Source organism: Arvicola amphibius, chromosome 2, assembly GCF_903992535.2.
Source record: "Arvicola amphibius chromosome 2, mArvAmp1.2, whole genome shotgun sequence".
In the NCBI taxonomy this organism is placed as follows: Eukaryota; Metazoa; Chordata; class Mammalia; order Rodentia; family Cricetidae; genus Arvicola; species Arvicola amphibius.
This window is the reverse complement of record NC_052048.2, coordinates 134701540-134773628: the sequence shown is the minus strand read 5'-3', so window position 1 is coordinate 134773628 and position 72089 is coordinate 134701540. Positions and strand designations below refer to the sequence as shown.

At 37.5% G+C, this 72089-nt stretch overlaps 2 protein-coding genes and 1 pseudogene across 2 annotated transcripts; 2 read left to right on the top strand and 1 right to left on the bottom strand.

Moving 5' to 3' along the window:
* Positions 1–26943: 26943 nt before the first annotated feature.
* Positions 26944–27891, top strand: LOC119806967 (annotated as a pseudogene).
* Positions 27892–44958: 17067 nt separating this feature from the next.
* Positions 44959–45906, top strand: LOC119807017 (vomeronasal type-1 receptor 90-like). Its single transcript, XM_038319157.1, is given in 1 exon segment — positions 44959–45906. A coding segment is annotated over 1 exon segment (948 nt).
* A 13362-nt stretch (positions 45907–59268) lies between these two features.
* Positions 59269–60186, bottom strand: LOC119807032 (vomeronasal type-1 receptor 90-like). The gene has a single exon (XM_038319173.1). The coding sequence runs from the start codon at positions 60175–60177 to the stop codon at positions 59269–59271; it is 909 nt and encodes a 302-aa protein (XP_038175101.1). The 5' UTR covers positions 60178–60186.
* Between the last annotated feature and the right edge of the window lie 11903 nt (positions 60187–72089).

Here is a 72089-nt window from a genome sequence, read left to right as displayed (position 1 = left end):
ATTATGAATTTTTTCCGTAGTATGATTGATCTACCAGGGAATACACTCTTAATGAAAATTATTTGCCTCCCTTAGATAGAATCTGTTTAAAAGAGATTCCTTCCCATGCAGTGGAAATCAAGGGCCCCACTGTCATCATACATCACCAACACACAGACAGTTTTTATACTTTCAACAAACAGTCTTAGCTTTGGTGCTTTTGTTAGTTATTTAGCCTGGTTACCAGTATCATTTTATCAAATTCGTATAATTTGTTACTTTAAAATCAATTCTGTGATATAGAAATAGGAAACTATACCAACTAAGAATCTTGCAAGAAAAAGTGGCCAATTGTATTTTCAAGTTCACTTCTATATTCCATATATATAAGTGCATGCATGTATATATAGAAATATTTCAGAAGTCAGTAAATGAGACCTTTCTATAGCATGAATATGCCAAAATAAATAATACATTTCACACATATACATTATATTTGATCTTAAAAAGCTTTATCTAGTAAAGGAATAGAGTCAGTCTAATTGCCAGCGCCAAACATATGATTCTCCCACCAACATACAGTTACAGTAGCTGCACAGTGGTGTTCTGTTTTGTTTTTTTAAAGTTCTAGGACACAAGCTGGAAAGATGGCACAGTTGTTCAGAGCATGTTTTACTCTTGCAAATAACCTGGGCTACATTTCCAGCAATGATATGGTGGCTCATAGCCATCTGTAACTCTAGTTATAGGGAATCTATTGCCTTCTATGATATTGCAAGCAAGTGGTATAGAGATGTACATGCAGGTAAAACATGTATATATAAAAAATAAAATAAGTAAATATTAAAGGAAGGAAGAAAAAAGAAAGAAAGAAAGAGAGAAAGGAAGAAAGAAAGAAAATATAATATCTGATTTATTAAGGATAACAATTAATTCAATGCTTGGTCTCTAAACTTAAAGAACTGTTTCACATTTCAATTTTAAAATTGCAAATAGACAAAATCAATATGTATAATCAATAATTATATCAACAACACCTCTATAATTTATTAATAAGGCAATGTACTATAAATAAAATAAAAAGATTATAATAGAAGTTAACGATGGTAATCAAAAAATTTTCTTATCTCAAAGCTATGGACTTTAATGTCTCTACTTCACCCCCTTTGCCTAGTAAATATTTGTCACCTACAGAAAATGATGCTTCTTCTCATTCTTTATGTGGCATCTTTTTCTGGGGTGCACTGGATGGGAGACTGGATCAGAAAAACCACCGCTACCATGGCTATAAACTGAGTTGTCAACATATCTGTAAACTGAGAAAAGTCCTTTGTTTTATTTGAAAAAAAAATGCAGTGCTTGGATATTCACATTAGTCTAAGTTGTAGTACTTAGTTGTAAGGATTACACTCAAAATATATTCATAATAATTCATAATAGTAAGGATGCCGTCACTATCAATGGGATCCAGACCAAAATACTGGGCAGGCAGCACACAACTGTCTGAAGAAATGTGCAAAGAAAAAAAAAACAATTAGCTATTTCCTCATATCTCAACATTCTTTGGAGAAAAATCACTTTCCCCCTTTATTATCACAGTGCTTGATTTTAGAACAGTCATGTTTTATGAATTTATGATAGTCTTTGCATTCTTCTCTAAGGAAATAATAACATAATGAACATACAAACTATTAGATCAAAAGTATCATTTTCATTTTAAGTTTTACAATATTTAGTGAGTAATGACCTATTTGCAGTGTGACTGCTCAGAGAGAACATGGAGTGATTGTGTGACTTTCAGATGACAAGATACATGGTGTTGGTTGATGTACTGTCCACTGTCAGCAACATTAACAAGTCTTCGGGAATCTCAGGAAAATGAGGACCTTAGATGCTCAAATTAGGCCCATGAGCAGATTTTTATGAAATGATATGCCAGTAGGAATAAAGAGTGATTACAAATTTAAGATATTAATTTATAAAACTTGCCTCTACTCTTATAATTTTAAAGTATCGGTTACTCTTTAGAAATTGAATTTAGATCACCTGTCACTGGAAGCACACAGACGCTCACTAGAACTTTACAGTCTCACACTTTCGAGCCAGTTCCCCTGCGATGAAGCAGCAGGAGCAGTGTCACTGCAGAGCCTGTGGGGAAGCAGTCAGACCCAGAGCTCCATCACAGGTCACATGATGGAAGTGTGGGAAAGACGTGAAAATGTTAACTGGAAAATGTTCAATGAATTAGTGTGTGTGTGTGTGTGTGTGTGTGTGTGTGTGTGTGAAATGACTAGCTGAAATAAGAATAGATCAATAGCATACTGTGTGTCTGGACTGCTGTCATGAATAAATAAAACAGCATTGAGTTAAAACAGAATTATATCAAATATATTTCTAAAATAAAATCTTTATTTCATGGATGACTTAATCAAATCAACAAGGATCCTGCCTACTGCATCAGCATCAGTGTAGATTCTTAAAGTGAATTGGACAAAACAAACTGAAAATTTTTTACTGCTTGCAACCAAATTCATGCCTCCATCATTTGGTTTTCGTGGTGTGGATGCTCTGTATCTAGTGAGTAAATGAAATTTATTAGCATCCTTTTATTCCATTTTTAAAACAACGATTTTGCAATTCTACATTATATATTTACCACTATAGTTTTGCTGTATTGTGTGTGGGAGAAATGGAGATAGAGGAAGAAGCTCAGCCTTAGTTCAGACTGACTTCAATCAAACTCACGAAGCTCCTATCTTAGCCTTCAAAATGCTGGGTTCATAGGTGTGTGCTACCACACCTGACTTCACTTTCCATTTGAGTCTCTTGTATGTATTAAAATGATATCCCAGAAATATTAACATGGACTTATGACATTCATCAGCTAAACTTACATTTATTTGACACATTTTCTGTATGCATATTTTAATGAACAATTATATTTTACAACTATTAAAGAACTTTGGGTATTTTGACTTTAAATAATTTGATACTATTCAAGAACTGAAAATATTTCTCACTGCTAATGAAAAGCTTACTCGATAATATATAAATAGCAGTTTAACAATGTTCAACTTAAAAAACTTAAATATCAAAATTTAATTCATTAGAATTAAAACACTGAATATTCTACTGAAAATTACTCAGTTTAAATTTTTGTGAAGATAACTTTGAAATAATTTATATAGTTTGCTTTCTTTTGTAAAAAAATAAAGTACAATGAGAAAAAATAATTTAATGAATAAGTGAAGTAGGATTCTAGATACTTTTGAGATGACCAAAAAGATCTACTTCATTAGAAATTATTACAGTAGAATAAAAATATCTATGAAAAAATTTAATCTTATTAATACAATGTTAAGACTATCATACATTTTACTAAGTCATGAAGTGAAACTTGACTAAGAATTCCTAAGTATACACAAACCTAATAAAACAGAAAAATACTGATAAACACTAAATTAGTTAATATTTGTTGCATAGTCCTGAAGAAGTTTCATATAAATCAATGCATAGGCTTGAGAAAAGTATAAGAATGAGAAAATATAAAATATAATGTATATATATATATATATCTTAATATTATAAATGTACTCCTGCAAGCCAGTGAATGTGTGTTCTTTATGTCTCACCCTCTAAGCCATTTCAGGTATTTTGTGAGAGGGTTGGAAATTTAATGCAGCTATCTAGGAGGAGCCATGTTTATAGGATTATAAGAGTACACCCTCAGGAGAATCCATAGGCAGATATGCTCATTAAAATACTCCATTTGGGGTTACTTTTTACAGAGATATGAATGTACATTTACTGTAAAAAGAGATAGATATCATCATATTTTAATTCAATACATAATCTCCATTGATAACGTTCACCATATTACCCTTTCCTGTCTCTCTGTCCACACTTCTGCTAGGCCCTGTCCTCTTTCCAATAGGATCACCTTCTACTTCACATACGTTACAATCAGAAGTCATAGCAAGTGCCATCTATGTTCTTCTACAAATCATTAAAATGATATATTTTCTACAGGAATCTGTTGTGTTTGCTCTAGATACAATAAGGTTCAAAAATAAATTCTAAACACAGAATTCTCTAATCATTTTATTACAGAAAACTCTGCTTCTTTCTACCACTTACAACTCTCACTATTAATGAATAGAAAATGAAGCGCTCACCTGGAAGGACCTTTGATAAACAACCATTTGGAATGAGGCCTTAAGAAGTAGTTATAAGGAAGAAATGTCATCAGTGGATCTCTCTCTAGACCTATAATTATCATGTCACCTGGAAAGAGGAAAGTTCTGAGCTTGAGATTGTTAGGAAGTGGTACCATTAACTGGAAGAGTGAACTTCTCTAATTCCAGGACAACACTAGAGAAGGAGAGCTGAGCTCTGGTTTTCCCATGTGTGAACTCTTCTCCCCAGTCCCTATCTCTCTGTGTGGATTAGTAGATTCCTGTCCTTCTGGACAAAGATTAAAGTAAAAAGAACATCGCTTTATAAGAAGTAGAAAAACATTTAATTCCTCAAGGAATCCTTCATGCTTCCAAAATATTTTGTAATAGCCTCCACACTTACTTGACAGTGGCTTCATGACCTCACCAAGAAATTAAAATCACTTTTACTAAATTTAAGAAAATGTACATAAATACACTTGGGAAAAGTAATCTTTCTTGCAGGAGCTACAGACATGAGGTGATATAATCATCAGATAGTGAGCTATGGGCCTGGGGATGTAACTTAGTTGGTCAAGTGTATATATAGACACTGTTGTTAATGTGGGATACCATGGAGAAATCAAACCTTGAAATTCTATGCACAGGTGAGGGAGAAGAATCCCGAATCAATGGCGAACCCAGGACCTTCAAGGAGATCTTAGAAAAAAACTGTAGCATTCAAAGGTAAGACTCACTCACACATATAAAAGAAGCACACAGAACACATTAAAGACAAGACCTGAAAAGGATATCATATTTAAAACATCTCATATTTAAAACACTGAGGAGACAGAGCAATAAGGATGCATTGAAATTTGCAAGGAAAACAGTACAAATCATGAGTAAAGAACACTTTTCAAAGAACAACTGATTGCTCAAGGAAAGCTTTCAAAGCCATAAGATACTGGAATAATAACACCCAAGTTCTAAATGACAGCCAACTTAAAATAATATGGCCAGAAAAATTACTGCCATGATTGAAGGAAAAGGAAATTTTTACAAACATTTTTAGCCTAAAAATAATTTATATTCAAAAACCAAACCTAAGGTGATACAGGAAGCTTTATTTGGGGGTAAACACAGGGATGAGCAAAACATAGAGACTTTGGAAGGAACATGAGCCATAATTATTTAACCATAAAGACCAATCAGAATACAAAAACAAAAATCAACAATGTGATGACCAGAACTAGCACATGCATTTCTATAACAATTTAAGCATGAATGGCCTCAATTCTCCACTCAAAAGACAGAGAATGATTGAATGAATCAAGAAATAAATACTATCTGTTGCCTAAAAAAAACCAAATTTCAGTTATGAAGATAGGCACCACCTTAGAGTAAAAAGATAGACAGGAGTATTCTAACCAAATGGAATCACGCAGAAAGAAGGCATCACCATCCAATCATCTAAGATAATAGACTTGAAACAGAAACTGATCAACAGAAATAAAGGGGGAAATTGCATTCGGATGTAGGGAGCACTTAACCAAGAAGATATTACTGCCCTAAATATATGCTCACCAAAATGAGAGACACAGAATTTCAAAAAAATTCTATCTCTGTTTTAAAAGACAGAGATTAACACTAATCCATTAATAATAGGAGAATTCAATACTCAACTTTCTCCAATAGACAAGATATCTCACAAAAAATATACAGAGAAACAACAGAATTAATTGACCTCATATATCAAAGGGACTTAAAAATGCCTACAGAACAGTCCACCCACATACAAAAGAAAACATATTTTACTCTGCATTATAAAAAAAAACTTTTTGAAAATAGACCACATACTGTAATGCAAAACAAATCGTTTGCAAATGAAAAAGATTGAATAAATGTCCTTGTAGCATGATTGAACATCCTTTGGGTATATGCCCAAGAGTGGTATTGATGGATCCTGAGGAAAGTTGATCCCAAATTTTCTGAGAAACCACCATATTGATTTCCAGAGTTGTACGAGTTTGCATTGTGCCAGCAATGAATGAGTGTTCCACTTACTCCACTTATGTTTCAAGATAAGCTCTCATTGGTGTTTTTTATCTTAGCCATTCTGAGTGGTGAAAGATGGTATCTCAGAGACATTTTGATTTGCATTTCAATGTTGGCTAAAGATGTTGTCTATCTAAGTCTAGTTTCTTGAGTTCTTTATATATTTTGGAGATCAGACCTTTGTCTGTTGCGGGGTTGGTGAAGATCTTCTCCCAGTCAGAGCGTAGCCCTTTTGTCTTAATGACAGTGTCCTTTGCTTTACAGAAACTTCTCAGTTTCAGGAGGTCCCATTTATTCAATGTTGCCCTTAATGCCTGTGCTGCTGGGGTTATACATAGGAAGTGGTCTCCTGTGCCCATGTGTAGTAGATTACTTCCCATTTTCTCTTCTATCAGGTTCAGTGTGTTCAGATTGATATTGAGGTCTTTAATCCATTTGGATTTTCGGGGTGGGGATGGGGTGGCAGTAAGGGGGGATGCAGAGATGTGGAGAGAAAAGTGAGGAGGGGAGGATGGGGAGACCCTGGAGGAATGGGATGGTTGGGATAGAGGAAGGGTGGATAGGGGAGCAGGGAAGAAAATATCTTAATTAAGGGATCCATTTTAGGGTTAGCAAGAGACTTCAATCTAGAGGGGTTCCCAGGTATCCATGGAGCTGTCCCGAGCTAGTTTCTTGGGAAGCTAGGAGAGAAAGCCTGAAATGGCCCTTTCCTATAGCCATACTGATGAATATCTTGCATATCACCATAGATGGATCCGGCGATGGATGGAGATAGAGACAGAGACCCACATTGGAGCGCAGGACTGAGATCCCAAGGCCCAAATGAGGAGCTGAAGGAAGGAGAACATGAGTGAGAAAGTCAGGACCGTGAGAAGTGTGCCCACCCACTGAGACGGTGGGGCTTCTCTAATAGGAGCTCACCAAAGCCAGCTCGACTGGGACTGAAAAAGCATGGGATCAAACTGGATTCTCTGAACGTGGCAGACAATGAGGGCTTACTGAGAAGCCAAGGACAATGGCACTGAGTTTTGATCCTGGAACCCCTCTAGAGCCAAGTCTCTTGACAACCCTAAAATGGCTCTCTTAATTAAGGTATCTTCTTCCCTGCTCCCATATAACCCTTCCTGCATCTCAACCATCCCATTACCCCAAGCTCTCCCCAATCCTTCCCTTCTCCCTTCTCTTGCCCAATCTCCCCTTCCCCCCCACCCCCCCCCACCCCGTGCTCCCAACTTTTGCCCAACTATCTTGTCTACTTCCAATATCCACGAGGATAAATAAATGTTTTCTTTGGGTTCACCTTCCTATTTAGCTTCTCTAGGGTCCCGAATTATAGGCTCACTGTCCTTTATATATGGCTAGAATCCACGTATGAGTGAGTACATACAATATTCATCTTTTGGGGGTTGGGTTATTTCACTCAGGATAGTGTTTTCTATTTCCATCCATTTGCAAAATTCAACATATCATTGTTTTTTACCACTGAGTAGAACTCTAATGTCTATATGTGCGACACATTCTTTATCTGTTCTTCTATTGAGGGGCACCTAGTTTTTTTCCAGGTTTGGGCTATTACAAATAGTGCTGATATGAACATAGTTGAACAAATGCTTTTGTAGTATAATTGGTCATCTCTTGGGTATGTTACCAAGATTGGAATTGCTGGATCCTGAGGTAGGTTGACTCCCAGTTTTCTGAGAAACCACCACACTGATTTCCAAAGTGGTTGCACAAGTTTACATTCCCACCAGCAATGGATGGTTTTTCCCCTTACTCCACATCCTCTCCAGCATAGGCTATCATTGGTGTTTTTGATTAGAGCCATTCTGACAGGTATAAGATGGTATCTCAAAGTTGTTTTGATTTGCATTTACCTGATCGCTAAGGAGTTTGAGGAGGACCTTAAGTGTCTTTTGGCCATTTGAACTTCTGTTGAGAATTCTCTGTTTAGTTCAGTTCCTCATTTTTAATTGGGTTAATTATAGATTTAATGTCTAGTTTCTTAAGTTCCTTATATATTTTGGAGATCAGACTTTTGTCTGATGTGGAGTTGGTGAAGATCTTCTCTCATTTGGTAGGTTGCCTTTTTGTTTTAATGACAGTGTCTTTTGCTTTACAGAAGCTCCTCAGTTTCAGGAGGTCCCATTTATTCATTGTTGCTCTTATTGTCTGTGCACTGGGGTTATATGTAGGAAGTGGTCACCTGGTCCCATGTGTTGCAGACTACTTCCCACTTTCTCTTCTATCAGGTTCTGTGTGGTCAGATTTATATTGAGGTCTTTAATCCATTTGGACTTGAGTTTTGTGCATGGTGATAGATATGGATCTATTTTCATTCTTCTACAGGTTGACATCCAGTTATGCCAGTATCATTTGTTGAAGATGCTTTCTTTCTTCCATTGTATAATTTTAGCTCCTGTATCGAAAATCAGGTGTTCATAAGTTTGTGGATTAATATCCAGGTCTTCAATTTGATTCCAATGGTCAACATCGCTGTTTTTGTGCCAATATGAAGCTGTTTTCATTACTGTAGCTCTGTAATAGAGTTTGAAGTCAGGGATGGCAATGCCTCTGGAAGAACGTTTATGGTATTGGATGGTTTTGGCTATCCTGGGTTTTTTTGTTTTTCCAAATAAAGTTGATTATTGTTCTCTCAATGTCTGTGAAGAATTTTGTTGGGAGTTTGATGGGATTGCATTGAATCTATAGATTGCTTTTGGTAGCATTGCCATTTTTACTATGTTTATCTTCCCAATCCAAGAGCATGGGAGATTCTTCATTTTCTGGTATCCTCTTCAATTTCTTTCTTCAAAGACTTAAAGTTCTTGTCAAATAAATCTTTCACTTCCTTGGTTACTGTTATCCCAAGATATATTATGCTATTTGTGGCTATCATGAAAGGTGATACTTATCTGATTTCCCTCTCTGCTTCTTTGTTCTTTGTGTATAGGAGGGCAATTGATTTTTTTTGGAATTGATTTTGTATCCTACCACATTACTAAAGATGTTTATCAGCTATAGGAGTTCTTTGGTAGAGTTTTTGGGGTTGCTTATGTACACTATCATATCATCTGCAAATAACGAAAGTTTGACTTCTTCCTTTCCGATTCGAATCCCCCTGATATCCTTATGTTGTCTTATTGCTATTGGTAGAATTTCAAGCACTATATTGAAGAGTTATGGAGACTGTGCACAGCTTACTTGTTTCTGATTTTAGTGGAATGGCTTTGAGTTTCCTCTCCATTTAATTTGATGTCAGCTGTTGGCTTGCTGTATATTGCTTTTATTCTATTTAGGTATGAACCTTGTATCCCCAATCTCTCCAAGACCTTTATCATAAAGGGGTTTTAAATTTTGTCAAATGCTTTTTCGCATCTAATGAGATAATCATGTTTTTTTTTCTTTCAGTCTATTTATATGATGGATTACATTGATAGATTTGCATATGTTGAACCAGCCCTGCATCTATGGGATGAAGTCATAATGGATAATTTTTTGGATGTGTTCTTGATTTGGTTTGCAAGTATTTTATTGAGAATTTTTGCTTCGATGTTCATGAGTGAGATTGTTCTGTAATTTTCTTTCTTGTTTGGGTCTTTGTGTGGTTGTGCTATCAGGGTAATTGTAGCTTCATAAAAGGAGTTTGGCAATGACTCTTCTGATTTTATTTTGTGAAGCACATTAAGGAGTATAGGTATTAGCTCTTCTTGGAAGTTCTGGTAGAATTCTGCATTAAAACCATCTGGCCCTGAGCTTTTTTTTGTAGGGAGGTTTTTGATGACAGCTTCTAATTCCTTGTGACTTACAGGTCTATTTAAATTGTTTATCTCTTCTTGATTTAATTTTGGAACATGGTACTTAACTAAAAAATGTCCATTCCTTTTATATTTTCCTATTTTGTGGCATACAGGCTTTTGTAGTAAGATCTAATGGTTCTTTACATGTAATTTATTATTATCAATGTATACCTGCAAACAAATAAATCTGTGTTCTCTGATTTTCACCCTCTAAGTTATTTCAGGTGTTTTGTGACAAGAATGCAAAACTAAGACAGTGGGCATTACTAGCTGGAACCGTGTTCTCAGAATTATTAGAGAACATGCACGGAAATCCATAGTCAGATGTGATCACTAAAATATTCCACTTGGGGTCACTTTTTACATATGTACTAGTTTACATTCATTTTAAAACAAGGATTTTATGACATTTTCGTTCAATATATAACATACATTGATTGTCCTCATACCATTAGCCTTTCCTCTCTCCACACTTCTGTTAGGCCCTGTCCTCTCCAGTAGCCCCACCTTCTACTGTCACACATATTATAGTCAGAGGTCATAGTTAGTGCAATCTATGTTCTTTTAAAATCATTGCACTGATATGTTATGTCTACAAGCATCTGTTGTGTTTGTTTATGACACAGTGTGGCTCAAAATTAGAATTTTAAGCAGAGAATTCTCTAATCATTTCATTACATAAAATCCAGATTCACTCACTACCCACTTACAACTCTCACTATTAGTGAACAGAAACCAACAAACTCACCTGGCTAGTCCTTTGATAAACACCATGTAGAATGAGGCTCTAAAAAGCAGTTATAAGGAAGAAATGTCATCAGCTCATCTCAATCTATAAAAATAATTTTTGTGTCATCAGTAGAGAGCAGTTTTGACCTTGAAGTTGTTAGAAAGTGCAACCATCAAATGAGAAAGTGATCTTTCCTAATTCCAGGAAAACAGTGCAGTAGGAACAGCTGAGCTCTGGGTTTCCCTTGTGTGAACTATTCTCCCCAGGCCCTACATGTCTGTGTCCATTAGCTGATATCAGTCCTTGTGAACAAAACAAAAGTAAAATAAAAATATCTCATTGAAAAGAAATAGAAAAAAACACTTTTGCTTCCTGAAGCTATCCTCCGTGCTTCCAGAACATTCCTGGTAGCCTCCATGCTTACTTGACAGCAGCTTCGGTGTCTCATCTAGAAATTAACATAACTTTTGCTAAAATTAACAAAATGTTCAACCAGCCACATAACCTTTGATCTACAGCCTGTTCTGTCTTTCATATGTGCTTGGGAAAGGGTGAACAAGAGACTGGCCAATTACCAGTCTAGCCTAAAACCCATGGAGGAGAGTAAGTCCACCCCTGACACTGTCTGTAGTACCAGGACACAGAGATTGGATGGCGCAGGGACGTAGGATATAACCACACACAACAAAAGATAAAATTGTCAGTGTAATGATGCTTAACAATGTTCTGCTGTACACATAGAGTTTTGCCTGGCCCAATTGTCATCAGAGAGGCTTCATCCAGCAACAGATGCAGACTCATTGCCAAACACTAGACAAGAAAAAGAAGAGGAGGACATAGAAGAAGAAGAAACATCTATAGTTAAAATTGTGCTTTAAACTTATTCAAAGGGAAATACTCAACTTTTTTCTACCATATCTAAAATAAACCCTGAAACAGAGATTTGAAGGTTGCTACACAGAGACTAAGATATGAGACACACAACAGATGATCTATGTTGGACCACAGCTGGGATAGTTTAAATGAGATATCCCCTGAAGTCTTGGGAATTTAAACATTTAGTTCCTGGTTGATGTTGTTATGTTGGGAGATTTAAGACATGGGACCTTTAAGAAGGAGTTGGTCACTGGAAGCAGCCTTAGACTGCTTAAGGACTTATGCTATTTCCTATCATCTCTGCTTCAAGCTTGTGATTCCAGAGGTAAACTCTTAGCTTTCTGCTCCTGAACCATGCCTGACTCTTACTGGCATGCCTCCCTGTCATGATGAACTCTTAACCCGGTGAAATCATATGCCAAAATAAACCATTTTGGTGCGGGAGAATTGTCTGTATTCTGTCAATCATGTTTTAAATAAACGCTGATTGGCTATGCAGGAGGTAAAGGTGGGAAACCAGAAAGGAAGTAAAAATGATATAATAAGAACAAGAGAATTCTGGGAAGGAGGAAGTTGATTCCTCCCACTCCTGCCCAGATCACCAAAGCAGCAGGATGTGATCTGCCCCACTGAAAAAGGTATTGAGCCACATGGCTAACATAGATCAGAAAAAAATGGGTTAATTAAGATGTGAAAGTTTCCAGTGAGAGATTAGAGCTAATGGGCCAATCAGCTTTATAACTTAAAGAGATATCTTGCATGATTTTCTTTGGGGCTAAACAGTTGTGGGCTACTAGGCTGGACAGAAACCCGAACAAGCAGGCCTGGCCCTCTCATTGTTACACCCTTGCTTTGTCTAAAATAATTAGGAAGAAATAAAATAAAGAAAATGTTACCTCCTCTAAACTGAGTTTTATAAAGTATTCTTTTTTTTAACAGACTACATAAATGTGAGGTGGTGTAACTGTATTATAAGCAGATAGGCTTGGAGGTGACTGATAATACAGCTTGTAGCATGATTAATAAAATCTCAGACACATTATTGGTGTTCAACCTGAAGGACAGAAAAGCAAAACACCCAGCCACTGGTGTACCATGTAAAGAATTTCACCTATATTGGTTTAATAAAAACACTGATTGGCCAGTAGAGAGGCAGAAAGTATAGGTGGGATGACAAGAATAGGAGAATTCTGGGAAGAGGAAAAGTCAGTCTTCAGTTATCACCCAACACAGAGAAGGAAGATGAGAATGCCTTACTGGCAGAAGGTATCATGGCACATGTCTAACATAGACAACAATTATGGGTTATTGTAAGATGTATGAGTTAATAAGAAGCCTGAGCTAATAGGCCAAACAGTTTGTAATTAATGTAGGCATCTTAGTTTTTCTTTGGTAATGACCAACTATGGTACCAGGCGGGACAGAAACTTCTGTCAACACACTGGCTATTACCTCTATCTTAGTCTGAAATGATGATTCTTCCTCTAGGAATATCAGAAGAAGTCTGTATCTGAGAGATGTCTTCTCCCATTTTATATTCCTCTCTAGGGCTGGGTTTAAGGGTGTGTACCACTCCCACCTGGCTTCTATTGAAATCAGTTTGACTAGTGTGATTAAAGGTGAGTGTCACTGCTTCCTGCTCTGTAAGGCTGACTTGGGGGCTGTTTTACTTTCTGATCTTCAGGCAAGCCTTTTTTCTTAAAAGACCAATGAAATATCACTACATTTCACCTTTTTGTGTAAAATAAAAAATAAGGCTATAACTAATATAAGAAAACTATATACATTAATGACAATGACTATTTACAATATATACAGGCAATAAATAATACATCAACAATGCCTAGTCCATTTGCATTTGACAGATTCAGAGAATATACTCCATATTTGTTATTTCTTGGTAAATCCAACATTCTGTACCTAATTTACTATCTTTCATAACTTGATATCTGCCTCAGGTAAATAATGAAAATTATAACTAAAACTATCTAGTCTTCAACTCCTTTAGAGCCAAGAAGGAAATAATATTAACTGAGTGAAAGAAAGTGTGAGCAAGCAATGTACAAAAACTGTGAGAAATGACAGAAACATATGGCTGCCTAGACAGTCACCCAAAGTTCCTCTGCAATGTTGGGGTACCTTTCATCAACCTATAAGTTAACTATGTTGAGAGTTTCCTTAAAATGACTTACTACCATGAGAATAGCATATTATTTTGTCTTTTGAATGGAATTATAAGGGCTTTGTTCCACTTTATTTAAACGATTTAGACTAGTAAGCTGTCCTTTCTGATTTATTTGCATCAGCATAGATTGTAAGGACTCCAGTTATTGGTGTGTCCCATACAATGCAAGGAAGGATCCAATTGGTTCTCTATATAATTTAAATTCTCTCACTTTCAGGATAGTTTTTTAATCCCTCCTAAAAAATTACTACAATCTCTTTGCCAAGACTGGCTTTCTTCCCATAATTTGTTAATTTCAGCATTAGTGAATAGTACCACAATTTTTTCTATGTCTATTTTTGATAACTGACAAAGTCTCAATTTTCTTTTTGTAATTAGCTCAGACACCTTTTACACAAAAGTATTTAATTTTTTTCTTATTTCATGTGGTAAGAATATTTATTGTAAGATAACATCTTTGCTTAGCTTTACAATTCCTGTATGGGAATGTTTAGAGGATAATATGACAAAAAATACAGTTAAAATTTGGTCCACTGGATCCACAGGTGACTCCTGTAATTTCTCTCCAATCAAAATCAATTCCCTCTTAGTTTCAGTTAATAGTTCCCTGAGACTATTACAGCTCTTGTCACCATCTAAGGTTTGCTTAAATTAATCAGACCATCAGGTTCTATCTCAGTAGTGTAAGAGTGCACTCCTGGAAAGAGTTTTATATGTGGAATATTTGAAAATATAAAACTTTGAAATTATAGGCATAAGAGAGACAAGAACCCCAAGTCAATGGCAAAGATAAGACCTTCAATAGGGTCATTGAAGAAAACTGCTCCAGTAATGCACACCCACAGATAAACAGGATACATAGAACACATAAGATACAAGAATAGAAAAGAAAATTTCAGACAACAAGACCACACATAGGCACAGGGTCAAACATGCCCATATGAGAGTGAGGAGTGATCTTCAAAATATATAAAAAACACAAGAAATTAGACATTAAAATTCTAAATAACACAATTAAAATGTGTTACAGCTCTGATCCTGCACCAAAAGATCCATCAGAGGGGTGAGTGACTTCCTGACCCGTGGCAAAAGCCCGGGAGAGAGATCACAGACATTCATTCCTCAACCCCCTATACTTCCTGGTCATTCTGCAGGGGCTACTCTCTCTGGCTACTGCCTCTTTATTCCTATCCCATCCTAGCTTGCACCCAGGCTAACCCTAACTTTGTCCTCCCTTCTGCAGGCCCATAATATCCCCCAGCTCAGCCTGTTTGGGCTCTGGGATGGGGCGGTGAGCACAACTGGGTGGGAGTTCCTTTGTTTCAATAGCCTGCCTGCAGCAATGTAGGCCTTTTGTCTGTGAGGTCCCTGGGCAGCAAAGGGACCTGATCCTGTACTAGAAGATCCATTGGGGAACATTTGGAGGAAGAGATGGGCAGGCGCCAATGCAAGAATTTCTCCAACAATCTGAAAAACAGCATGAAAATATCAGAACCCAGCAAACTTACAACAGGAGGACTTGAACACCCTAAGCCAGAAGAAGTAGAAAAAAATTGACTTTATGAAAGTGATAGAGTTCTTTAAACAGGAGATGGAAAACTCCCTTAAAGAAATGAATGGGCCGGGCGGTGGTGGCGCACTCCTTTAATCCCAGCACTCGGGAGGCAGAGCCAGGCAGATCTCTGTGAGTTCAAGGCCAGCCTGGTCTACAAGAGCTAGTTCCAGGACAGGCTCCAAAGCTACAGAGAAACCTTGTCTCAAAAAACAAAACAAAAAAAATCAAAAAAGAAATGGATGAGAAGAATGACAAAAAGTATGAAGAAATGAGTAAACCCCTAAATGATACCCTAGGAATCCAAGAAAAAACAATCAAATATATAATGGAAACAGTTCAAGATTTGAAAACTGAAATGGAGGAAATGAAGAAAACACAAAACGGGGGCCGGCTGGATATGGAAAATCTATATAAATGAACAAAGACAACAGAAACAAGCATAAAAAACAGAATACAAGAGATAGATGAAAGAATCTCAGATTCTGAGGACACCATAGAGAAAATAAATGCTCTGATCAAAGAAAACAGCAAATCTAACAAATTCTCATCAGAAAACATTCAGGAAATCTGGGACGCAATAAAAAGACCAAACCTAAGAATAATAGGCATAGAAGAAGGAGAAGAAATACAGCTCAAAGACCCAGAAAACATATTCAGCAAAATTATAGAAGAAAACTTTCCCAAAGAAAGAAAGATATTCCTATGAAGGTTCAAGAATCATACAGAACACTGAATACATGGATCAAAAAAATCCCCTAGTCATATAATAATCAAAACACAAAACATACAAAAAAGAAAGAATATTAAGAGCTGCAAAGGAAAAAAGTCAATTAATTTATAAAGGTAAAACTATAAGAAAAAGAATTACACCTGACTTCTCTATGGAAACCATGAAAGCCAGAATGTCCTGGATAAAGGTACTGCAGAAACTAAGAGACCATAGATGCAAGCCCAGACTACTATACCCAGCCAAGCTTTCATTCACTATCAATGGAGAAAACAAATATTCCAGGATAAAAACAAATTTAACCAATACGTAGACACAAACCCAGCCTTACAGAAATTAATAGAAGGAAAATCAAAAACCAAGGAGTCCAACAATGCCCACAATAACTCAGACATCTAGTGACCCTTCACCAGCACAACTCAAAGAAGGGAAACACACAAACTCTAATACCAAAAAATAAATAAATAACGGGAGTTAACAACCACTGGTCATTAATATCACTTAATATCAATGGACTCAATCCACCTAAAAAAAGGCACAGGCTAAGAGATTGGATATGAAAACAGGATCCAACATTCTGCTGTTTACAAGAAACACACCTAAACCACAAAGACAGACATCTACTCAGAGAAAAGGGTTGGGAAAAGGTTTATCAAGCAAATGGTCCTAAGAAACAAGTGGGTGTGGCTATACTAATTTCTACAAAGTTGACTTCAAAATAAAATCAATCAGAAAAGACTGAGAGGGACATTTTATACTCATAACAGGAACAATTTATCAGGTTGAAGTCTCAATCCTAAATATCTATGCCCCAAATATAAAAGCACCCACTTATGTAAAAGAAACATTACTAGAACTCAAGGCAGCCATCAAACCACACACACTAATAGTAGGAGACTTCAACACTCCTCTCTCACCAGTGGACAGGTCAATCAGACAGAAACCTAACAGAGAAATAAGAGAATTAATGGAGGTAATGAATCAAATGGACTTAACAGACATCTATAGAACATTCCACCCAAATAAGAAAGAATATACCTTCTTCTCTGTAGCTCATGGAACCTTCTCGAAAATTGACCACATACTCGGTAACAAAGCAAACTTCCACGCATACACAAAAATATTAGTAAGCACTTATGTCTTATTGGATAACCAAGGAATAAAGTTAGAATTTAACATTAATTCAACCCCAGAAAGCCTACAAACTCTTGGAAATTGAACAGTCAACTACTGGACCACCCCTAGGTCAAGGAAGAAATAAAGAAATAAATTAAAATCTTCCTTGAATACAACGAAAATAAAAACACAACATACCCAAACCTATGGGACACTATCAGAGCAGTGCTAAAAGGAAGGTTCATAGCTCTAAGTGCCCACATTTAAATAAAATGGAGAAAGCTCACATTAGAAATTTAATAGCACAGCTGAAAGTTCTAGAAAAAAAAAGACTCACCCCGTAGGAGTAGAATATAGGAAATAATCAAACTGAGGTCTGAAATCAACAAAACAGGACCACAGAAAACAATCCAAAGAATCAATGAAACAAAGAGCTGGTTCTTTGAGAAAGCCAACAAGATTGACAAACCTTTATCCAAATTAATCAAAAGGCAGAGAGAGAACATGCAAATTATCAAGATCAAAAATGAAAAGGGGGACATGACAACAGACACTGAGGAAATTCGGAGAATCATTAGGTCTTACTACAAAAGCTTATATGCTACAAAGTTGGAAAATGTAAAAGAAATGGACTTGTTTTTAGATAAGTACCACTTACCAATTCAAATCAAGACCAGGTAAACAATTTAAACAGACCTATAAGTCATGAGGAAATAGAAGCTGTCATAAAAAAACCTCCCAACCAAAAAAAGCCAAGGACCTGATGGTTTTAATGCAGAATTTTATCCGAACTTCCAAGATGAGATGATACCTATACTCCTTAATGTGTTCCACATAATAGAAACAGAAGAGTCATTGCCAAACTCTTTGTACGAAGCTACAGTCACCCTGATTCAAAAACCACACAAAGACTCAACCAAGAAAGAAAATTACAGTCCAGTCTCACTCATGAACATCGATGCAAAACTTCTCAATAAAAGTTTGGCCAACAGAATCCAAGAATACATCCAAAAAAATTATTCATTACAATCAAGTAGGCTTCATCCCAGAGATGCAGGGCTGGTTCAACATATGCAAATCTATCAATGTAATCCATCACATAAATAAACTGAAAGAAAAAGAAACCATATGATTATTTCATTAGGTGCAGAAAAAGCGTTTGACAAAATTCAATGCCCCTTTATGATAAATGTTTTGGAGAGTTTAGGGATACAAGGATCATACCTAAATATAACAAAAGCAATATATAGCAAGCCAACAATGAATATCAAGTTAAATGGAGAGAAACTCAAAGCCATTCCACTAAATTCAGGAACAAGACAAGGCTGTCCACTCTCACCATATCTCTTCAACATAGTTTTTGAAGTTCTTGCAATAGCAATAAGACAACATCAGGAGATCAAGGGGATTTGAATCATTAAGGAAGAAGTCAAACTTTTGTTATTTGCAGATGATATGATAGTGTATATTAGTGACCCCCAAACCTCTACCAAAGATCTCCTACAGCTAATAAATAACTTCAGTGAAGTGGCAGGATACAAGATCAACTCAAAAATATCAGTATCCCTCCTATACACAAAGGAGAGAGATTATGAGAGGGAATTCAGAGAAACTTCAAATTTTATGATAGCCACAAATAGCATGAAGTATCTTGGGGTAACTCTAACCAAGGAAGTGAAAGATCTATTTGACAAGAACTTCAAGACATGGAAGAAAAAAATTGAAGAGGACACCAGAAAATGAAAAGACTTCCCATGCTCGTGGATGGGTAGGATCAACATAGCAAAAATAGCAATTCGACCAAAGGAAATCTATAAATTCAGTGCAATCCCCATTAAAATCCCAACAAAATTCTTCACAGACCTTGAGGGAACAATAATCAACTTTATATGGAAAAACAAAGAATCCAGGATAGCCAAAACCAATCTTATATAATAAAGGTACTACGGGAGGCATTAGCATCCCTGACTTGACTATTACAGAGCTACAGTAATGAAAACAGCCTGGTATTGGCACAAAAACAGAGATGTTGACCAATGGAATCGAATAGATGACCTGGATATTAACCCACACACCAATGAACACCTGATTTTTGACAAAGGAGCTAAAAGTATACAATGGAAGAAAGAAAGCATCTTCAACAAATGGTGCTGGCAAACTGGATGTCAACCTGTAGAAGAATGAAAATAGATCCATATCTATCATCATGCACAAAACTCAAAGCCAAATAGATTAGAGATCTGACCACACTGAACCTAATAGAAGAGAAAGTGGGAAAGAGTCTACAACATATGGGCACAGAAGACCACTTCCTAAGTATAACCCCTGTAGCACATACAATAAGGGCAACATTGAATAAATGGGACATCCTAAAACTGAGAAGTTTCTGTAAAGCAGAAGACACTGTCAGTATGACAAAAAGGCAGCCTACTGATTGGGAGAAGATCTTCACCAACTCCACAACAGACAAAGTTCTGATCTCCAAAATCTATAAAGAACTCAAGAAACTAGACTTTAAAATGCTAATTAACCCAATTAAAAATGAGGTACTGATCTGAACAGAGAATTCTCAACAGAAGTTCAAATGGCCAAAAGACACTTAAGGTCCTGCTCAAACTCTTTAGTGATCAAGGAAATGCAAATCAAAACAACTTTGAGATACCACCTTACACCTGTCAGGATGGCTAAAATCTAAAACACCAATGACAGCCTTTGCTGGAGAAGATGTGGAGTATGGGAACATGCATCCCTTGCTAGTGGGAATGCAAACTTGTGCAACCACTTTGGAAATCAGTGTGGCGGTTTCTCAGGAAATTTGGGATCAACCTACCCCAGGATCCAGCAATACCTCTCCTGGGAATATACCCAAGAGATGCCCTAACATACTACAAAACCATTTGTTCAGCTATGTTCATAGCAGCATTATTTGTAATAGCCAGATCCTGGAAACAACCTAGATGCCCCTCAATGGAAGAATGGATAAAGAAAGTGTGGAATATATATGCATTATAATACTACTCAGCGGTAAAAAACAAAAACATCCTGAATTTTGCATGCAAATGGATGAAAATAGAAAACACCATCCTGATTGAGGTAACCCAGACCCAAAAAGATGATTTGGTATGTACTCACTCATTAGTGGGTTCTAGCCATAAATAAAGGACATTGAGCCTATAATTCATGATCCTAGAAAAGCTAAATAGGAGGTGAACCCAAAGAAAAACATATAGTTATCCTCCTGGATATTGGAAGAAGACAAGATTGCCAGGCAGAAATTGAGAGCTTGGGGGTGGGGGTAGGACAGGGGGAAGGGGAAATGGGGTGACAGAAGTGAGAAGGGGAGGATGGGGACAGCTTGGGCGAGTGGGAAATTTGGGATGAAGGAAGAGTGGATATGGGGGCAGGGAAGTATATATCTTAATTAAGGGAGCCATTTGAGGGTTGGCAAAGACTGGACTGTAGAAGGGTTCCCAGGGGTCCAAGGAGATGTCCCCAGCTTGTTCCTTGAGCAGCTGAGGAGAGGGCACCTGAACTGGCCCTATACTGATGAATATCTCGCATATCACCATAGAACCTTCATCTGGTGATGGATGGAGATAGACACAGAGACCCACATTGGAGCATTGGACTGAGCTCCCAAGGACCAAATGAGGAGCAAAAGGAGAGAGAACATGAGCAAGGAAGTCAGGGCCATGAGGGGTGCGTCCACCTACTGTGATGGTGGGGCTGTTCTGAGAACTCAACAAGGCCAGCTAGACTGGGTCTGATGGAGCATGTGATCAAACTGGATGCTCTGAACATGGCTGACAAGGAGGGCTTACTGAGAAGCCAAGGACAATGGCACTGGGTTATGATTCTACTGTATGTACTGGTTTTGAGTGAACCTAGTCTGTTTGGTTCCTCATCTTCCTAGACCTGGATGGAAGGGGGATGACCTTGGACTTCCCACAGGGCAGGGAACCCTGAGTTCTCTGTGGACTGGGGAGGAAGGGGGAGGGAAAATGGAGGGAGGGGGAAGGGAAATGAAAGGAGTGGAGGAGGTGGAAATTAGTAATAATAATATAACAAAATTGAAAAAAAACAAAAAACTGTGTTACAGAACTAAACATATAATTCTCAACAGAAGAATCTCAAATGGTCAAAAGAAATCTTTATATAGCAGGGATATGTAAGTCAAAATGATTCTAAGATAACATATTATACCACTTAGAATGGCTAAAAAGAAAAACACTAATGTTAGCTTATCTTGGAACGAATGTGGAGTAAGTAGAATACTCATTCATTCCTGCAAACTTGTACAACTCTGAAAATCAGTATGGCAGTTTCTCAGAAAATTTGAAATCAATTTACCTCAGAACCCACCTATACTACTCTTGGGCGTATATCCAAAGAATGCTCAATCATGCTACAAGGACATTTATTCAATCTTTTTCATTTCTAATGATTTGTTTTGTATTTTAGTATGTGATCTATTTTAGAAAAGTTTCTTTATAATGCAGAGTAAAATATGTATTTTTTTGTATTTGGGTGGACTGTTCCGTAGGCATTTTTAAGTCCATTTGATATATTAGGTCAATTAATTCTGTTGTTTTTCTATATTTTTCTTTGTGAGATATCTTGTCGATTGGAGAAAGTTGAGTATTGAATTCTCCTATTATTAATGGATTAGTGTTAATCTCTGTCTTTTAAAACAGAGATAGATTTTTTTTTAGATTTTGTATCTCTTAGTTTGGTGTGCATATGTTTAGGGCAGTAATAGCTTCTTTGTTAAGTCCTTTGATCAGAATGCAGTTTCTGTCTTTCTTTCTGTTGATCAGTTTCTGTTCCAAGTCTATTATCTTAGGTGTTCTGATGGCAACACCTTCTTTATGTGTGATTCCATTTGATTGGAATACTTTTGTCTAACCTTTTACTCTAAGGTGGTGCCTTTCTTCATAACTGAAATCTGTTTCTTTGAGGTAACAGATAGATTTTATTTCTTAAAATTTATTCAATCACTCACTGTCTTTTGAGTGCAAAATTGAGGCCATTCATGCTTGAATTTTTATAGAAATGCATGTGCTAGTTCTGGCCAACACGTTGTTGGTTTTTGTTCTCATTGGTCATTATGGTTAAATAATTATGGCTCATGTTCTTTCCAATGACTCTATGTTTTGCTTATCCCTCTGTTTACCCCAAAATAAATCTTTCTGTATTACGTATTTTTCATTTGTTGAAGTTAAATTATTTTTAGGCTGTAAATGTTTGTAATATTGTTCCTTTTCCTTCAATCATGACAGTAATTTTGCTGGCCATATTGTTTTAAATTGGCTGTCATTTAGAACTTGGGTGGTATTATTTCAGTATCTTTGGCTTTGAAAGCTTTCCTTGAGCAATCAGCTATTCTTTGAGAAGTGTTCTTTACTTGTGATTTGTACTTTTTCCCTTGCAACTTTTAATGGACCTTTATTCTTCTGTCTCTCCAGCGTTTTAAAAATGAGATGCTATGGAAATTTCCTTTTCGGGTCTTGCCTTTAATGTATTCTGTATGCTTTTTCTATATGTGTGGATGAGTTGTTCCTTTGTATGGGACAGTTTTTTTTAAGATCATCTTGAAGGTCTTGTGTTTTCCAATGACTTGGAATTCTTCTCCCTCACCTGTGCATAGAATTTCAAGGCTTGATTTCTCCATGGTATCCCACATTAACAACAGTGTCTATATATACACTTGACCAACTAAGTTACATCCCCAGGCCCATAGCTCAATATCTGATGATTATATCACCTCATGTCTGTGGCCCCTGTAAGAAAGATTACTTTTTCCAAGTGTATTTATGTATATTTTCATAAATTTAACAAAAGTGAATTAATTTAATTTCTTGGTGAGGTCATTAAGCCACGGTAAAGTAAGTGTGGAGGCTATTACGGAATATTTTGGAAGCAGGAAGGATTCCTTGAGGAATTAAATGTTTTTCTACTTCTTATGAATGTGATGTTCTTTTTACTTTATCTTTGTCCAAAAGGACAGGTACCTACTAATCCGCACAGAGAGATAGGGACTGAGGAGAAGAGTTCACACATGGGAAAACCAGAGCTCAGCTGCTCCTTCTCTAGTGTTGTCCTGGAATTAGAGAAGTTCACTCTTCCAGTTAATGGTACCACTTCCTAACAACCTCAAGCTCAGAACTTTCCTCTTTCCAGGTGACATGATAATTATGGGTCTAGAGAGAAATCAGCTGATGACATTTCTTCCTTATAAGTACTGCTTAGGGCCTCATTTCAAATGGATGTTTATCAAAGGTCCTACCAGGTGAGTGTTTCTTTTTCTCTTCATTAATAGTGAGAGATGTGAGTGGTAGAATAAAGCAGAGTATTCTGTAATAAAATGTTTAGAATTTATTTTTGAGCCTAATTGTATCAATAGCAAACACAACAGATGTCTGTAAATATAAAATATCAGTGTAATGATTTGTAAAAGAACATAGTTTTCACTTGCTATGACTTTTGATTGTCAGGTATGTGATGTAGAGGTGGCATTTTGGAAAGAGGACAGGGCCTAGAAGAAGTGTTGATAGAGAGACAGGGAAGGCTAACAGGGTGAAGGTGATCAATGGGTATTATGTTTTGAATGAAAATATAATGAAATCTCTCTGTTTACAGTAAATGTTCATTCATATCTCTGTAAAATGTAACCTCAAATAGAATATTTTTATGAGCATATCTGCCTATGGATTCTCCTGAGGGTGTACTCTTATAATTCTATAAACATGGTTCCTCCTTGCTAATGGCAGCTGTGTTAAATTTCCAACCCTCTCACAAAACACCTGAAATGGCTTAGAGTTTGAGAAACAAAGAACACACATTCATTGTTCTGCAAGAGTACATCTATAATATTAAGATATATGTATATGCATATAAATTATATTTTATATTTTATCATCTTTTTACTTTTCTTAGAACTATGCATTGATTTATATAAAACTTCATCAGGACTATGCAACAAATATTAACTAATTTAGTGTTTATCAGTATTTTCTGTTCTGTTAAGTTTGTGTATACTTAGAAATTCTTAGTCAGGTTTCACTTCATGACTTAGTAAAATGTAAGATGGTCTTAACCTTATATTAATAAGATTGAAATTTTTCATAGATTTTTTTATTCTACTGTAATCATTTCTAATGAAGCAGATTTTCTTTGGTCATCTCAGAAGTATCTGGAATCATACTTCACTTTTCATCAAATTCTTTTTTCTCTTCATATTATATTTTCATAAAATTAAAACAAACTATATGCATTATTTCAATGTTATCTTTACAAAAATGTATACTGAGTAATTTTCAGTAGGACTTTCAGTGTTTAAATTATAATGAACTAATTTTCAATATTTAAGTTTTCAAAGTTGAACATTGTTAAACTGCTACTGATATAATATCAAGTAAGCTTTTCATTAGCAGTGAAAAATAATTTCAGTTCTTGAACAGTATCCAATTATTTAAAATAAAATACCCAAAGTTCTTTAATAGTTGCAAAATACAATTGTTCATTAAAATATGCATACAGAAAATGTGTCAAATAAATTTAAGTTTAGCTGATGAATGTCATATGTCCATTTTAATATTTCTGGGATATCATTTTAATACATACAAGAGACTCAAATGGAAAGTGAAGTCAGGTGTGGTAGCACACAGCTATGAACCCAGCACTTTGAAGGCTAAGACAGGAGCTTCGTTAGTTTGATTGAAGTCAGTCTGAACTAAGGCTGAGCTTCTTCCTCTATCTCCATTTCTCCCACACACAATAGAGCAAAACTATAGTGGTAAATATATAATGTAGAATTGCAAAATCATTGTTTTAAAAATGGAATAAAAGGATGCTAATAAATGTCATTTATTCACTTAATAATAAATAATGTATATGTGTGATATGTATGATTTATGTTGGCATATTCATGGGGATATTATCGCATGGTCTCTTATTGGCTTCTGAATTATTTCTATATATACATGAATGCATATATATCTGGAATATACAAGTGAAATTCAAAATGCAATTGGCCACTCTTTCTTACAAGAATTTTAGTTGGTATAGTTTTCTATTTCTCTATCACAGAATTGAATTTAAAGTAATAAATCATACTAATTTGATAAAATAATCATACTGGTAACCACATTAAATAACTAACAAAAGCCGCAACTAAGACTGTTTGTTGAATTTATAAAACTGTCTATGTGTTGTTGAGATATGATAACACTGGGACCCTTGATTTCCACTGCGTGGGGAGGAATCTCTTTTAAAACAGAGATTCTAAAACAGGTTCACTATGCGGTCATCTTTGGCAAGTTCATGTTTTTCACATTGTGTTAAAAGCAGTGTTTTTCTTAGTGTCACATGCTCTCTCTTGTAGGGGTCTCCAAGCTCCACATCTTCAGATGTGTGTATTTAGCCTTTGTAAACCACAGATATCAGGAAAGCAAAATGGGGCCATGGCCAAGAGGGGGTTGATCGTGGTAGCAATGGAGAGAAGAATAAAAGGGTGCAAGTAATCTTATCAGGGAAATGTGAAAGGGTGGGCTCCTTAACAGGGAGGAGGGAAGAACATATAGAAGGAGGTGGGTAGAAATTATAGGGGAGTAGCAGGATATCATAGATTTGAATCGGAAAATGAGAAAATTGGAGTTTCTTAGTTAAAATGGAGGATTTAATTACAGAAGATGGAGTAGGTAGGTAAAGTATCAAGGGATGGGTGAAAAAACCCCAAGAAAATAATACTATTAATGATTTACTCCCCACCATTGTCCTGCTGTGAAAAATAACATTTGTCTTGATAGCTGAGTGTTTGTTCTTTAAACCATAAGTAGAGATCACACAAGTTTTAAATGGGATGGGAAGTAAACTGGGAGAGAACTAGGAGCATTTATAACAATAATGGTTACACAATTAATACGGTGTGGAAAGTGGACTAATGAACTCCAACTGTATCATTGTCTTCATTTCCAGATTCTAGAGTGGTGAGTTCATTGAAAAATAAAAATAAATGAATTGAAATAGACATACCACTGATTAAAATAGTGGGATTATCATGAATTATCAACTGTAAATCCATTAGAATTATGAATGAAAACATGGAGAGTTGTAAAATGGAGCTTATTAAAATTATGGAATATAAAACTGACTCACCTCACTCTTTTGGATATATTTTGTGATTTTCCCCAGATCAACATAATTTTTAATCAGTTGCACAAATATGATTAATGCTCCTGTATTCTCATCACTGCTGTTTCCAGTGTTAACTATAATATGAGGAAATGTAAGTCAGATCAGTAGGGTTCAATTTCTAAGGCATGCAGTCTAGGTGCAATACAAGCACATAGTATGCATTTTGATAGGATATGGCTAAGAATGCATTTATCATGCTCAATATGTTGTATGGCCAGGAGAAATATTGAGGTTATTTAGAAACATAGGCCATGTCTAATGTGAAACTTCAAAAAATAAAGATATGTGTTAATCAAGGATAAATAGGCAAAACAGAATGATGATTTAGACATACTGACCAGTTAATCAAAAGTTTGCTGAATACTCTATTATTTTTTTCAGATATTTGAAATAGATTTCCACAACCATCTGTATTGGGATCTGGTGTGCTCTTGAGGAAGAAATCTGGTCAGTCGTCCTCATCAACTTAGACTATGAAACCCAATATGGACAAGGTCAACAGAACCACCATATATGGGCTGCACATGCATGCTTCAGCATTGCCAGGGCATAAATTTCATTCTTTCTTTTCATGTTTTTAAGGTGAATAGAATTTCTACATATGTCCTCATTAAGGATTGTTCTTAATTTCCAAGCTGGACTTGGACTCCTGGCCAACATGTTTCTCCTTGTTTTTTATACTTTCATAATTCTAGATCATAGACCTAAGCCCATGGACATGATCTCCTTTCAACTGACCTTCATCCATATAGTGCTGATCCTCACAGGAGGGGATATTTGGCTTTGGGACATATTTGAGTCACTAAACATTGATAATGACTTCAAATGCAAGACAAATTTTTATATAAGCAGGGTGATGAGAGGCCTCTCCATCTGTGTCACCTGCCTCCTGAGTGTGTTCCAGGCTGTCACTATCAGTCCCAGTACCTCTTTGTTGGCAAAATTTAAATATAAACTAAAAAAACACATGATTTCTGCTTTCTTATTTATTTGGTCTTTTAACTTGTTATTCAGTATCAACCACATCTTATATGCTGGTGCTTTTACCAACATGAGCAAGACCAACCAGATGAAGGTCATTAAATTCTGTTCACTGTTCTCCATGAACTACATCATCAGGGCACTGATTTTAACAGTGTCAACCTCCAGAGATGTATTTCTTGTAGGAGTTATGCTGGCCACTAGTGCATACATGGTGATTATCTTGTTCAGACATCAGAGGCAACATAAGCATCTTCACAGCCTCAGCCACCTGAGAGCATCTCCTGAGAAAAGGGCCACCCAGACCATTTTGCTGCTGGTGGTCTCCTTTGTGGTCACATACTGGGTGGAATTCATAATCTCATCCACTGCAGTCCTGTTATGGATGTATGACCCAGTCACCCTGAGTGTTCAGAAGATTGTGATGAATGTCTATCCCACAATTACTCCTCTGATACAAATCAGTTCTGATAACAGAATAATCAATATGGTGAAACACATGCAATCTATGTGCCATCAGATTTTTAAAAAGAGATAATTTTTCACACTTTTCATAAAATGATTTATTTATTGTTTTTATATTCATGAGTATTGTGTCAGCTTGTATGTATCTGTTAATTCCTGGTGCCCACAATATCAGAGGAGGCCATTGTCTTCCCCTCCTGAGCTGGACAGACAGATGTTTGTGAGGCAACATTCTGATGCAGCCACAAATAATTTTTCCAAAAGAACATATTCTTCTTAAACTCTGTAATAGTTAAAGTAGAAAATCAAGAGTTTTCATATTTTAAATAAAATTACTGGTATTACACATGGGCATTCTTGTGATATTTCTGCTGCCAAGTGCTGTTGATTCCTTTAACTTCATTCTACACTATAGTTGAAATTTCCACAGAAATTTTCTTACTCTCTCCTCTTTACTTTATATCATAAATGTTCCCTGATGCTGAGGTCACTCAAAGGAAGCTCCTTACTGATACTGACTCTTTACATTTTTCTTTTGAATTTAATCTACTCTCAGCTATCAAAAATAGTTCAACTGTCCCATTGCAGCTTTAATTCTCTTTTCTAAGTGTAGTTTCTCTGGATCCATAAAAATACTATGAATTTAAAATTCCCCTTTTTACTATAGTACTTAATGAGTCTTACATGAAAATTCCATGTGCCTGTGTATTTGTACTTCATCAATACTGAGATATTATTAGTAAAACAAAAATTGTTTATAGATATTTATGATGTACAGTGTGTTTGTAGTGTACGTGTTTGCATGTGTGTGTTCACAGATGAAGGATGTGTGTACATGTTTATGTTGAGGCCAGGAGACAACGTTTGCTGTTTTTCTTCAGAAGTGATTCACCTTGGTTTTGAAAATTTCTCTCTGTGACCTGGGGATTTCCAAATAGGACAAGCTGATAGTCCCAGAGATTCTCCTGTCTCTGCCTCTCCAGCTCGAGATTACAAGTGAGCAACACCACACTCCACTTAATTTTTTTTCTTTTATTGGTAATAAAAATTATTTCTTTTTTACATACACTATATTCTGAATAGAGTTTCTTTTCCTTGTCAGTTATTTTTAGGAAAGCTGAGCTTAGGCAATGAAGGAAGCCATAGTAAACAGAGAGCTGGTGAATATTGCAGGGAGCCGATTTGCCGGCCACCATCACAAGATGGCGCTGAGCCCCTGCAGGGCCGAGTAAACAACTCCATATTAGGCAAGGCTCTAGACAGAACCTCCCTCAGGCATGACCCGTGTCCACTCTCCCTATATAAGCAGCTGCCGTTTAGTGCTGGGGGCCCCTCGTTTCCAGCTCTCCCCTTAACCAAGAGGCTCCAATAAAGCGTGATTTGAGAAGAATCCTCAACTCGGTGGTTGTTCTTCCCTGCTGGCCAGGGGGGTTCGCCGCAACTGGTGCCGGAACCCCGGGACGCCGGGACATCTTTCGGTCACCGGGCGAGGGGCCAGAGGATCCAGAACTCAACACGCGGGGCGGGACGCGTCGGTAAGCAAGTCTCCAAAAAAAAAAAAAAAAAATGATGATTGCTGGAGTTGAGCCCTGAAGTGTTCTGCCTAGCTTTTGTGGTAATTGTGATCTGTGTGTTCCTGTGTTGTTTTTGATTGAGCTGCCAGAAGCCTGGTCAAGAGAGTGCCTTTGTTATTGCGACAGCGCCTAGTCAGAATCGAAAGTAAGTCCGTTGTAGATAAAACGGCTTTTCTCTAAGAAGACTGCCGTAAATTAAGCGGCTCCCCGGTAGGGCTCCCGTGCATAAGTGCACATTAAGGAAGATTGATAACGGTCGTAAAGGACATTGACCAGAACGCACCGTGGTTCGCGGTCTCTGGGGATTTCACCTTGCCTTCATGGGAAAAATTAGAACAGGACTTGGAAAGAGCTAAATATGAGGAAAGAATAGGCAACTGCTTACGGGAGGGTGATAATGCAGATCTTGTTAGAAAAGGTAGAGAGGCATTAATGACACACCAGGACAACTTATCAGAATCGGAATCAAAAGGGGGAGACTTGGATAGGCCTAAAAGAAAAAAAGAAAAGGAAAAAGAAAAAGAAAAGGAAAAAGAAAAAGGATCCAAAAGTTAAGTCCAGGAAAATGGGCCAAAGAGAGCCCTTGGACAGAGAAAAATAAAATATAATATAATATAATATAATATAATATAAAATGATATAATATAATATAATAAAATATATAAAATGAATATAATATATATAATATAAAAAATATAATCCCCAAGGCCAGGGGATTATTAAAAGGGCTAACAGAAGCCTCAAAGATATTCTAACAAAACAAAAAGGGGGAATAGCAGAAACAGCATCCCCCAGGGATAGAATTGCCTTGGCATTTTTTACATTTAATTTTTTAATTTTTGATGGTCAAGGCCGAACAGCGGCTGATAGACTTGCTAACATGACCCCCGAAGATAAGGGAGTATCTGTTATGTGGAAAGATGTGTTGGATAATAAATGGTATGGACCGGATCCAGTCATTGCGGGATCCGGGGGAGCTGTTTGTGTTTTTCCACAGAGTCAAGAAGTCCCTCATTGGGTACTGACACGGCTGACAAGGAGCCTGACACCAACAGCTGAAGATGCGGGCTGCAACAACATGGATGCTGATCCTGGCAATGGAGACAGCCCTGCTGAACACGAGTCCAATGACATTATGGGTGGTAACGAAGGCCTGGCCCATGCCGATGCCTGTTCATGCTAATTCTTCCATATTGCCCATACTGTTTTCCACCTCCTGCGATCTGGAGGCATCCTGTCTGCCTAACTCAGATGCTAAACAGGAGTTGTTTAATGCTACAAAGATAGCCCTAAATGGGACTATGTGCTTCTCCCTTGAGGGGAAGGGATCCTGCATAAGGCTTTTACGCAAGAACTTGACCAATTGGATGGATCCCCTGATGCAGAGTAAAGTTGGGATAGGGTCCCTGGGCGCAGCATTAGCCCAGGTGACTCAGGGTGCCACCTCAGGGTGAGGAGGGCCCAGTAATGCTACCACCTTGGCCATGAGAGTGGAGTCTATGGTACCGTTGGGAGGTGCATCCACTCCTAAAAATGCCACTCGTTTTAGGGCGTCACCAATACCTTTATAATCAGTCTAATCAAAATTCTACTATTGGATCAGGATGGTCCTGGTATCAATGGTTGCTCTCTAATGAAGTAGGAGCCACGATGGACATCTCAGCCCTGGCGACGCTACAATTAACTAAGACTTGGCTCCTTAATGTTTCTGGTAGCATATCAGAGTCACAGGGCTGGAGAAATGGCTTAGCCGTTAAAGGCTAGGCTCACAACCAAAAAATATAAGAGTTCATAGCCATGGTTAATCAGGTACAAACGGCGACCACAATTAACGACGTGGTTTCAAGAACAGCTGATGCATTAGAAACCCAGAATAAAATCAACAATTGTATCCTTTCTGGCATAATAGCTGCCAATCAGAGCATAGATTATGTGCAGACTCAGGTGGATAAATTGACCCGTCTGGTCCAGATCGAATGTGTCTCCTATCAGAAACATGTGTGCATTACTTCTCTTATCTTTAACAATTCCAGGAATGAGTCACGAAGAATTGGGGAACTGGTCGCGGGAAGCAGAGCTGTTTCTCCAGAATCAATTGTTCCAGATCACTATCCTAAATAATACTCGTGTCCAGCCCATCACCCTTAAACTGATTGGCTATATTTCTGCTTTCTCCTTTTTTAAGGAATGGGTGGTGGTTGGGATATTTCTGGCATGCTGTCTGGGAGGATGCATGGTCTGCTTGTGGCTGATTTGCCGTCTTCGAGCCCAAACGAATAGAGATAAGGTTGCTGTCCTACAGGCCTTAGCCGCCTTGGAGTGTGGTGACTCTCCCCAAAATATGGTTATCGGTTCTTAAGAACCAGTAGGCATTTGTCCTGCATAGCCTTTGCACCCCTGTAGGGCTTGTTCCCATTGCACCAGGGAAGGTATGCTGAGACAACGCTTGAGGTACTGCCTTTGCACCTCCTAGGGGTTTGTCCCATTGCACAGGAGAAGGAGTACCACGAGCCTGGGCCTCCCTTGATCGGCCCCCACATCATGAGGTGGGAGCCAGAACGGGAATAAGACCCCTTGTTGCCTACGGAGCCAGAACGGGAATAAGACCCCTTGTTGCCTACTTTGCTATAAAAACTAAAAGGGGGAACTGCAGGGAGCCGATTTGCCGGCCACCATCACAAGATGGCGCTGAGCCCCTGCAGGGCCGAGTAAACAACTCCATATTAGGCAAGGCTCTAGACAGAACCTCCCTCAGGCATGACCCGTGTCCACTCTCCCTATATAAGCAGCTGCCGTTTAGTGCTGGGGGCCCCTCGTTTCCAGCTCTCCCCTTAACCAAGAGGCTCCAATAAAGCGTGATTTGAGAAGAATCCTCAACTCGGTGGTTGTTCTTCCCTGCTGGCCAGGGGGGTTCGCCGCAGAATATGTCATTGAAAGAGGGGTCATATTACAGCCCCAGAAAGCAGCCCACAATAACTCAGGCATCTAGCGACCCTTCAACAGCACAACTAGAAGAAGGGAAACACACAAACTCTACTACAAAAAAATGACCGGAGTTAAGAACCACTGGTCATTAATATCACTTAATATTAATGGACTCAATTCACCTATAAAAAAGCACAGGCTAAGAGATTGGATATGAAAACAGGATCCAACATTCTGCTGTTTACAAGAAACACACCTCAGCCATAAAGACAGACACCTACTCAGAGAAAAGGGTTGGAAAAAGGTTTATCAAGCAAATGAAGTCTCAATCCTGAATATCTATGCCCCTAATATAAAAGCTCCCACTTATGTAAAAGAAACACTTATAGAACTCAAGGCAGCCATCAAACCACACACACAAATAGTTGGAGACTTCAACACTCGTCTCTCACCAATGGACAGGTCAATCAGACAGAAACCTAACAGAGAATTGAAAGACTTAATGGAGGTAATGAACCAAATGGACTTAACAGACATCTATTGAACATTCCACCCAAATAGGAAAGAATATACCTTCTTCTCTGCGGCTCATGGAACCTTATTGAAAATTGACCATATACTCGGTAACAAAGCAAACTTCCACAGTTACAAAAAAATAGTAGTAGCCACCTGTGTCTTATTGGATCACCATGGATTAAAATTAGAAATCAACAACAATGCTACCCCCAGAAAGACCACAAACTCATAGAAACTGAACAGTCAACTACTGAACCACACCTGGGTCAAGGAAGAAATAAAGAAAGAAATTAAAGTCTTTCTTGAATTTAATGAAAACAAAGAAACAACATACTCAAACCTATGGGGCACAATGAAAGCAGTGCTAAGAGGAAAATTCATAGCACTAAGTGCCCACTTAAAGAAAACGGAGAAAGCACTCATTGGTGACTTAACAGCACACCTGAAAGCTCTGGAAAAAAAAGCAGACTCACCTAGGAGAAGTAGATGTCTGGAAATAATCAAACTGAGGGCAGAAATCAACAAAATAGAAACACAGAAAACAATCCAAAGAATCAATGAAACAAGAAGCTGGTTCATGGAGAAAATAAACAAGATTGACAAACCCTTAGCCAAACTAATCAAATGGCAGAGGGAGAACACACAAATTAATAAGACCAGAAATGAAAAGGCGGGCATAACCACAGACACAGAGGAAATTCAGAGAATCATTAGATCTTACTACAAATGCCTGTATGCCACAAAATTGGAAAATGTAAAAGAAATGGACAGTTTTTTAGAGAAATACCATATACCAAAGTTAAACCAGGACCAGGTAAATGCTCTAAATAGTCCTGTTAGTCGTGAAGAATTAGAAACTGTTATCAAAAACCTCCCTACCAAAAAGATCCCAGGACCAGAAGGTTTCAATGCGGAATTCTACTAGGCCTTCCAAGAAGACCTAATACCTATACTCCTTAAGGTATTTCATAATATGGAAACACAAGAGTCATTGGCAAATTCCTTTTATGAAGCTGCAGTTACCCTGATACTTAAACCACACAAAGACTCAACCAAGAAATAGAATTACAGGCCAATCTCATTCATGAACATTGTTGCAAAAATTCTCAATAAAATACTGGCAAACCGAATCCAAGAACACATTAGAAAAGTTATCCACTACGATCAAGTAGGCTTCATCCCAGAGATGCAGCGCTGTTTCAACATACGAAAATCTATCAATGTAATCCATCATATAAATAAACTGAAGGAAAAAAACCATATTGTCATCTCATTAGATGCTGAAAAAGCATTTGACAAAATTCAACACCTCTTTATGATAAAGGTCTTGGAGAGATTAGGGATACAAGGGTCATTCCTAAATATAATAAAGGCTATTTACAGCAAACCGACAGCTGACATCAAGTTAAGTGGAGAGAAACTCAAGGCCATCCCACTAAATTCAGGAATACAATAAGGCTCTCCACTCTCTCCTTATTTCTTCAATATAGTGCTTGAAGTTCTCGCAATAGCAATAAGACAAGATAAGGGGATCAAGGGGATTCGATTTGGAAAGGAAGAAGTTAAACTTTCATTATTTGCAGATGATATGATAGTATACATAAGCGACCCCAAAAACTCCACCAAAGAACTCCTACAGCTGATAAACTCCTTCAGTAACGTGGCAGGCTACAAGATCAACTCCAAAAAATCAGTCGCCCTCCTATACACAAAGGATAAGGAAGCAGAGAGGGAAATCAGAGAAGTATCACCTTTCACAATAGCCACAAATAGCATAAAATATCTTGGGGTAACTCTAAACAAGGAAGTAAAGGATTTATTTGACAAGAACTTTAAGTCTTTGAAGAAAGAAATTGAAGAGGATTCCAGAAAATGGAAGGATTTCCCTTGCTCATGGATTGGGAGGATCCACATAGTAAAAATGGCAATTCTACCAAAAGCAATCTATAGATCCAATGCAATCCCCACCAAGATCCCAAGAAAATACTTCACAGATCTTGAGAGGACAATAATCAATTTTATATGGAAAGACAAGAAACCCAGGATAGCCAAAACAATCTTATAAAATAAAGGTACTTCTGGAAGCATTACCATTCCTGACGTCAAACTCTATTACTGAGCTATAGTATTGAAAACAGCTTGGTATTGGCATAAAAACAGAGAAGTCGACCAATGGAATCGAATAGAAGACCCGGATCTTAATCCACAAACCTATGAACACCTGATTTTTGATAAAGGAGCCCAAAGTACACAATGGAAGAAAGAAAGCATCTTCAACAAATGGTGCTGGCATAACTGGATGTCAACCTGTAGAAGAATGAAAGTAGATCCATATCTATCACCATGCACAAAACTCAAGTCCAAATGGATTAAAGACCTCAATATTAATTTGAACACATTGAGCTTGATAGAGGAGAAAGTGGGAAGTACTCTACAACAAATGGGCACAGGGAACCGTTTCCTACGCATAACCCCAGCTGCACAGACTTTAAGGGCAACATTGAATAAATGGGACCTCCTGAAGTTGAGCAGCTTCTGTAAAGCAAAGGACATTGTCACTAAGACACAAAGGCAGCCTACTGACTGGGAAAAGATCTTCACCAACCCTGCAACTGACAAAGGTATGATCTCTAAAATATATAAGGAACTCAAGAGACTAGACGGTAAAATGCCAATTAACCCAATTAAAAAATGGGGCGCTGAACTGAACAGAGAATTCTCAACAGAAGAAGTTCGAATGGCCAAAAGACACTTAAGGTCATGCTCAACCTCCCTAGCTATCAGGGAAATGCAAATCAAAACAACTTTGAGATATCATCTTACACCTGTCAGATTGGCTAAAATCCAAAACACCAATAATAACCTTTGCTGGAGAGGTTGTGGGGTAAGGGGTACACTCATCCATTGCTGGTGGGAATGCACACTTGTGCAACCACTTTGGAAAGCAGTGTGGCAGTTTCTCAGGAAATTCGGGATCAACCTACCCCAGTACCCAGCAATTCCACTATTGGGAATCTACCCAAGAGATGCCCAATCATACAACAAAAGCATATGCTCATCTATGTTCATAGCAGCATTATTTGTAATAGCCAGATCCTGGAAACAACCTAGATGCCCTTCAGTGGAAGAATGGATGAAGAAACTGTGGAATATATACATGCTAGAATACTACTCAGCGGTAAAAAACAATGACATCTTGAATTTTGCAGGCAAATGGATGGAAATAGAAAACACTATTCTGAGTGAGGTAACCCAGACCCAAAAAGATGAATATGGGATGTACTCACTCATAATCGGTTTCTAGCCATAATTAAAGGACATCGAGCCTATAAATTTGGGATCCTTGAGAAGATAATAAGAAGGTGAACTCCCAAAAAAAGATACAGTAATCCTCCTGGATATTGGAAGTAGACACGATCGCCAGGCAAAATTGGGAACTTGAGGGTTGGGCAAGACTGGGCCAAGGGAAGATGGGGAGAGAAAAGTGTGAAGGGGAGAACGGGGGGAGCTCGGAGGTATGGGGTGCTTGGGATATAGGAAGGGTGGATATGGGAGCAGGGAAGCATATATCCTAATTTAAAGAGCTACCTGAGGGTTGTCAAGAGACTTGACCCTAGAGGGGTTCCCAGGTTTCCAGGGAGACGCCCCCAGTTAGTTCCTTGGGCAGCTGAGGAGAGGGAGCCTGAAAAGGCCAGTTCCTATAGCCATACTGATGAATTTCTTGCATATCACCATAGAACCTCCATCTGACGATAGATGAAGAAAATGACAGAGCCCCACATTGGAGCACCGGACTGAGCTCCCAAGGTCCTGATGAGGAGCAGAAGGAGAGAGAACATGAGAAAGAAAGTCAGGACCGTGAGGGAAACTCCAGCTGGCGACAGATGGGGAAGGTGACTGAGCCCCACATTGGAGCACTGGACTGAGCTCCCAAGGTCCTGATGAGGAGCAGAAGGAGCGAGAACATGAGGGAGAAAGTCAGGAACGAGATGGGTGCGTTCACTCATGGAGACAGTGGGACAGAACTAATGGGAGATCACCAACTCCAGTTGGAATGGGACTGATGGATCATGCGACCAAACCCGTCTCTCTGAATGTGGCCAACAGCGGGGTCTGACTGAGAAGCAAAGGACAATGGCTCTGGGCTCTGATTCTTCTGCATGGACGGGCTCTGTGGGAGTCTTCTCAGCTTGGTCGATCACCTTCCTGGACCAGGGGGGAGTTGGGAGGACCCTGGTCTTAGCATAGAGTGGGGAACCCTGATGGCTCCTTGGCCTTGAGAGGGAGGGAGGGGAGGTATGGGTGGAGGGGAGGGGAGGGAAGGGGGAGAAGGAGGGGAGGAGATGGAAATTTTTAAATATAAAAAAAATAAACCATGAGGAATAAAAAAAGAATTAGGCAGTATTCTTTCAATTTTGAATTTGGTGAATACTTTGAGGAATATTTTGAGGTGGTGATTTGAATAAGGTTGGCCTCCCAGAGGCTCATAGATTTTAATATTTAGGGAGTGATACTATTTGATTGACTAAGTGTGGCTAGGTGTTTGGAGGAAGTGTGTATTGGAGGAGGGTGTATTTTGAGGTTTCAAAAGCCCAAGCCAGGCCCAGTTCCTCTCTCCTTTCCTGCTGCCTGTGAATCTGGATGCTGAACTCTCAGTGCCTTCTCCAGAACCATGTCTTTATGGCACCATGTTCCCCACCATGATGATAATGGACTAATCTGAACTGTAAACAAGCCCCCATTAAAGGCTTTCCTTTATAGGAGTTTCCATGTTCATGGTGTCTCTTCACACAACAGAACAAAGGCCAAGACATGGGCTTAACTCCCTTTGGGAAGTCATAGAAAATTTTGTCCTAAAACTGTATTGTCCTGGGTTTTTTATTATTTTAAAAAATTCTTTGGTTGGGAGACTCAAATTACTGCATATAATCCCTTTGATGTTATTGTTCTGTTTAGCTTGCTTATTTAACCTTAATTTAACTTTGAAAGGTCATATTTATTCAACAAATTATCTACTTCTGATTCAGAGATTCACAGTGGAGTACTGGACTGAACTTCCAAAGTCCAGTCAAAGAGTGAGAGGAATAAGAATATAAGCAAAGATGTCAAGACCATGATGGGGATACCCACTGAATCAGTGTACCTGAGCTAATAAGATTCCACTATCTCCAGTCTGAAGCAAGGGAACCAACACATGCCAAATAAGGCCATCTGAATGTGGGAGAGTGTTGCTTGGGTGGGGCACACTGTGGGACTACTGGTAGTGAGACCAGGATTTGTCCCTACTGCTTCTACTGGTTTTTGAAATCCATTCTCTTTGGAGGGGTACCTTTGCTCAGCCTAGATATAGTAGGGACGGCTTTGGCCCTGACTCAAAGCAATGTGCTAGACTTTGTTAAGCCCCCATGGGAAACCTTACCCTCTCTGAAGAGCAGTAAATTCTTCTTGTTTAACTGCTCCATTGATCAGAATGCAGTTTCTTTATTTATTTATCTTGATTAGTTTTAGTTTCAAGTCTTTTATGTTATCTTTCTTCCTGGATCCATATGATTGGGAGTACTTTTGTCTATCTTTCTATTTTCTTTTTTGGTTTTACAAGACAGGGTTTCTATGTACCTTTGTTGCCTAACCTGGAACTAGTTCTTGTAGTTATCCTTTTACTCTAGGGTGGTGCCTATCTTCATAACTAAAATCTGTTTCTTGTAGGAAACATAAAAATAGCTCAGTAACTCTGTCTTTTGAGTGGAGAACTGAGTCCATTCATGCTTAAATTGTTACTGAAATGTGTGTGCTAGTTCTGGTTATCACATTGTTAATTTTTATTTTATTCTCAATGGTCTTTATATTTTAATAATTATGGCTCATTTTTATTTTACAGTTTCTCTGCTTTGCTTATTCCTCTCTTTACCCCAAAATAAAATTTTTTATATTACCTTAGGTTTGGTTTATTGATTATAAAAGGTTTTAGGCTGTCAATGTGTGTAAAATTGTTTCTTCTCCTTTAATCATGGCAGTTTTGCTGGGGATATTATTTTAGATCAGCTGTCATTGAGGTCTTGGGTTGTATCATTTCAGACTTTTCTGGCTTTGAAAGTTTTCCTTGAGAAATCAGCTTTGATGGGTTTTCTTTACTCGTAGTTTGCACTTTTTCTCTTGCAGCTTTCAATGCACCTTTATTGTTCTGTCTCCTCAGTGTTTTAAATATGAGATGTCATGGAAATTTTCTTTTCTGGTCTTATCTTTTATGTGTTCTATGTGCTGCTTGTATGTGTATGAGTGAGGCTTTCCTTAGTTTGGGACAGTTTTCTTCTATAATCTCTTTTGAAGGTCTTGTGTTTGGCAATGACTTAGGATTCTTCTCCCTCACCTGTGCATTGAATTTGAAGGTTTGATTTCTCCATGGTGTCCCCATAAACAACAATGTCTAGGCAGGTGCTCTGTCAGCAGAGGTACATCTCCAGCCCCACAGCTCACTATCTGCTGATTACATCACCTCAAGTCTCTGCAAGAATGATTAATTTTCTTACAGAGTGTTTAGAGGTGGTGATATTTTCTTAATTTTAGCAAAAGTGCTTTGATTTCTAGGCCACTGTCATGTCATTTTGAGGCTATCAATCAGGAAAGTTTTGGAAACAGGAAGGATTCCTTAAGGAATCAAAATGATTTTGTTACTTTTTATGAATGCAGTGTTATTTTTACCTTAGTTTTCTCCAGAAGGACAGGAATGAGCTAATCCACACTGACAGATATGGCCTGGGAGAATAGCTCACACATGGGAAACCCAGAGCTCAGCTGCTCCGTCTCTACTGTTGTCCTGGAATTAGAGAAGTTCACTTTTCCAGTTAATAGTACCACTTTCTAACAACCTCACGTTCAGAACTTCCCCTTTCCAGGTGACATGATAATTATGGGTCTAGAGAGAGATGAGCTGATGACATTTCTTCCTTATAACTACTTCTTAGAGCCTCATTCCAAATGGATGTTTATCAAAGGACGGGTCAGGTGAGCTTTTCTTTTTCTCTTCGGTAATAGTGAGAGCTGTGAGTGGTAGAAGGAAGCAGAGTTTTCTGTAATAAAATGATTAGAGAATTCTCTGTTTAGTTTTATTTGAGCCTAAGTGTATCAATAGCAAAGAAAAAATGTCTGTAGACATAAAATATCAGTGTAATGATTTGTAAAAGAACATAGATTTCACTTGCTATGACCTCTGATGGTAATGTATGTGACAGTAGAAGGTGGTCTTTTGGAAAGATGACAGGGCCTAGCAGAAGTGTGGGAAGAGAGACAGGGAAGGCTAATAGGGTGAAGCTGATCAATGGATATTTTGTATTGAATGAAAATGTAATAAAATCCATGTTTTTTTTACAGTAAATGTACATTCATATCTCTGTAAAAAGTGACCCCCCAAATGAAGTATTTTAATGAGCTTATCTGTCTATGGATTCTCCTGAGGTTGTACTCTTATAATTCTAAGAGTTTCTCATAGCTAATGCTAGTTGTGTTAAATTTCCAACCATCTCACAAGACACTGAAATGACTTAGAGGGTAAAACAAAGAAAACACATTCACTGGTTTGCAGGAGTACATTTATATTATTAAGATATATGTAAATTATATTTTCTCATTTTTCTACTTTTCTCAAAACTATGCATTGATTTATATGAAACTTCAGTATGAATACGCAGCAAATATCAACTAATTTAGTGTTACCAGTATCTGTTCTCTTAAGTTTGCATATACTTGGAAATTTTTAGGAGATTTTCACTTCATGGCTTAGTAAAATGTAAGATGGTCTTAACTTTATATAAATAACTTTAAACATTTTTCATAGATTTCTTTTTTCTATTGTAATAATTTCTAATGAAGTAGATCTCTTTTAGGTATCTCAAAGTATCTATAAGGCTTCCTTCACTTATTCATTAAATTCGTGTAATGTTATCTTTACAAAAATGTAAACTGAGTAATTTTCACTAGGAGTTTGAGTGTTCTAATTAAAATGAATTGATTTTCAATATTTTAATTTTCTAAGTTCAACATTTTTATACTGCTACTGATAAAATATTGTCTTGATTAGCAATGAGAAATATTTTCAGTTCTTGAATAGTATCAAATTATTTAAAGTAAAATCCCCCGTTTCCTCTAATACCTGTAAAATACAATTGTTCATTAAAATATGCATACAAAAAATATGCCAAGTAAATTTAAGTTTAGCTGATGAATGTCATAAGTCCATGTTAATATTGCTGGAATATCATTTACTAATACATACAGGAGACTCAAATGGAAAGAGAAGTCAGTTGTGGTGGCACACACCTATGAATCCAGCACTTTGAAGGCTAAGACAGGCTCTTCCTGACTTTTATTGAAGCCAGTATGAACTATAGGTTGAGCCCCTCCTTCTCTCTCTGTTTTTCCCAGACACAAATACAACAAAATCATATTGGTAAATAGATAATATAGAATTATAAAATCATTGTTTTTAAAATGGAATAAAATGATGCTAATAAAGGTCATTTAGTCACTAGACACCGTGCTTTCATGCCACAAAAAAAAAACAAATGATAGAAGCATGAATTTATGTTTGCAAGTCTTATAGAATATTCAGTTTATTTTGTATAATTCACCTTAAGAGTCCGCACAGATGCACTAGGCAGGACCCTCGTGGATTTTATTAAGTCACCCAGAAAACAGAGATGCACTCTCCGTTTCCCTAAAAGATCATTTTATTTCCGAAATATGTTTGATATAACCCTCAGTTTTTCACTGAAGTGCCGTACATGATAGCAGCCCCAGCACACAGTATGCTATTGATCTATTTTTAGTCCAGGTAGTATGCGCGCACGCGCGCGCGCGAACACACACACACACACACACACACACACACACACACACACACACACACACACACAGTTCCAGTGAACATTTTCACGTCTTTCCCAGACTTACACCCTGTGACCTGTGATCGAGCTCTGGGTCTGACTGCTTCCCCACAGGCTCTGCAGTGACACTGCTCCTGCTGCTTCATCGCAGGGGAACGGGCTCCGAAGTGTGAGACTGCAAAGTTCTAGGGAGCGTCTGTGTGCTTGCAGTTGTGAGTGAGCTAAATTCAATTTCTACAGAGTAACTGATACTTTAAAATTGTTTAAGAGATTAGGCAAGTTCTATGAATTAATACATTAAATTAGTAATCACTATTTTTTCTTTCTGGAATATCTATTTCATAAAAAATGCCCGCATGGAATTAATTTAAGTGGCTAAGGTCTTCATCTTCCTGAGAGTCCCAAAGACTTATTAATGTTGCTGACAGTGGACAGTACATCAGCCAACACCATATATCTCATCATCTGAAAGTCACACAATCACTCCATGTTCTCTCTGAGCAGTCACACTGCAAATAGGTCATTACTCACTAAATATCGTAAAACTTAAAATGAAAATACTTTTGACCTAATATGTTTTATGTTCATTATATTATCATCTCCTCAGAGTAGAATGAAAATACTATCATAAATTCATAAAACAAGTCTGTTCTAAAATTAAATGCTGCAATAACAAAGAGGGAAAGTGATTTTCTCAGAAGACTGTAGAGTTATGCAGGGAACAGCTCTTTGTTTCCTTTGTTGCACGTTTCTTCAGACAGCTGCCTGCTGCCTGCCCAGTCTTTGGTGTTGATCCCATTAAGAGTGATGGCATCACTACTTCTATGAATGTTTATGGATACACTTTGGGTTTAGTCCTTACAACTAAATACTACAACATACACTAATATGAAATTCCAAGCACTGCATTTTTTCAAATAAAATGAATGACCTTTCTTAGTTTATGTACATGTTGACAACTCAGTGTTTAGCTATGATGGTTATGGTGTTTCTGTTCCAGTCTCACCTCCAGTGTACACCAGGGAAAGACAAAACATAAGGAATGAGAAGAAGCGTCATTTTCTGTAGGTGATAAATATTTACTAAGCAATGGGTATGAAGTAGAGAGGTTGAAGTCCATAGCTTTGAGATAAGAAAAAATTTCAATAACCATCTTTAACTTCTATTATCATCTTTTTATTTTATTTATATTATAATTCCATATTAATTATAGATCTATAATGAATAAAATGTTTATACATGTAGTGTTTGTCCATTTGCAATTTTAAAATTGTAATGTGCTGCAGTTCTTTCAGTTTAGAGACCAAGGCTTATCCCTAAAACAATTATTATCCCTAAAACATCTGATAACATATTTCCTTTGTTTCTTTCTATCTTTAATAGTACTTATTTTATTTTACATATATATGTATTTTACATGCATGTATATCTGTGCACCACTTGCTTACAATATCAGAGAAGGCAATAGATTCACTATAACTAGAGTGACAGATGGTTATGAGCCACCATGTCATTGCTGGGAACCTAACCCAGGTCATATTCAAGAGAAAACATGCTCTGAACCACTGTGCCATCTCTCCAACTTGTATCCTAGAATTTTTTATTCTAGGATTTTTATTTATTAAAATTTCCACCTCCCCCCCTCCCACTTACCTCTCACTCTTCCTACTTCCCCTACTCCCTCTCCCCCTCCCTCTCTGGTCCCAAGAGCAGTCAGGGTTCCCTGTCCTGTGGGAATTCCAAGGTCCTCCCCCTTTACCCAGGTCTAGGAAGGTGAGCATCCAAACAGACTAGGCTCCCACAAAGCCAGTCCATGCAGTAGAATCAAAACCCAGTGCCATTGTCCTTGGCTTCTCAGTCAGCACTCATTTTCAGCCACATTCAGAGAGTCCGGTTTGATCACATGCTCGTTCAGTCCCAGTCCAGTTGGCCTTGGTGAGCTCCCATTAGATCAGTCCCACCGTCTCAGTAGGTGGGCACACCCCTCACGGTCCTGACTTCCTTGCTCATGTTCTCCCTCCTTCTGTTCTTCATTTGGACATTGGGAGCTCAGTCCAGTGCTCCAATGTGGGTCTCTGACATTACATATATCCTGGAATTTTTTTTAAAAAGAACAGAATACCAATGTGAAGCTACTGTAAATGAATATTGTTGAGAGAATCATATGTTTGGCTCTGGCAATTGGACTGAATCTATTCCTTTACTAGATCAAATTTTAAGAGCAAACATAGTGTATATATGTAAAATGTATGATTTATGATGTCATATTTGTGGGGATGTGATAGAGTGCTCTTATATACTGACTTCTGCAATATTGCTATACATACATGCATATAGCTATGTATGTGGAATATACAAGTAAACTTGAAAACACAATTGGCCTCTCTCACAAGAATCTTAGTTGGTATAGTTTTCTATTTCTCTATCACAGAGTTGATGTTAAAGCAATGAATTATACTAATTTGTCTTTAATTCCAGATTCTAGGGTAGCGAGTTCATTGAAAAAGGAAAATAAAAATAGATGAATTGAGATTGACATACCACTGATTAAAATAGTAGAATTATTATGAATTATCAACTGTGATTCCATTATAATTATGAATGAAAACATGGATAGTTGTAAAATGGAGCTTATTAAAATTATGGAATATAAAACTGACTCACTTCACTCTTTTGGATTTCTTTTGTGATTTCTCCCCAGAACAACATAATTTTAATCAGTTGTACAAATATTATTATTTTCTATTCTTATCACTGCTGTTTTCAGTGTTAACTATAAAATGAGGCAATGTAAGTCAAATCAGTAGGATTCAATATCTAAGGTATGAGGTCTAGGTACAATACAGGCACATAATGTGTGCATTCTGTGTCAGATGTGGCTGAGAATGCTGTATATCCAGGAGATATATTGAGGGTATATTGAAACATAGGCCACGTCTAATGTGGAACTTCAATTAAAGAGATGGGTTAATCAAGAATAAATAGACAAAACATAATGATGATATAGACATACTAACCAGTGAATAACAACTTTGTTGAATAATATATTTTTTCAGGTATATGAAATAAGTTTCCACAACCATCTGTATTGGGATCTGGTGCCCTCTTGAGTATGAAACCTGTTCAGTCATTCTCATCAATTTAGACCATGAAACCCAATATGGACAAGGTCAATAGAACCACCATATATGGGCTACCCATGCATACTTCAGCATTGCCAGTGCATAAATTTCATTTTTTCATATCATGCTCCTAAAATGAATACACTTTCCAGTTATGTCCTCATTGAAGAATGTCCTTAATTTCCAAGCTGGACTTGGAGTCCTGGCCAATATGTTTCTCCTTTTTTTCTACACTCTCATAATCCTAGGTCACAGACCTAAGCCCACAGACATGATTTCCTGTCAATTGGCCTTCATTCATACACTGCTGATCATCACTGGAGGGGATATTTGGCTTTGGGACATATTTGAGTCACTGAACATTGAGAACAACTTCAAATGTAAGACAACTTTTTACATAAGCAGGGTGACGAGAGCCCTCTCCATCTGCGTCACCTGCCTCCTGAGTGTGTTCCAGGCTGTCACTATCAGTCCCAGTTCCTCTTTCTTAGCAAAATTTAAATATAAACTAAAACAATACATGATTTGTGCTTTCTTATTTATTTGGTCTTTCAACTTGTTATTCATTAGCAACTGGATCTTCTATACTGGTGCTTTTACCAACATGAGTGAAACCAACCAGATGAAGGTCACTAAATTCTGTTCACTCTTCTCCATGAACTACATCATCAGGGCACTGATTTTAACAGTGGCAACCTCCAGAGATGTATTTCTTGTAGGACTTATGCTGGCTACTAGTGCATACATGGTGATTGTCTTGTTCAGACATCAGAGGCAACACAAGCATCTTCACAGCCTCAGTCACCTGAGAGCATCTCCTGAGAAAAAGGCCACCCAGACTATCTTGCTGATGGTGGCTTTCTTTGTGGTCATGTACTGGGTGGACTTCATTATCTCATCCACCACAGTCCTGTTATGGATGTATGACCCAGTCATCCTGAGTGTTCAGAAGTTTGTGATTAATGTCTATCCCACAATTACTCCTTTGGTACAAATCAGTTCTGATAATAGAATAATCAATATGCTGAAAGACATGCAGTCTGTGTGCCACCAGATTTTAAAAAAGGGATAATTTTTCTCATTTTAATACAATGATTTATTAATGTTTTATATTTATTAGTATTGTGTCAGCATGTATATATTTTGAATTCCTGTTGCCCACAAGTCAGAAGAGGCCATTGTCCTTGTCCCCCTTGAGATGGACAGACAGATGTTTGTGAGGCATCTTTCTGGTGCAGCCACAACTAATATTTCTTAAAACATATTCTTCTTAGTCATGAACAAGCAAATGTCTTTAGAGGACCTGGGGCTTCAGGGTTCCTACACTGAGCTCAGAATTTTTCCCCCAGTAACTGAATCCTGTAACCAAAGCTGTGGTCACCTGGAAAGAATGGTGACAGCAAACATGTTGTTCGTAAACATAACCACACTGTAGTAGTGCTTACCTGTAAATTACAAGTGATTATCCAATCGGTTTTCTTCTTTTTTGGCTCTCGAAAATGTTGCTTTAATAAAATAAAACTCAAAGAAAAAATATATTCTTCTTTTTTTTCTCATGGTTTATTTTTTTATATTTAAAAATTTCCATCTCCTTCCCTCCTCCTCCCACTTCCCTCCCCTCCTCCTCCCCCTTCCCTTCCCTCCTTCTCCCCCTTCCCTCCCCTCCCCTCCACCCATACCTCCCCTCCCTCTCTCTCAAGGCCAAGGAGCCATCAGGGTTCCCTACTCTATGCTAAGACCAAGGTCCTCCCAACTCCCCCCAGGTCCAGGAAGGTGATCGACCAAGCTGAGAAGGCTCCCACAGAGCCCGTCCATGCAGAAGAATCAGAGCCCAGCGCCATTGTCCTTTGCTTCTCAGTCAGCCCCCGCTGTTGGCCACATTCAGAGAGACGGGTTTGGTCGCATGATCCATCAGTCCCATTCCAACTGGAGTTGGTGATCTCCCATTAGTTCTGTCCCACCGTCTCCATGAGTGAACGCACCCCTCACGTTCCTGACTTTCTTTCTCATGTTCTCTCTCCTTCTGCTCCTCATCAGGACCTTGGGAGCTCAGTCCAGTGCTCCAATGTGGGGCTCAGTCATTTTCTAAATCTATCGCAAGATGGAGGTTCCCTCACGGTCCTTTCTTTCTCATGTTCTCTCTCCTTCTCTAAAATATATAAGGAACTCAAGAGACTAGACGGTAAAATGCCAATTAACCCAATTAAAAAATGGGGCACTGAACTGAACAGAGAATTCTCAACAGAAGAAGTTCAAATGGCCAAAAGACACTTAAGGTCATGCTCAACCTCCCTAGCTATCAGGGAAATGCAAATCAAAACAACTTTGAGATATCATCTTACACCTGTCAGATTGGCTAAAATCCAAAACACCAATAATAACCTTTGCTGGAGAGGTTGTGGGGTAAGGGGTACACTCATCCATTGCTGGTGGGAATGCACACTTGTGCAACCACTTTGGAAAGCAGTGTGGCGGTTTCTCAGGAAATTCGGGATCAACCTACCCCAGGACCCAGCAATTCCACTATTGGGAATCTACCCAAGAGATGCCCAATCATACTACAAAAGCATATGCTCATCTATGTTCATAGCAGCATTATTTGTAATAGCCAGATCCTGGAAACAACCTAGATGCCCTTCAGTGGAAGAATGGATGAAGAAACTGTGGAATATATTCTTCTTAAACTCTGTAATAGTTCAAGTAGAAAATCAAGATTCTCCATATTTTAAATAAAATTTGTGGGATTACACATACACATTTTTTGACATTTCTGCTGCCTAGAGCTATAGAGTCCTTTAATTTGATTGTACACCATAATTTGAAATTTATACAGGAATTCTCTTACTCTCTCCTCATAAAATTCCTTGATGCTGAGGTTGTTCAAAAGATGCCCCTTGCTGATACTGACTTTAGTGTATTTCTTTTGATGGAAATTTCATATACTCTCAGTCTAAATAATTAAATATTCTTTTGTAGTTTTAATTCTCTTTCCTAAGTGTAGTTTCTATGGATCCACAAAAATACTATTAATTTAAATTGGCCCTTTTTACCACAGATACTTAATGAACCTTATATAAAAATTCCATGTGCCTGTGTATTCATACTTCATCAATACTTACTCACATATTATTGGTAAAATAAAAATTGTTTATATATATATATATATATATATATGCATGATGTACAGTGTGTTTTTTGTGTACATGTGTATTCATGTATATGTGCACAGATGAAGGATATGTGTGTATGTGTGAGTTAAGTCCAGTAGGCAATGTTTACTGTTTTTCTTCACAATCCACTCACCTTGCTTTTGAAATGTCTCTCAGTGACCTGGAAATTGCCAAATAGAACAAAATGATAATCTCGGGGTTTCTCCTGTCTCTGTTTCTCCAGCTCAGGATTACAAGTATGCAACATCACACGCCACTTAAATTTTTTTCTTTTACTGATAAGAGTTCTGTTTCACAGATTATATTTTGAATAGAGTTTCTCCCCCTGTCAGTTAGTTCTAGGAAAGCTGAGCTTGGGCAGTGAAGGAAACCATAGAAAACAGAAAGCAGGTGAAGATGTCATTGGATGAGGAGCCATATTACATCCCCAGAAAGCAGCTAAACTTGGCAGCTTTAGTCACATGGTTCTGACTTTAGATGAATGTTAGAAGAAAGAGGTTATGGAATCCCCCTCTGTGACTGAGGAAAGCTGCTGAGGCCAGGCACAGGTGTCACTGCATGGAGGCCTAGAGAGGCCATTGTGTGGAGCTGTGAAAGTCAAACCTGGATTGCCTCAGGGACCCCAGGGTGTTGGAGATGCCAGAATCATTTTGATTTTCATTTCTCTGATGATTAAGAATGTTGAGCAATTCCTTAAATGTTTTTCAGCCTTTTGAGATTTTTCTGTTGAGAATTCTCTGTTTAGATCTGCACCACAGTTTTAATAGGATTATTTTGTATTTTGATATTTAGTTTCTTGATTTCTTTATATATTTTGGATATCAGCCCTCTATCAGATATGGAGTTGGTGAAGATCTTTTCACATTTGTAGGCTGTCATTTTGTCTTATTCATGGTGTACTTTGCCTTATAGAAGATTTTCCATTTCAGGAGGTCCTATTTATTGAATGTTGCTCTTAGTATCTATGCTGCTGGTATTATATTTAGGAAGTGATCTCCTGTGCCAATGTGTTTAAGGCTACCTCCTCTTCCTCGTATATCATATTCAGTGTACCTGGAGGTCTTTGATCCACTTGGACTTGAGTTTTGTATATGTTGATAAATATGGATATATTTTAATGTTCTACATGATGACATCCAATTATACCAGGACCATTTGTTGAAGATGCTTTCTTGTTTCCATTGAATAGTTTTGCCTTCTTTGTCAAAAATCATGTATTCATACATGTGTGGTTTAATGTCAAGGTATTCAATTTGTTTCCATTGGTCCAAAAGTCTGTTTATATGCCAATACCAGGCTGTCTTTATGACTATGTCTCTATAATAGAGCTTGATGTCAGGAATGGTGATGTCTCTAGAAGTTCCTTTATACTACAGGATTGTTTTAGCTATTCTGTGTTTTTTTAATTTTCCATATGGAGTTGAGTATTGTTCTTTTTGAGTCTGTGTATGATTCTTTTGGGATTTTGATGGGGATTGCATTGTACCTGTAGATTGCTTTTGGTAAGATTGCTAATTTTATTATTTTAATCCTGTCTAGCCAAGAACATGGAAGATCTTTCAATTCTCTGGTATTCTTTCTTCAAAGATTTAAAGTTCTTGTCATTTTGGTCTTTCACTAGTTTTGTTAGAGTTGCTCTATGATATTTCATATTATTTGTGGCTATTGTAAAAAGTGATGATCTCTGAATTCTTTCTCTGCCTATTTATCATTTGTATATAGAAGGGCTACTGTTTTTTTAATTTAATCTTGTATCCCACCCACTACATTACTGAAGGTATTTATCAGCTGTAGGTATTCCCTGGTAGAATGCTTGAAGTAACTTATGTATCCTGTCATATCATCTGCAAATAGCAAGTTTGACTTCTTTCTTTCCAATTTGTATCCACTCACTCTCCTTTTCTTGTCTTCTTGCTCTAGCAAAACTTTGAGTACTATATTGAATAGATGTGGAGAGAGTGGACAACCCCCTCTTGCTCCAGATTTTAGTAAAATTGCTTTCAGTTTCTGTTCATTTAATTTGATGTTGTCCTCTGGTTTGCTCCAAATTGTCTTTATTGAGTTTAGGTACGCTCCTTTTATCCTATATCTTGAAAATACCTTTATCATGAAGGGATGTTGGCTTTTGTCAAAGGCTTTTCAGCATCTAATGAGATGGTTGTGTGATTTTTTTCTTTTAGTTTATTTATATGGTGGATTATATTGACAGATTTTCTATGTAGAGCCATACCTGCATCTCTGGGATAAAGCCTATTTAATCATGATGGATGATTTTTTTATGTGTTCTTGAATTATGTTCGCCAGTATTTTATTGAGTATTTTTGCATCAATGTTTACGAGTGATACTGGACTATAATTCTCTTTCTTTGTTGAATCTTTGAGTGGTTTAGGTGTCAGGGTAACTGTAGTCTCATAAAAGGAGTTTGGCAATGTTACTTGTGATTCTAATGTTTGGAACAATTTGAAGACTTTAGGCATTGGCTCTTCTTTGAAATTCTGGTAGAATTCTTCACACAGTTCCCCTCCCTCCTCTCCTCCCATTCTCTCCCCCACACCTACCTTTGACCATCCCCCATCCCTTCCTCCTCTATCTCCATTCCAAAAGTGTAAGGCCTTTCCTGGAAGTCAACAAGACATGGCAAATCAAGTTGAGGCAGAACCAAACTCCTTCCCTTTACATCAGGACTGAGCAAGCCATTTCACCATAGGTAATAGGTTCTAAAAATGCCAGTTTATGCACCAGGGGCAGGTCCTTGTCCCATTGCTAGGGGCCACACAAACAGATAAAGCTACACAGCTGTCACCCACATACATGGGCCTAGGTTTGTACCATGTAGGCTCCCTAGCAATTGGTCTAGCATCCATGAACTTCTACAAACTCAGGCCAGCTGTCTCTCTGTGTTTTCCTTTCATGATCTTACCCTCCATTAGTCATATAGTCCCTCTTCCTTCTTTTGAGCTGGCATCTTGGAGTTTGGCCCAATGCTTGGCTGAGGATCTCTCCATCTCCTACAGATGATCATTTTGATGTGCTCTTAGATTCGGTTTGCATGTATTTTGCTGAATATTTTCACATCAATGTTCATAAGTGAAAATGGTCTGTAATTCTCTTTCTTTGTTGAATCTTTGCTTGGTATGGGGATCAGAATAACTGTGGATCATATAAAGAATTTTGCAATGTTTCTTCTGTTTCTAGTTTAGAGAAAAATTTGAAAAGTATTGATTTTAGCTCTTCTTTGAAAGTCTGGTAAAATTTTGCATTAAAACCATCTGGTCCTGGGCATTATTTTGGTTGGGAGACTTTTTATGACTGCTTCTATTTCCTTAGGGGATATTGGTGTATTTAAATTTTTTATTTGACCTCGATTTAATGATAAGTGATATCTTATCAAGAAATTTGTTCCTTTTTTAGATTTTCCAGTTTTATAGAGTACATCTTTTTCAAGTATGCTCTAATGATTCTCTGTATTTCCTTGGAGTCTGTTGATATGTCCTGCCTTTCATTTCTGATTTTGTTGACTTGGATATTCTCTCTCTTCCTTTTAATTAGTTTAGATGTCAGGGATCAGCCTCCACAAAAATAACATTTGCTAGGGTAGGGGCATGGGAAATAGAAATATAAGTAAAGAATACAAAGACATGAAAATAATAAAACAGAAAACACAGAACAGTACCAGGAGGAAGTTCCAGTGAATACTGAAATCACCTATGTTTATTTTCAAATTACTTAAAATATACCAACTCCAAGTGGTAGGAGTAAGATAAAACACTTCATTTACATTATACAAGAAAATGAACAGACCAGTTGAAGGTTGTGGGCTACATTCCTAGGTAAGCATGCTGTTGTTAGAACAAAACAAGTCACACTCACACCCTAGACCAAAACATTCTGTAGGCAAACCATACCTTGGGTGGAATACGGTAGGGTTTCCCATGGGGAGTTAAAAAAGTCTAGCACATTGCTTTGAGTCAAAAGCCATTCCCACTATATCTAGGCTGAGCAAGGTATCCCTCCAAAGAGAATGGGTTTCAACGAGCAAGCAGAAGCAGTAGGGATAAATCATGGATTCACTACCAGTGGTAACAGAGTGTGCCCCAGACATGCAACTGTTACCCACATCCAGAGTACCTAATTTGGTCCTATGCTGGTTCCCTCACTGTCAGACTGGAGATAGTGGGCTCCAATTATATTAATTAAGGTGACTTCCAAAAGCAAAAACAAACAAACAAACAAACAAAAAACCCAAAAAACAGGACAATACAGTTTTAGCACCAAATTCCCTGTGACTTCCAAAAGGGAGTTAATCCCAAGCTTTGGCCTGTGTTTTGTTATGTGAAGAGACACCATGAACATGGAAACCCTTATTAAAGAAAACATTTAATTGGGGCTTGGTTACAGTTCAGAGTTTTAGTCTATTATCATCATGGTGGGGAGCATGGTGCCATGCATACATAGTTTTGGAAAAGGTACAGAGAGTTCTGCATACAGATTCATAGGCAGCAGGAAAGGAGAGAGTCACTGGGCCTGGCTTGGGCGATTGAAATATCAAAACACACCCCCAGGGAGACACACCTTCCTCCAAACACCTAGCCACACTTAGTCAATCAAATAGTATCACTCCCTAAGCATTCAAATCTATGAGCCTCTGGGGCCATTCTTATTAAAACCACCACCCCATAAGATTCCTCAAATTATTCACCAAATTCAAAAATGAAAGAATACTGCCCAATTCTTTTAATGAGTTCCAATTTACTTGATACATAAGCTACATAGAGACCCAATGTAAAGAAAGAAGATTCAGATAAATTTCCCTTAGGAACATAGATGTAAAAATTTATCAATAAAATATCTGCAAACCCAATCCAAGAAATCATCAAACACATCATCCACCGTGATTAAGTAAACATCATTCAGAGATGCAGGGATGATTCAACATACATAAATTGATAAAAAAATAATACACCATATTAACAGACTGAAAGACAAAATACCACATGATCATCTTATTAGATGAAGAAAAGGCCCTTGACAAAATCTAAAACCCCTACATGAGAAAAGTCTCGGAAATATTGGGAATACAAGGTACATAACTAAATGCAATAAAGGAATTTTATAGCAAGCCCATAGCCAATATCAACTTAAATGGAGAGAAATTTAAACAATTGAACTAAAATCAGAAAGAAGACAAGAATGTACACTCAACATACCTGCTAAATATATACTTGAAGTCTGTCTTAGATATTTTATTGCTATGAAGAGATACTATGACCACAGCAACTTTCATAAAGGAAAATGTTTAATTGGGGTGGCTTGCTGACATCTTCAGAGGTCCAGTTCATTATCAGCATGGTAGGAGCAACAGCAGGCAGGTAGACATGGTCCTGCAGAAGTAGCTGAGAGCAATACATCTTGCAGGCAACAGAAAGCTGACTGAGTGTCACACTGAGTGAAGCTTGAGCAAAAGAGACCTCAAAGTCCATCCTATAGTGACACACTTACTTCAACACCTACACCCCAAGTCCACACCTCCTGATGGTCCCACTCCCCTTGGGATTATGGGGCCCTGATTACATTCAAACTACCACAAAGTCTTTATGGAACAGTAAAATAACTGAAGGAGATTGAGGATCCACAGATAGGAAAGAAGTCAAAGCATCTACATTTGCAGATACTACAGTAGTGTGATGCTATTCTTAGTTTTCAACTTTTCTACTGAAATTATTAAACCCCAAAATGACTAGAGATGCCTCTGCAAGGTTTACTCTTAATTAACCAATTAGAAGTAGAAAAACCACTTCTACTCTGGATATTTGAGGTAGGAAGATCCAACACTAATATGGACCACACCTTAGCTGGTATCTGTCCTGGAACTAGCTCTTATAGACCAGGCTGGCCTCAAACTCAAAGAGATTTACCTACCTCTGCCTCCTAAGTGCTGGGATTAAAGGCGTGAGCCACTAGTTTTGTTACTTTTATGAATCATAATGTAAAAATCTGATATGTCTTAAGGTCTTAGCTGATCTCTGTGAAAGGGTCATTCAACTCTTTAAAGGGTTGTGACCCACAGGCTGAGAACCAATGTTCTAAAACTTCCACCAGGAAACTCCTACAGCTGATAAACACTTTAAGCAAATTGGCTGGATGCAAAAATAATTCACAAAATAAGTAGCCTTCCTATTTATTACAAACAGACCAGAAAATAAATCAGGAAAGTAACTCCTTCACAAGACTCTCAAATAATACAAAATATCTTGAGATAACTCTAACCAAGCAAGGTAAGACTTGTATGATAAAAACTTTAAGACATTGAAGAAGCCGGGTGGTGGTGGCACACGCCTTTAATCCCAGCACTCGGGAGGCAGAGGCAGGTGGATCTCTGTGAGTTTGAGGCCAGCCTGGTCTACAAGAGCTAGTTCCAGGACAGGCTCTAAAAAAAAGCTGCAGAGAAACCCTGTCTTGAAAAACCAAAAAAAAAAAAAAAGAAAAAAGAAAAAGACATTGAAGAAAGAAATTGAAGAAGATATAAGAAGATGGAAAGATCTCCTATGCTCATTGATCAGTAGGATTAATATACTAAAAATGCCCATCCCACCAAAAGTACTGTACAAATTCAATGCATTACCTGTCAAATTTCCAACACAGTCTTCAAAGAACTGAAAAGGACAATTTTCAACTTCATATAGAAATAAAAAAACAAACTAACAAACAAGCGAAATCCACACCTGAGTAACAAAAGCTATATATAGTTAAAATAGCTTAAAAATAGTTAAAACATTTCTGAATAATTAAAGAACTGTCAGAGGCATAAAAATTATTCCAACACGGGTAAGATAAAGACTACTGACTCAAATCAACATGGCTAAATTGATAAAACCAAGCAATTTATTAAAGAAAGCTTTTTAATTCATAAATATATATAATGCCCTAAGATCAGCATTGGATGTAAGAAAGAAAAGGCCTTAGCTCAGGGCTAGGGTCTTTCTAAATAGGGGATTTGGTGGGCACTAAAAGCTGGGTACAGTAGCCAAACATAACTTAACAAGTTAGTTCCTCCTGAAACAAAGACAAGGTTCAAGGTTGGCAGAGCAAGGTAGACTCAAGGCAGCCATAAGAACCATTTTGAAGCCTGGCGGTGGTGGCGCACGCCTTTAATCCCAGCACTCGGGAGGCAGAGGCAGGCAGATCTCTGTGAGTTCGAGGCCAGCCTGGTCTACAAGAGCTAGGTCCAGGACAGGCTCTAAAAAAGCTGCAGAGAAACCCTGTCTCGAAAAACCAAAAAAAAAAAAAAGAAAGAAAAAGAAAAAAAAAGAACCATTTTGAAAAAATGTTTGGCTTTCAAGATGTTTATGAACAACTTGTTTGAAACAAAAACATGATTGCCACTGCTGGAACAGGAAGTAGAGAACTGTCTGTAAATAGTGTTACAGGTGGGGTACACTCCAATCCTTGAGAAGCAGAGGTTTAATCATAAGCAGGAATGAACTTGTCTTTACTGTAAAGTGACTTTTAAGTCTCAGATGGAGGCAGATTGGTTCTTTAATATCACAATTTCCAATCTCAAATTATACAAGAAAGCCATAGAAATAGAAATAGCTTGGTACTGGCACAAAAACTGACATGTTGATTAAAGGAATCTAAATTGAATTTCCAGACATAAGTCACCTGATTTGTGGTGAAGAAATCAGAAATACACACTGGAAAACAGTATCTTCAACAAAATGGTATTGTTAAAACTGTATGTCTACATGTAGAAGAATGCAAACAGATCCATACTTCTCACTCTGTACAAGACTCTACTCTAAATGCATCAAAGATCTCAACATAAGTAGATACCTGACAGAAGGGAAAGTTGAGAATAGTCTTTCTTTAGCTCATTGTCACAGGAAAAAAAACTTTCTGAACGTAACATTGCTTGTACAGGCCCTAAGAATAAAAATTAATAAAAGGACCCTCATGAACTAAAACCTTTGTTCATGGAAAAACTCATCAACATTTAGACAAATTAGAAAACTACAGAATGGGAAAATATTTTTACCAACTAAATATCCAATAGATGACTATTGTCCAAAATATATAATGAACTCAAAACATTCACATTAAGAAAGCAAATAACACAATTTAAAAGTGGGGTAGAGATCTAAAGAGAAAATTCTAAAAGGAGTAAAATAAAATCAAATGGTTGAGAATCTGTTAAAGAACTTTTCAACATCCCTAGTCATGAGTGATATGTAAATTAAAGCTACTTTGAGATTTTTACCTTACACCAATCAGAATGGCCCAGATGAATAACTCAAATGACACTTCATGCTGGCAAGGTTATGGAGAAAGGGGAATGCTCATCCATTGCTGTCTGCAGTACAGACTTTTCCAACTACTATGGAAATCAGTGTTTTGATTCTTCAGAAAGATGGAAATGGAGCAACTTCAAGATTCATCTATACCACTGTTGGGCATATACCTAGAGAACACTTCATCCTACTATAGAAGCACATGCTATTTATTGCATCCAGAAACTGAAAACAACCAGATGCCCACTAACAGATGAATGGATAAAGAAAATGTGGTACATTTACATAATAGAATATTACTCAGTCATTACAAGTAATGAAATTTTCAGGTAAAGAGGAACTAGTAAAATTAATTCTGAATGAAGTAACACAGACCCAGAAAGACAAATATGGTCTGTTTCTTATATTTGGGTTTTAGTTATTAAGTTATTAATAAGCAAGCCATGATCCATATAACCATGGAGGTTTGGTTTAGGAGGTCCTTCAGTCTATGTGTTGCTTTCATTGGTTAATGAATAAAGAATCTGCCTTGGCCTGTTGATAGGGCAGAATTTAGGTACTTGGGGAAAACTGAACTGAATGCTGGGAGAAGGAAGGTGGAGGGAGAGAAGCCACAGAGATGCCAGAGTCAGACATGCCAAAACTTTAGCTGGTAAGCCACAGTCATGTGGTAATGTAAGAGTTAGCCAATAAGAAGCTAGAGCTAATGGGCCAAGCAGTGTTTTAAATAAAATAGTTTCTGTGTGGTTATTTCAGGTCTAAGCTAGATGGGTAGCTGGGAACTAACAAATGACCCTTCTTACTACAGAGGTTAAGTATAGAATTAGGGAACAGGGGTGGGGGATCTCTTTAGGAAGTGAAAATATAATAGATAGTTATGGATAGACAAGGAGGTTCCAAAGGGGGATCAAACAAGGAAAGATTATGCATGGAGGGACAGCTAAATCTAAGGAACACTTAAGGGATCTAGTCGAAAACAACACAACAGAAGCATCCTAAAGTCTCTACAGATAAGAAAGCAATCTAATTGAAATCACAGAATAATGGAGGAGCAGAATCCCAATCAAAATCTCTCATCATCAAATGAAGCTTCCTGTATCATGAACTGGTTACATCTAATTGAGTTGTTGGCCAAATGGGCTCCATGAGAACCTGAAAACAACCCAGGATATGGTCGAGGCTATTGTTTGCTCTGGACAAAATCATAGACAACATCTATTGTCCTGAATACCTATACAACTTATTGAACAAGAAGGATTCAAGCTGGCACTTATCTAAAGCCTTTACCCCAGCAAATTAAAGTTCATAAGGTAACATTCACACTACAAAAGGAGGAAAGCAAACCCCAACTCAGCTACAAATCCTTCAATCTACAATCGTGTCCTGTCTGCAATGTATTCTGCTGCAATAGTGGCACAAGGGCTGCTAAATAAAGAACAACAGACATGCATAAAAACTCAGAGACTGTGGCAACATGCATGTGTCTGCACCAGATGTGCTTCTTGACAAAATGGAGAAGTGATTACATGCTCCCATCCCAAATCTAGAAGTATTCTCATTTGATAGTCACTTGCAAATGAAGCATTAGTTTTATCCATGGGAGTCTCACTGGGGGAAACAAACCACTCTGAAGGGTAGGCCCCATGGCCAGCAGAAGGTGGTCAACACAAAATGAACTCAGTGGAATCTACAGGTCCTTTGCATATGTATTATATCTTCTAGTTCTGTATTTTTATGAGATCCCTATATGTGAACTTGTGTTTCTATAGCTATGTGTTCCTTGTGCTTTTTCATAAGCTTTTTTTCTCCTGTTTGTTTTGTTTTATTCTAATTTTTTCATTTTTGTTTAATCTTGTTTATTTCATTATAAGACTTAGATGTTTTCACAGAGAAACAGAAAAGGCATGGATCCGGATGAGGGAGAGAAGAAACTAAGAGGATCAGGGAACAGGAAACCCTTATCAGAATACATTGTATGAAGAAAATCTTTTTTCTATAAAAGAAAAACAATATTCCAATGGTGGGGTATGGTGGTGACCACTTCTAATGCCAGATCTGGGGTGACAAAGACAGGAGAATAACTAGTCTATTTGGTAAGTTCCAGGTTAGAGTGAGAGATGTTCTCTCAAAATAAAAAGTGAATGGCTCATAAAGAACAAAAGGCAAGGTTGTTGTCTCCTGGTCTCCATGTGCACATGTACACACATTCTTTATATGAGCACACACACGTGCATACACATATTCACAAAAACACACAGTACATCATATATGTGTATATAACAATTTTTAGTTACCAACAATATTTCAATAAGTGTAAATTAAATGAAGTTCAAATACATAGGCTTTTTCATAGAGAACCCATTAATTAACCTTGATTAAAAGTGGAAAATTCAATTTGCATTATTTTGTGCTGCAGAAAACTATACATAAGACAGTTAAATCTACCATAAGATATTTAAACTATTTTTGATGTCTGAGAGTAGATTAAAATCCCTTCAAAAGAAAAGCTTAAAAGGTCAGTATCAGCAAGGAGCTTCTTTTGAGTAAACTCAGCATCAAAGGAACATTTATGATATAAAGTAAAAAGGAGAGAGTAAGAGAATTTCTGTGAACAACTTATGGTATACAATAAACTTAAAGAACTCTATACTACTTGGCAACAGAAATGTCACAAGACTATACAAGAGGAATACCACAAATTTTATTTAAAATATGAAGAATCTTGAATTGTTCCATGAACTATTAAACAATTTAAGAAAAAAATCTGTATTTAGGAAACAATAATTACAGCTGTGGAAAAATTATGCCTTAAAACCATCTCTATGTCCAGTTCCATCGGGGGGGGGGAGGCAATAGCCTCTTCTGACCTCTGTGTGTATCAGGAAATCTCACATACACATATGTTGATGAAATACTCATAAAAATAAATAAATATGAATAAATAATTTTATTAAAAAGAAGAAAAATAACCCTTTTTAAAAAGTCTGATGACACTTTGATTTCAAGTTTTTCAGCACATTGATTATTCTATTATCAGAACTGAATTGTACCAAAGGAGTAATTGTGGGATACACATTCATCACAAACTTCTGAACACTCAGGATAACTGGATCGTACATCCATAACAGGACTGCAGAGGATGAGATGATGAAATCCACCCAGTACATCACCACAAAGAAAATCGTCAGCAGCAAGATAGTCTGGGTGGCCCTTTTCTCAGGAGACACACTTGGGTGACTGAGGCTGTGAAGATGCTTGCATTGCCTCTGATGTCTGAACAAGATAATCACCATGTATGCACTTGTGGTCAGCATAACTCCTACAAGAAATACATCTCTGGAGATTGTCAGTGTTAAAATCAGTGCCCTGATGATGTAGTTCATGGGGAAGAGTGAACAGAATTTAGTGACCTGCATCTGGTTGGTTTCACTCACATTGATAAAAGCACCAGCATAGAAGATGTGGTTGCTAATTAATGACAAGTTGAAAGACCAAATAAATAAGAAAGCACAAATCATGTATTTTTTAAGTTTATATTTAAATTTTGCCAACAAAGAGGTACTGGGACTGATAGTGACAGCCTGGAACACACTCAGGAGGCAGGTGATGCAGATGGAGAGGCCTCTCATCACTCTGTTTATGTAAAATGTTGTCTTACATTTGAAGCCATTTTCAATGTTCAGTGACACAAATATGTCTGTAAGCCAAATATCCGCTCCAGTGAGGACCAGCACTATGTGGATGAAGGCCAATTGACAGGAGATCATGTCCGTGGGCTTAGGTCTGTGACCTAGGATTATGAAAGTATAGAAAAAAAGGAGAAACATATTGGCCAGGACTGCAAGTCCAGTCTGGAAATTAAGGACATTTCTTAATGATGACATATGTAGAAAGTATACTAATATTAACATCCTATTAAAAGCATATTTCATATACCTGAAAAAAATAGAGTATACATTAGACTTGTGATTCAATGTGTCTCTATCATTATTCAATTGTCCCTACTTATTCTTGATTAATCTGTCTCTTTAATTTTTGATGTTCCAGTCTCAGCATAGCCAACATTTCTATATACTTCTCCATAGATCTACCTGTGTATGTAGCATACTAGAGCTGATAAAGCATTGACAGTCGCATCCTATACAGAATGCAGTTTGTGGACCTGCTACTCACCTGGGGTCATGCCTTAGAAATCCAGTACTATTGATTTACATTGCCTCATTTTAGAGTTAACAACTAAATCAGTAGTGATGCACACAGAATATTAGTCACATTTTTACAGAGATTAAAACTTACATTGATGTGGAAAATATCCACCAAAGAAATCCAAAAACGTGAGGTGAGTCAGTCTCATGTTGCATAATTTTACTATACTCTGTTTTGCAACTACGTTTTCACGCATAATTCTAATGAATCACAGTGATAATTCATGATAATTCCATCATTTTAATCATTAAAATGTCCATTTTTGTTCTTACTTTCCTTTTTTAAATGTTTCTTTTTCTGTGAAATTTTACATTCCCTGAATCCAGAATTAAAGACATAGACACGGCTGGAGGGCACTATTGCATTTTCCACACCTAATTGATTGCATAGCCATTAATTATGGTTAGAAATGATATTAAATATCAACCAGTTTAATTCCTGTCCATCAGTTTTTGGAGCACTCCACTTCAGGTTTAAAGAACTAACTCACAGCTATCAAAACAAGCATCGTTTTTTTTCTTTTATTAAAGGAGGTATGTAAATCATTAACTTTAGGATTCCTTATGAATTTCCTCTTTTTGACTTATGACTTTTTCAGCCATTCATATTGTTATTTCACCTACCCCCTTCTTCTGTATTTAACACCATACACCTTACCTAAGAACCCCCATTAAATTTTCCCTATCAGCTCAATTGTATTCTGCTATTCCCCTATAACTTCCTCCCATCTTTTGCTATATTTACTTCTGTTCTCCTCCTTCCTAAAAATCTTCCATTTTCGATTTCCCTCCTGAGATCACTTGTACCCTGCTATGTTTCTCTCTAATGCTCCACACACCACCCCAGTCCTGGCCACGGTCCTGGTTTGTTCTGGTATCTGTAGTTATATACTCACATCTGCAGGCGTGGAGCTTGGAGCCTCCAACAAGAGGAGAGAACATGGCACACTAAAGCAAACACTATTTTCAACACATTGTGACAAACATGAACTTGCCAAAGATGACCATGTAGTGATCCTGGTTTGGAATTTCTTTTGTTTTTTCAGCAGTTATTTCGTTGATATCGACTTCTGTAGCAGAAATAGTGCAGATATTCTTTCTAGATAGTAAATTTTGAATTGCTTGCAAGTAGGAGTCCAAGATGAACCTTGAGAGTTTGTTTAACCTTAAAGTTTATTTATTAAACACATTTTCTCACCTCCTACATAGCCTCATTCCAGATATAGAGTTTAACATTTTTTTCCTGGACCCAGATGGAGTGAATTGGACCTTGGACTTCCCGCAGGGCAGGGAACCCTGACTGCTCCTTGGACTGGCAAGGGAGGGGGAGGAAAGTTAAGGGAAGGGGAGGGAAATGGGAGGTGGGGAGGAGGTGGAAATTTTTAATAATAATAATTTTTTTTTCTTTTTAAGAAATTCTTTTCCATGCAGTGGAAATCAAGAATCCCAGTATTATCATATATCATGAATGCACAGACATTAATATATTTTCAATCAATCGTCTTGCCTTTGGTCTGTATGTTAGTTATTTGGCCTGGTACCAATATAGTTATTTTGTCAAATTACTATAATTCAGTACTTTCTAACAGCTTTGTGATAAAGAAATATAAAACTACTACACTTGCTCAGAATCTTGTGAGAGTCTTGTGAGAAAAGATGTGCCCAATTATATTATCAGGTTCACTTGTATATTCCACACATATAAATGGATGCATGCATATGTGTGTAGAAATAATGGCAAAGTTGTGTATGAGATGAGCCTATAACATCCCTATGAATATGACACATAATTCACACATTTTATATTTACATTATTTTTGCTCTTAAAAAGCTCAATCTAGTAAGGATGTAGATTCATCTCAATTGCTGGAGCCAAGCATCTGATTCTCCCACCAGCATACATCCACAGTAGCTGTACAGTGGTGTTATGTTTTTTTAAAGTTTCAGGATACAAGCTGGAAGATGGATCAGTGGTTCAAAACACATATTACTCTTGCAAAAAACCTGGGTTAGAGTCTCCTCTGAAACTCTAGGTCTAGGAGATCCATTGCCCACTCTGACTCAGTCATATAAGTGGCATAGAGACACATATGCAGGCAAAAATCTCATATATGTAAAATAAAATAAATAAATATTAAATAAGTAAATAGATTTAGAGATAAATGAATAAGTAAGGAAATGAACAGTAAATAAATAAATGTTCCAGAATAACAATTAATTCCAGCCTTGGTCTCCAAACTGAATTAATCATAGTCTAATTCCATACAAAATTGCATATGTACAAAGCATATATGTAAAATAATTTTCATTAATTGTACATATATATCAAAATAGCACATGTACTATATGTAATATTAAAAGATGATAATACCAAGGAAAAGGTAATCTAAATTTTTTTCCTTAGCCCAAAGATATGTTCTAAAATTTCTAAATTTCATATGCATTGATTTGTAAATATCTATGACTTATAGAAAATCATGCATCTCCTAAGTCATTGTGTGTCATTTTTCTGTGGAGCTCACTCTGGCTGAGATTTAACCAGAAAAAAAAATCTGTCATTGATATAAACTGAATTATTAACATATAAATACAATGAGAAAGGATATTTGTTTTACTTGAAAAAAGGAAATTGCAGTTCTGGGGGCTTTAATGTCAGTTTCTGTTGCAACATTTAGTTGTCAGTACTAAAACACGAGGTGTGGCCATAAACATTCACAATATGCAGAAGCCATCACTATTAAATTGACCCAGACTAGAGACCAAGCAGTCTGCAGGCAGCTGTCTGAGGAGATGTGCAACAATAAAAACCAGGGCTGCTTAATGGATACATAGCTCTACATTCTTACAAGAAAATCACTTTACCCCTTCATTATCACAGCATTTGATTTTAGAACAGTTTTAAGACTTATGGTGATCTATGTATTCTTCTTGGTGGAGAGTTAATAACACAATGAACATAAACATAAAAACATACTAAATCAAAAGTATCATTTTCATTTTAAGTTTTACCATATTTAGTGAGTAATGACCTAAAAGCAGTGTGACTGCTCAGAGAGAACATGGAGTGATTGTGTGACTTTCAGATGACAAGATACATGGTGTTGGCTGATGTGCTGTCCACTGTCAGCAACATTAACAAGTCTTTTGGAATCTCAGGAAGATGAGGATCTTAGTCACTCAAACCAGTTCCATGAGCAGATCTTTATGAAATACATAATGCCAGAAGGAACAAATAGTGACTTCCTTTTAATAAGGTGTGAATTCATAGCTATTACTTAATACACTTACATAATTAAAATGCATAAGTTATTATTTATGAAATTGAATTTAGCTCACTGGCTACTGGAAGCACACAGACGCTCACTAGAACTTTACAGTCTCACACTTTCGAGCCAGTTCCCCTGTGATGAAGCAGCAGGAGCAGAGCCTGCAGAGCCTGTGGGGAAGCAGTCAGACCCAGAGCTCGATCACAGGTCACACTGTGTAAGTCTGGGAAAGATATGAAAATGTTCAGTGGAAGTCTCTCTCTCTCTCTCTCTCTCTCTCTCTCTCTCTCTCTCTGCATGTGTGTGTGTGTGTGTGTGTGTGTGTGTAAAATGACTACCTGAACTAAGAATAGATCAACACTGTGTGCTGGGGCTGCTGTCATGATTATGTGTACTGCACTTGAATGAAAAACTGAGATTTATATTAAATATTTTCGTGAAATAATGTACTTAAAGGAATATGGAGAGTGTGTCCTTTGTTTTCTGTATGATGTGATGAGATCAATGAGGGTCCTGCCTAGTGCCTCAGTGCAGACTTTTAATGTGCATTATGCAAAACAGATTGAAAATTCTGTAACGCTTGCAAACAGAAACTCGTGCTTCCATCATTTGCTTTCGTGTTGTTCACAGTTTGTGTCCAGTTATCAAGTGGCATTTACTGGCATAAATTGTTCCATTTTTAAAACAATCTTATGATTGTCATTTTCTGATTTCCACTGTGATTCTGTTGTATTTGTGGGTCTGTGAGTTCTTGTCATTACCTGTAGTTCAGACTGGCTTTAATCAAACTCACAATGCTCCCGCCTTAGCCTTCAAAGTGTTGAGATCAGAGCTGTGTGCCACCATGCCTGCCTTCACTTTCCATGTATTCTCTCGGATCCATTAGTATGTGATATTCCAGCAATATAAAAATGGACTCAAGACATTCAGCCTCTAAACTTAAATTTACTTGGTATTTCTTATGAACATGCATTTTAATGAGCAATTATATTTTCTTTTTTTTTGTGGTGCACAATTTCAAAACTACTTTATTCCTTACTAGCTAGATTGAGAAAATCATGAACTGAGAAGTTTGGCCTTTCCCTGTGACTGAGACTAAACTGAACACACCATATGAGTTCGGTCTAAAATTTATGATTCTTATATGAGATGATTATTAATTTTTTTCTTTTTTTTCCTCATTTTTTTATTCAAGATTTCCATCTCCTCCCCTCCTCCTCCCCCTTCCCTCCCCTCCCTTTCACCCATACCCCCACTCCACCCCTCTCCAAAGACAAAGAGCCATCAGGGTTCCCTTCACTATGTTAAGTCCAAGGTCCTCCCAGCTCCCCCTAAGTCCAGGAAGGTGAGCAAACAAACTGACAAGGCTCACAGTGAGCCCATCCATGCTGTAGAGTTCATGTTCATTGCCATTGTCCTTGGTTTCTCAGTCCTCCTCCACCGTCAGCCACATTCAGAGAGTCCGGACACTGTGGCACATGAATGAGCGCACACCCAACACACAAAAATGTTCAGAGTGAAAGGGAAATCTAGAGCTGCTGATACAGCTATGGGGTAAGCGAAGCACAAGCCAGGCTCTGGGTTCAAGCCGGAGACAACTGAAGAAAGAGGACAGAGAAGGCTCATTTCTTTTCTAGACAATTTGTATAATTGGATCCCACTGTGTATGATCTGACTTGATGGAGCTAGCATGCACACATGCACATCTTCCAATCTCAATATCTACAGAGTCAGAATGGCTAAAATCAAAAACACCAATGTTAGCCTTTGCTGGAGAGGATGTGGAGTAAGGGGTACACTCATCCATTGCTGGTGGGAATGCAAACTTGTGCAACCGCTTTGGAAAGCAGTGTGGAGGTTTCTCAGGAAATTTGGGATCAACCTACCCCAGGACCCAGCAATCCCACTATTGGGAATTTACCCAAGAGATGCCCAATCATATTACAAAAGCATTTGTTCAACTATGTTTATAGCAGCATTATTTGTAATAGCCAGAACCTGGAAACAACCTAGATGCCCCTCAATGGAAGAATGGATAAAGAAAGTGTGGAATATATATGCATTATAATACTACTCAGCGGTAAAAAACAAAAACATCCTGAATTTTGCATGCAAATGGATGAAAATAGAAAACACCATCCTGATTGAGGTAACCCAGACCCAAAAAGATGATTTTGGTATGTACTCACTCATTAGTGGATTCTAGCCATAAATAAAGGACATTGAGCCTAAAATTCATGATCCTAGAAAAACTAAATAGGAGGTGAACCCAAAGAAAAACATATAGTTATCCTCCTGGATATTAGAAGTAGACAAGATTGCCGGACAAAAAAATGGGAACTTGGGGTGGGGTGGGATGGGGGGATGGGCGGATGGGGAGAGAAAAGTGTGACGTGGAGGATGGGAAGAGCTTGGGGAAATAGGATGGTTGGGATATAGGAAGGGTGGATATGGGAACAAGGAATTATATATCTTAATTAAGGGAGCCGTTCTAGGGTTGGCAGAGACTTGACTCTAGAGGGGTTCCTAGGTGTCCAGGAAGACGCCCCCAGCTAGGTCCTTGGGTAGCTGAGGAGAGGGTGCCAGAAATGTCCAGATCCTATTGCCATACTCATGAATATCTTGCATATCACCATAGAACCTTCACCTGGCATTGGATGGAGAAAATGACAGAGCCCCACATAGGAGCACCAGACTGAGCTCTCAAGGTCCTGATGAGGAGCAAAAGGAGGGAGATCATGAGCAAGGAAGCTAGGACCGCGAGGAGTGCTTTTACCCATTGAGACGGTGGGACAGATCTAACGGGAGACCACCAAGTCCAGTCGGAATGGGACTGATGGAGCAATTGTATTTTCTAACTATTAGAGGAAACCTTGGGGATTTTGAATTTAAATAATTTTATTCTATTCAGTAATTGAAATTAGCTTCTCACTGCTAATGAAAAGCTTATTCAATATTGTATCAGTCTAAATGTTACAAAGTTCAATTTAGAAGCCTTGAAATATTAAACTTAACTTATTTTAGTTAAAACACTCAATATCAAACTGAAATTTTTCCAATCAACATTTTTGTAAGGATAAATTTACAAGGAATTATAAATAACTGAGGTGAGATTTCCAGATATATTTTAGATACCAAGAAATGATCTAATTTATTAGAAATCACTGTGATAGAATAAAAAATGTAAAAAATTTAAAACTTATTTAAACAATGTTTAAGACCATTTTATGCGTTAGTAGGACATAAGCTGAAACTTTTCTCAGAATGCCCAAGTATATGCAAACAACAGAACAAAAACTTACTAATAAATATTAAATCAATTAATATTTGTTTTATATTTTTGTCTTAAGTTTCATATACATAAATGCATGGTCAGTTAACTTGAGAAAAGTAGTAAAATTAGAAGAACAAAAGTACTATTTAAATGTAAGTTGGTATTATCAATGTACTCCAGCAAAGAAATTAATGTGTGTTCTCTGCTTTTCACCCTCTAAGTTATTTCAGGCTTTTGTGACAAGAATGGAAAACTAAGACAGTGGGCATTACTAGCTGGTACCATGTTCTCAGAATGATTAGAGAAAAATCTATAGCCATATATGATCCTAAAATATTCCACATGGGGTCACTTTTTACATATGTATTAGTGTGCATTCATTGTAAAATTGAAAGATTTCATGACATTTTCATTCAATATATAACATCCATTGATTATCGTCACCCTGTCAGCCTTCCTGTCTCTCTCTCCACACTTCTGCTAGGCCCTATCCTCTCCAGTAGCCCCACCTTCTATTGTCACACATATTATAGTCAGAGGTCACAGTAAGTGCAATCTATGTTCTTTTACAAATCTTTACACTGATATGTTATGTATACAAAAATCTGTTGTGTTTGCTTATGACACAGTGTGGCTCAAAAGTAAAATTCTAAGCAGAGCACTCTCTAATCATTTCATTACATAAAATCCAGATTCACTCACCACCCACTTACAACTCTCACTATTAGTGAACAGAAAAACAAACACACTTACCTGGCCAGGCCTTTGATAAACACCATGTAGAGTGAGACTCTTTGAGGCAGTTATAAGGAAGAAATGTCATCAGCTCATCTCCCTCTAGAAAGATAATTTTCATGTCATCAGTAGAGGGCAGTTCTGACCTTGAAGTTGTTAGAAAGTGCAACCATCAAATGGGGAAGTGAACTTTCCTAATTCCAGGAAAACAGTGCAGTAGGAACAGCTGAGCTCTGGGTTTCCCATGTGTGAGCTATTCTCCCCAGGCCCTGCATGTCTGTGTGCAATAGTTGATTCCAGCCCTTGTGAACAAAACAAAAGTAAAATAAAATTATCATATCTAAAAGAAGTAGAAAAACATTTTCTTTTCCCCAAGGTATCCTGGCTGCTTCCAAAACATTCCTGGTAGCCTCCACACTTACTTGACAGCGGCTTCAGAGTCTCATCTAGAAATTAACAGCACTTTTGCTAAACTTAACAAAATGTTCATACAGCCACGAAACCTTTGATCTACAGCCTGTTCTGTCCGTCAGATGTGATTGGGTAAGGGTGAACTGGAGACTGAGGGAGTGGTCAACCAATGACCAATGTAGTCTAAAATTCATGTCAGGAGAGTAAGGCCACCCCTAACTCTGTCTGTAGTACCAGAACACAAAGACTGGATGGCCCAGAGACTTAGGATAGAATCGCACAAACCAAAAATATCAATGTAATAATGCTTAGCAATGTTCTGTTGTACACATAGATTTTTGCCTGGTCCACTTTTCATCAACCAGGATGCATTCGGCAGCAGATGCAGACCCACAGCCAAACACAAGGCAAGAAGAACAAAAAGAAGAAAAGGAGGAAGAGATGAAGGAGAGGAGGAGGAGGAGGGGGGGGGGAGGAGAAAGAGGAAGAAGAAGAAGAAGAAGAAGAAGAAGAAGAAGAAGAAGAAGAAGAAGAAGAAGAAGAAGAAGAAGAAGAAGAGGAAGAAGTTAAAAACTGTGCTTTGAACTTATACAAAAGGAAATACTCAAAAAAATTTGCAATATCAACAAAAAAAAACCCTGAAGCGGAGATATTAAGGTTTCTACACAGGGACTAAGATATGAGGCACACAAAAGATGATCTCTATTGAATCAGAGCTGGGATAGTTTATTTGAGATGTCCCCTGAAATCTTAGGAGTTTAAACACTTAGTTCCCGGATGATGTTATATAAGGAGGTTTAAGAGGTGTGACTTTTTTTTAATTTATTATTTATTATGTAGACAGTATTCCTTCCATGTATGCCCGCACACCAGAAGGGGGCACCAGATCTCATTATAGATGGCTGTGAGTCACCATGTGGTTGCTGGAAATTGAACTCAGGAACTCTGGAAGAGCAGTCAGTGCTCTTAACCACTGAGTCATCTCTCCAGCCCAAATGGTGTGACCTTTAAGAAGGAAGTATGTCACTGGAAGCAGGCTTTGACTGTTTAAGGACTTACGCTATTCCCAGTTCTCCCTGCTTCACGCTTGTGATTCCACAGATAAACTATTTGCTTTCTCAAACTAGAGGTCAGAAAAGCAAAACATCCAGTCACTGGCTCTTGTAGGAAGTTGTGCAGCCAGTGGCTACCCGCCCACTGGGGTGTGGCCTCTTATACTATATAAGCCAATGTAGAGCATGCATCCCACTTGCTTTTGCTGGCAGCCGGATTTGGTGTTCTCTGTTCAAGCAGAGGAATCTGATTTGTGAGTCTACCCCTAAATAAATAACCATCTATTTCTCAATAGAAAATATTTAGAAATATTTTCTGAGCTAGTTTGGGATTTCTTTTAAGCGTCCTTCTTCATTTGGCACTCATGTGGATTCAGACTCCACACCTACTTGGTAGATGGCCTAACGGCCTAGCCGGTCCATGGCCCAGACAGCCTCTCAACCCTTCCCACTTGGCTTGCTTTAACCTAAGCAATTTTTTTTGTAGAATCCCTGCCACAGCAGTTTACTGTATGTGGCAACTTGGAAATTTCCCAAGAGCCCACACAACTGCTGCATTCCCTAGGGCGGTTCCTTGCCAACTGGCAAATTCTGCCACTTCCAGTTTCTGCTCCCTGCCTGTGAGTTCTGGTTTTATTGCTCCGTGAATAGAATTGATTTAATTGCTTTAATTTGTCAAGCAAAGCATATTTCTAAGTATTTAACCAATGCCAAAGCAGAAAACTAAATCAGTTCAGAAACTAAAGCGGCCCAGGATCATTCCTGTCACCACCGGTTGCATTGCTTCTAGTTGCTGGACAAAAAAGGATTATAGTTTACCGGAGTCTTTTAATCATCCTTCTTCAGACTCTTATCTCTACCTCAGTCTGAAATGGTGATCCAGGAATCTCAAAATAAGACTGTATCTGAAAGCTGTCTCCTCTCATCTTATTTTCCTCTCTAAGGATGGAATTATAAGGTATACACCACTATTACCTGGTTTCTATGGCAAACTAGTGTGGCTACTGGGATTAAAGGTGTGTGTCCTTACTGGTCTGTAAGGCTTAACTAGTGGGGCTGTTTTACTCTTTGATCTTCAGACAAGGCATATTTATTAAAATACAAATGAAAGATCACTACATTTCTCCTTTTTGTCTAAAATGAAATAGAAGGCTATAACTAATATAAGAAAACTATATGCAATAAGTATAATAATGATATACAATATATACAGGCAATAAATACAGCAACAATGTCTAATCCATTTGCATTTGACAAATTCAGACAAAATACTCTGTATATACCCTATTTTGGTGAGTCCAACGTTCTGTACCTAATATACTTTTCTATCATAACCTAATTTCTGCCTCAGGTAAATAAGGAAAAATATAACTAAAACTATCTATTCTTCAACTCCCTTAGATACCTAAGATGGAAATAACATTAAACGAGTAAGCAGGAAGTGTGAGCAAGCAACTTCCAGAAAATGTGAGAAATGACAGAAAGAGATGGCTGCCTGGACAGTCACTCAAAGTTCCTCAGCAATGTTGGGACATCTATCTTCGGCCAATAGGCCTAGCATATCTGAGAGACTTTTCTGTGAAGCAAGATATTCTGAAGAGTTGTTCCACCCTGTCTGGAAAATGTTTGGTACTCACTTTCTTCTGTGTCTTACTTGTCCAATTAGGACAGCACACTGTCAGCTGTCAAGTCAAGGGCATTTTCTTGCTCAGTGCCTTACTTTTGCCCCAAAGAAAGTCAACTATTTGTGGAATTTCTTCAGTGCACATTACCTTCTCTGAAGTAATTTGGTGGTGACAGAATCAGACATGCCTCATTGTCATAAAAAAAGAGCCCTTATTATTAAAAGACCTTAAATGCCATATTCTTTGGATCTTTAAAGTCTTTGAAGATGTTTCTATCTAAAGTATATCTTTGACCCTGAAAACATAGCCAAGGATGCTCAATCATACAAGGACATGTGTTTAACTATGAACCAGAACCTGGGAACACTATGGATGCCCCTCAACCAAAGAATTAATAAAGAATATGTGGTGCAATTATACAGTAGTGTACTACTCAGCTGTAAAAAATGACATCTTGAAATTTGCAGGCAAATGGATGGGTCTAGAAAAACATATTGAGTGAGGTAATTCAGATCCAGAAAGACAAATATAATGTGTCCTCACACATAGGTGACATTTAGACATTAAGCAAAGAAAAAACAGCCTAGAGTATGCAATCCCAGAGAACCTAGACAACAAAGAGTACCATAAGAGAGACATACAAGGATCTACATAAGAAGGAGAAAAATAACAGAACTCCTGAGTAAATTGGGAGCTTTGGGGTCACAGGAGAGAATAGAAGAGGGGATGAAGGAAGGGGAATGAAGAAAAATGTATAGCTTAATAAAAACAATTGAATTAAAAAATAGTAAAAAAGGAAAAGAAAACATACCTAAATGTGCCTACAAGTTGGATTATAATAAGTGACTATTTACTAACCTGCATTTATTTATTATCCTAAACAGTTGGTAACAATAATTGTTAAAGACTAGAAATTTGCATTACATTATTGAATGAACAATACAGGTAAAATGTCTTGAACAAGATTAGAAAAATATGTATAATATGCTTTAACAAAATTAATCTTAAATTTGTATCAACAAACAACATATGTATACAATATACAAATGTCCATTCCAGTGTAAAACATTCAAAACTAGTAATTGCTTTCTAAAAGTAGATTCAATAATCTATGTTTTATCTTGTCATATCTATATACTCCCTTTTCCCTTTCAGAGTAAATTCTTCAACCTTCTTATTCTATCATAAATATCCCCCTTTTTTCTTTTTGAAACTAAAATTTTGAATC

Excerpts from the sequence above, each read along its gene's own strand:
- LOC119807032 (XM_038319173.1), bottom strand. The coding sequence starts at position 60,177 with ATGTCATCATTAAGAAATGTCCTTAATTTCCAGACTGGACTTGCAGTC.